Source organism: Peromyscus leucopus, chromosome 17, assembly GCF_004664715.2.
Source record: "Peromyscus leucopus breed LL Stock chromosome 17, UCI_PerLeu_2.1, whole genome shotgun sequence".
Taxonomy (NCBI): Eukaryota; Metazoa; Chordata; class Mammalia; order Rodentia; family Cricetidae; genus Peromyscus; species Peromyscus leucopus.
Window position 1 is genome coordinate 22,295,696 of NC_051077.1, and position 72,089 is coordinate 22,367,784.

Here is a 72,089-nt window from a genome sequence, read left to right on the forward strand (position 1 = left end):
TCAACTTGATCGGATCTAGAATAAACCAGGAGATGAATCTCTGGGGATGTCTGTGAGAAAATCTCTAGACTAGGCTAATTAACTTGGGAAGACCCACCCCAACTGTGGGCAGCGTCATTCTATGGGCTGGGATACTGTAATGACTAAAAATGAGCAAGCCAGCTGAGCATCAGCATCCATCTCTCCCTATTCTCTATGGATGTAACGTGGGCAGTGGGCAGCTGGGTCATGACCTTGTTGTCATGACTTTCCTGGCAAAATTAACCCTTCTCACGACAAGTGGCTTCTTGTCAGGTATGATCACGGCAACAGGAATATAACTAGTCCAGACTCTAAGCTTGCAGCATTGCATGCAGGCAGTGCTCCTGTGCTAAAGCTAGTGTGTGACAATGCTTTAGACCGGTGATTCTCAACATATGGGGGACGCATACCAGGTATCCTGCCTAGCCGATATTTGCATTAAAATTCATAACGGTAGCAAAATTATGGTTTTGAAGTAGCCACACAATAATTTTATGGTTGGGGGTCACTATAACAAGAGAACTGTATTAAAGGGTCCAGCATTAGGAAGGTTGAGAATCACTACTTTAGATAGTCAACATATTGTGATTTTTTTCTTTTAATTCTTTAAACATACTTGCTTACGTTTGTGTCTTACCTTTTAAAGCGATGCTGCAGTAACAGAAGAACAAATACTTTATGCCTAAATATATCCATCTGATTTATGAGGCATGTAAAAAAATGAATGAACAGGGTCTAAGTAATAAGTCAACAAAATAAACAGTAGTCCTCACAGTCGTTCTTAATTCATCCACTGATTAATGGAATGATATTTCAGACTCAGAAACAAGTCACTCCAAATAAGATCTAAAATGCTTTCTATAAATCTTTTACATTGCAGCCACATAAATTTTATTCGTTCAGTGTCCAAACCTTGATTAATGGCATCACTTTACCGTTTTATCTTTACTCAACTATCAGAGGGCAATGATTGTATCATTGTGAACCTGGCTAGTTTTATGTCAATGTGACACAATGTAGAGTCATTTGGGAAGAGGGAATCTCAATTGAGAAAATGGCTCCACTAGATTGGTCTGTGGGCAAGTCTGTGGTGCATTTTCTTGCTTGATGATTATTATGGGTGGGCCAGCTCACTTGGGGATGGTGCCACCATTAGGAAAATAGTCCTTGATGATATAAGATGACAGGCTGAACAAACTATGAGCAGAAAGGTAGTAAGGAGCATTACTCCATGGCCTTTACACCAGCTCCTACCTTAGGGTTATTTGGCTTGAGTTCCTGCCCTGATTTCCAGTAGTCAGGCACTATGACCTGAAAATTGCCAGGTGGAATAAACATTTTCCTCTCTACATAGTCATGGTGTTTTGTCACAGTGGTAGAAACTCTAAACAAGACAACAATATTATATATTTTAATTCCCTTTCATTTGACTGCTAGATAAATTTACAATGACTAGAACATTTTAAAAACTTGAATGCATTTAAAATATCTTGGGGCTATTTTTGGTAGGGTGCTAATTTTACTAGAATAATCTAAAGCTAATTTCATAAAAAATTTGTGGAAATAAAAACAAAATCAAATGGTGAGTGGTGTAGATAACTGTAGGTCTCACATCACTCTAAACTAGTGGTTCTCAACATGTGGGTTTTGTCCCTTTTGGTGGTTTAATGACTCTTTCTAAGGGATCACATATCAGATATTTACATTACAATTCATAACAGTAGCAACATTACAGTTATGAAGTAGCAACAGAAATCATTTTATGGCTGGGGTCACCACAGCATGAAGAACTGTGTTAAAGTGTTGCAACATTAGGAAGGTTGAAAACCATTACAAAATCCCATTGAGGAATAATAAATAATTCAAGTTAGTTTTATTACTAAGTAGTCTGTTGTACAGAAGCCCACAGACTGTAAGGCTCCACAAAAAAATCAGAATAAAATCTATTAAAAAGGAAATTGTCTTAGCACCTTATACTTGAAATGAATGGAATTTTATACGACAAAGTAGAATTTTACCCAGGAAACAAATTGCCAGTTAGTTTTAAGAGGCACATGTAGTAATCAGATGTATTTTCTGTGGTCAAAAGATTTCAAAATAGAATTTAATTGATCTCAGTTCTAAAATTCAATGCAATACATAAGATTCATATTCACAGTTGGTCTAGAAAGGAAACAAATCGCCCAGGGTTAGCCTTTCGAGATCGCAGTTGGCGCATGAGTCGATTTCAGCTGGCGGCATAGAAGGGGCCTGCTTTCTCTGGCTAAGTTGACTTAATCTTTGTCCCTTCCTGCTTTAGAGCTCCTACCTCGGGCCAGATGTAGCATCAGTAGATGGAATATCAGAAGCACTGGGAGGAAGAGGAGAGAGTGGAGACCAGAAGAATCAGCAGCTAAGCCAGCCCTTTGCTGAGATTTCCAGAAACACCCCACAGCCTCTGCCAGCCCGTTCTTCTATTGTGTCCCCGGAGTGCTTCTGCTGCCTCGCCACTGTCGCTTCCGATGTGCCCTCTCCTGGTCTGCCACTGCTGTACTGAGTCAGGCAGAGCTCGTGCTCTTTTAGTGCTTTCGCATTCCCACGGCGTCTCAAGCCAACCCTGAGATGGCATGCTGTCCTTGTAGGGGACAAGATGTAATTTTTTTTTTCTTTGAAGTACCTTTGGCACAGAGCTGGGATGAGACATGGAGTGGTGATAATGAGTCCCATGACACATTGTACAGAAAATGTGAAGTTATAGCAAGTAGTAAAATCCTGGGGTAGCTATTAAATCTAACATTTCTAATTCGTGTTGAGATGTTAATTCCACTTATCAAATACAAGTACAAAAATAGTATTCATTACAGTTAGGAAGTGCAGACACGTAGCATTTATATTATAGGCAGCTGGGATAAATGTAAGTATCCCTGTGCTGTGGTTTGACATGAAATATGCTCTACATGCAGGCTCACATAATGAAAGACTGGTCTCAACAGCTGGTGCTCTTTGGGGAAGTGGTAGAAACTTTAGGGGTTGAGCCTGTCAGGAAGATGTAGGTAATTGGGGGGTGTGACTCTGACAATATCTCATCCTTGATCCCATCTTGTGTGTCTCTCTTTGTTTCCTGGCCACCTCAAGGTGAATAACTTTCTTCTCTCCTCCTGCCTCCATGAAGTTCTGCCTCTCCACAGGCCCACAGCATCCCGACCACGGACTGAAGCCTCTGACCCCATCAACCACAATAAACTTGAGTTACTTTTAAATAGGGAGAAGAAAACAAGTAAGAATCAGGAAAATAAAATAAGAAACTTATGGGATAAGAAGAGAGTTAGAAAACCAGGATACTTTGCTTCTGCATCCTAAAGGTGAATGACTTATTCATTGATGCTGCTTACCTCCTTCATCAAGCAGAGCCAAAGTTGAGCAGTAACATGTTGCTCTCAGTGTCTAGAGCTGGACTGATCCATAGTATGTTGCTCTCTGGGTCCACAGCATGTACTGTGCAGTAGCATGCTACTGTCAGGTAGGATCCAGAGCCTGGCTTGAGCAATAACATGCTGCTCTCAGTGTCTTGATCCTGGTTTGAGCTGTAGCATCCCACTTTCTGGGTCCAGAGGCTGAATTGAGGAGTAGATAGCTACTTTCGGTGTCTAGTTCCTGGATTGTGCAGTATTATGCTGGTTTCTGGGTCCAGAGGCTGGACTGAGCAGTAGCTTGCTGCTTTTGAAGGCTAGATTAAGAAGTAGCTTGCTGGTCTCAGAAAGCATCCAGAGCTTGGAGAATGCAGTAGCATACCACATTCTTGGATGCTTGAAAATCTTCAATGGACTGAAGCTGATCATTATTGCTATGTCTTGATTTTCATGTAATTGTATCTCTTGTCCTATTATTTCCTGTTTATTTGCTGAGACAGAGTTGTTTTGTTGGTAAGCTATGTTCCTAGATTTCAGTTCCTCTAGTTATTCTGAATAGAATTCCATGTGTTCTTCTAACATATTTCTCTTTGGGGTATTTTGAATTTGCAAATTCAGTTTCTTGTACCCTGTGTTTCCTCTTCAGCTTTGGAGGAAAAAAATAGTGTACCAGATTTTTTTTTTCTTATATTGATTCTCAGGGCCGTGCCATCGTCAGTGATCTTTCTCTTCTTAAAGGGCTTCCTGTCTCTCTGTCATTTGTGTCTGGACTCCTTCTCCTATGTTGGAAACAACTGTGGACCAATCTTTGGTTGTTAATGTATTTTTAAAGCTCCAAAGTTTAGGCACTATAATTTATGGCTATGATTTACTTCAGTCAAATTTCAGATCGCCTTCATTAAAATGACAGTGTAGATGTGCTGCAAGTTTGTCTGTCTGAATGAAATTACCCTCCTATTAAACAGTATTTGCTTTTCCAGGATGACTCCATTTTGGTTGTGGAACATTTATCCTCTGTCATTTCTTAGTCTTTCTGTGACAATAAAATTCATTTTGATATCTATCGGTATCTATCTTTCACAGAGGTAGATACATAGATTGGTATGTAGTTTACATATCTTTAGTCACAATGTAAAGAGAATTAGATACTAGGATGTTTCCCAGTCTTTTATTCATAGTATAATATTTGGTAAGCCCCTTGATCTTGTTATCTCGATTTCCTCACCAATGATAAGGTCATACATAATATTAACTATCAATCCTATTGTACAAGACTTTTTTTTTTTTTTTTTTTTTTTTGAGACAGAGTTTCTCTGTGTACCTTTGGAGCCTGTCCTGGAACTCACTCGCCCAGGCTGACCTGGAACAAACAGAGATCCGCCTGCCTCTGACTCCCGAGTGCTCGGATTAAAGGCATGCGCCACCACAGGCCGGCTGCACAAGACTTTTACAAGCGATGTATATGAGAGAAGAATTTGAAAGTTTGACTGCCACATACCACTGGTAGTGTATTGACCCAGATTTGCAGAGTTTCTAGCATGAATATTAAGCATAAGATGGATATTAAAGGATTTAACAAGATATTCAATCATTATTGCCTCTCAAAGCTGCAAAGAGCCAAAGGTGGTCCTGGACTATGCTCTCTTAGACAGTTTCTCTCTGATAATTGATTGCAAAATTGTAGTGAAATTGCAGATTCCTGACTCCTGGTCTGGCTCATTTAAAACATCCTCCTCATATGTGTATATGCATTGCAGCTGTATATTGGTTTGTTAATGACCACTGCTGAATTTAATGCTCCTTGGCAGCGGAAGTGAAAAGTATCTGCTACTGTGTATTGATCCTCACAAGGAAGGTTATGAAACCACTGTATTCATCTCAGTTTAACTTTCAAGGTCAGTTTGACTTACTTGGAAGATTAAGTTAAAAGTTTCGAACTGCTGTATCCTCTTCCATTCCAAACTTCATTATGCTACAAGGCCATGGATCCTTCACCTTTGGACACTCTGCTTCTGCAAGGCTTCCTGTCTGAAACTCAGTGATAAAAGGAAATCTTTGATGCCCAGCACTTATCAGCATGTAGATGTTATTGGAGGTGGGTGTTGTTTGCTTGATTCTTTGTGTGTGAGTTGACTATTTATTTTATTTTGTATAGCGTTGATTGCACAGCTTGAAACATTCAATAGCTTTACCAGTTTTGTTTTTCTCTTTTTATTTTTCCTTTTTCATTCTGATATTGTTGATCTATTTCTTCTGTTGTCCAGATCTCAAGAATTCCAAAGCTTTTCTTTGTCGATGTCAGCATCATTATTTCACTCATAGGTAATCTTTTTAAAAACCAGCCCAGAGTCAAGGGATAAGAGTAAGATAATGGCTTATTTTGTCCTGTTATTTTAAGCATGTTTTCCAGATAAATCCTGATACTAGGCTTTGTGACTATAATTTCTTCACTTTGGCTTATAAACCTTTCTTTTACTGTGCATATATGAATGCAAGCTTTTTGAAACCTTAATTGGCTTACTTAATAGTAATAAACTTAGGACTTCATGGTGTCAGCATTAAAATACTACAGATACATCATGTTAAATAGTTAAAATGAAAGGCTGATTTAATTTACCGATGCAAGTGGGAGGTAATTTTTTTTTAACAAGACCATATTATTTTTGTCTACTCAGAAAGTTTATCTCTTCTTTATCTTTACAAATAAAACTCCAAATGTTACACTGATTAGAGTAGTGTCTGTCATGTAGTCACTTATGAATCAGTTATTGTGATTGGGTAGATAAGGTTATGATTATCAGTTTAGATCAATAAATGTTCATAATAGGTTTGAACATGAAGTTTACTTTGTGTGGAGAAATTGTTATCCAAGTGTAAAAGTTTTGATAGGTCATTTGTAGATGTAACCAACCGTCTTATTAAATAAGAAACACAGAAACAATGTAAAAGAGAAAGCCAAGAGGTCAGAGCTCAGAGCTAAAATCTCACCCTTCCTCCTGCTGTCCCAGCTTCGCGAAAAGAGACCTACTTCCTGTTGGTTCGTTTTTTTATAGTATGTTGTTCTGCCTTCTCATTGGTTGTAAACCCAAACACATGACTGCCTCGTCACTGTCTGAATGTACAGCCCCCTAGGTCTTAAAGGTATATGTCTCCAATGCTGACTGTATCCCTGAACACACAGAGATCTTATGGGATTAAAGGCGTGTGCCACACCGCCACACTCTTGCTATGGCTCTAATAGCTCTGACCCTGAACACACAGATATCTATGGGATTAAAGGCGTGTGCCGCCACCGCCACACTCTTGCTATGGCTCTAATAGCTCTGACCCCAGACAACTTTATTTATTAACATACAATCAAAATAATAATTCTGTACAATTAGATTACCACCACATTTCCCCTTTTCTATTTTAATAAAAGAAAAGAAAGCAAAGGTTATAACTAACAAAAGAAAAACTATATACAAAAGTACAATAACTATATACAATATATACAAGTAATAAATACCTAAACAGGTATTTGACAAATCAGAGAAAATAATTCCATTATCCATCCTTTTTTTGGTAAATCCAAGATGTATCTAATGCACTTTCTATCCTAATTAATTTTCAACTATAACTAACTAATCTTCAACCATAACTAACTAATCTTCAACTCCTCAGAGACCAAGAAGGGAATAATATTAGCTAACAAAATAAAAACAGGAAGTGCATGCAAGCAACTTCCAAAAATTTTGTGAGTTGACAGAAGCAGCCAGCTGCCTGGACAGTCAGTCACCTGAGGTTTCTCCGCAGTGTTGGGGCATCATCTTCAGCCTATAGGCTTAGTGTATCTGACAGACTCATTTGTGAAGTAGGATGTACACAAGGTCAACAGTTCAACCTCACATTGGGTGAGAGCAGTCCACGTACCAGAAACACCTGAATTCCACTAGTGTCCTGTCATGATTCAGGATTTTAAATTCTGGAAATTGTTGACAGTTTTTAAATTCAGCTGTCCATTCTTCTTGGCTGTGTATATATGGCTTCATCTCAGCATCCCCTTCTTCTCCACATCCTCTATTAAATGCCAGTCTACTTTCGAGAGGCATGAGCTTTCAGCTGCTGTTCCATTGTACAACAGAATCCATCGGCCTCTGCTGTTAAGCTGCTTTGAAGAAAAGGGCACTGTACTTTTCCGGATGCGAAGGCATTTCAGGGATGGGGCTGTATTGTCCTGGCCTCAGAAGATGCTTTTGATAAAGCCATAACCACACTTGTTTTGGCAAGAATCAGTAGTCCTTGTTTCGTGTTCTGTCTGTCCATTTTGTCCTGTTGATTCGAGGATACTTTGTTGTCCAGTGGCTAACTTTTGCCACAAGAAAGTTGACTCCATATGCAGTTTCTTCAATGCCCATATTTTCTCTGAAGTAGATTAGTACTGCAGGAGCTGACATGTCTCAAAAAAAAAAATTTTCTAAGTTATTAAAACATTTTAAATGCCATATTCTGTAGATCTCTGAAGGGTTTGAAGATGACCTGTCTAAAACATCTCTGCTTAATTTTTAAAACATATCTAATCTGACTACAAGTTCTATGATAATGTCTAACTACTAGCTTTCATTTCTTTATATCCTAATAGTTGATAATAATAACATTCAAGGATCAGAAATTTGCATTACATTGTTAAATGGATGGAATAAATACAATTAGAAATATACATATAGCATTTTCTAACAATATCAGTTTCAAATTTGTATACAATATAAAACAATCCAATCCAATGTAAAGTATTTAAAATTAGTAATTGTCTTTTTCTTTTCTTTCTTTTCTTTTTTTTTTTAAACAAGAACCTTAAATCTAATCTCCTTTGCTTAGCTTTTTCCTAACCTTGACAATAACTTGTAACAACCCCCTAAATACTGAAAATTATCCAGACCCAAAACCCATTAAAAAGACCAAAAAACCACCCGCCCTCACACCTCTTTGGGAATGTGGGCGTCGTATTCTTAAAATTGCTTCCTGCTGGGTATGGGCGAAGTTTTCTTTATCCTGAAAGAAAAATTTTAGGTTAATTGTCAAATTCTAGGAGAGGTAACTATATCTTCATTATCAGTCTGTGTATAATGCAAGTTCAGGGTTTATCTCAAGTCCTTATTCAAGTAGTCTTTGAGACTGGATCATCTCAGCTAGTCATCTCAAATTTGCTCTGAGCACCTTGTAGTTCAAAGCTGATCTATGGATGATGTTTGTCAGCTTAATGATATTATTATTGTCCACGTGGAATTGTTGTTGTTGTGGGGCCCATCTTCTTTCTGGAGACTTCAGTTGATGTTAGGCTGGCCGTGATTTCCTGCAGAAAACTGATAAGAGACTCGAACACAAAAACATATATATGCAGCTAGCCTTTTTTCTAGAATTAGTTAGTACTCTATGTGACCATTCATATCTTAACAAAGTTTAAAATGTATATATATATTAATCTTGTAATTTTGATATAAAATTTATACTTTGAGAAAGTTTAAAGAATCAGAATAGAATCAAAGAGTTGAGATTAGTAATAGAATAGTCCTTAATTAATTTTGCTTTTGTCCTGTACATAGCAGAAGATGGCTCTTATTCTGGCATGATACAGGGAGTTTGCATTTTCCTTTTAACAACATGCTTGAGTTTAAAGAAGGAGAGAGCCATTCTCCAACTCCAAAGTCAGCTTTAAATTTTAATTGAACTGGGACTATTAGAAAACAATAGTGTTAAATCTTTAGAGAAAAGCAGAAACAACATTTAGGAAGACATAAAAATTTTTTTTAGATAATATATACCCATACACCGTTTCAGTCTGTTTCTTGGGATAGATGATTTGTCACTTTTCTTCAGTTGTCTCATTTGTCAGTGTTCTTTCAGATTCCTTAACCTTCATTCTCCTAAAAGACAAAAACAAAACCTTTCCCCAAGACTAATTTTGGGGATGTTCTTTTTGGCAAGTTATTATCTGATTAAATGAAAAGGCATGTGTTACTGATATAAGTTAGTTTAAATTGGATGTTCATGCTGGTTGATGAACTATCACTCCTCTAATTAAGAGGTCTCTCTTGTTCAAATCGAACCTTTATCAATTTTGATGGTACCCACAGCTTATCTTCTCCTGTAGAAACAAAGCAAAACACGTCCCAATGTAATACATACCCTGGTTTCCATTCTGAGGTCAGCACATCTTAAAGTATATAGGCTGATTTAATTCTGTAGTTTTTTCTATTATCCAATGTCTCTCTGCAGCTGTTGTTCTTTCTCATTGGCATTCAGAAAATTCAAAGTTAGAAGAGCATTATGCAGTCTATTTCTGGGGGTTTTTTGTTACCCATTTCTGTTTATTTAGCATATCCTTTAGAGTTCTGTTTGATCTTTCTATAACTGCTTGACCTGTAGGATTATGTGGTATGCATGTAATATGCTTTATATTGTAATAAGCAAAAAACTGTTTCATTTTAACAGAGACATATGATGGAGCATTGTCAGTTTTGATTTGTGCAGGTATACCCATATGGCCATAACTTCTAGCAAATGAGTGATTGCAGAATCAGCCTTTTCAGAACTCAAAGCAGTTGCCCATTGAATCCTGAAAAAGTATCAATGGTGTGGTGTACATATTTCAGTTTTCCAAATTCTGCAAAGTGAACACGTCCATCTGCCAGATTTCATTTCTCTGAGTACCTTTGGGTTACATCCTGCTGGTAATGGCGTTTGATCGTAGAAGGAACAAGTAGGACATTTCTTTACTATTTCTTTGGCTTGTTGCCAGGTTATGGAAAAATCCTTTTTTAAACCTTTACTATTAACATGATGTTTTTTATGAAATTCTGAGGCCTCCAGCACATTTCCTATCAATAATTTATCAATCTCATCATTGCTTGTGCTAGAGGGCTGGCAGACCAGTATGGGATCGAATGTGAGTTATATATAAAGGATGAGTCCTTTTCCTAATTGTATCTTGTAATTGGATAAATAGTGAAGTTAATTCTGAAGCATCAGGGATAAATTCTGTAGTCTCAATATGTAACACCATCTTTCAGCATACTGAGAGTCAGTTACTATGTTGAGAGGTTCTGAAAAATCTATTAATACCAATAGAATAGCATACAATTCTGATTTTTGAACTGAATTATACGGACTTTGAACCACTTTACTTAATTTTCTGATTTGTAACCTGCCTTTCTTCTTTGTTGGCATCTGTATAAAATGTACGAACTCCAGATATGGGTTTTTGCCGTACAATTTGAGGCAAGATCATTCAGCTCTCTTTATAAGATCAATTCTATTGCTTTTGGGATATTTGCTGTTAATTTCTCCCAAAAATTACTGCAAGCTCTTTGCCAAGGTTCACTTTCTGTCCATAATTTTTCAATGTCCTCCTTAGTTAATGGTACGACAATTTCTGCTGGGTCTATGCTGCTAATTGACAATTCTCATTTTCCTTTGTAAATCAAGTCAGAGATTTTTTCCACATAAGTTTTTAATTTTTTATTTGGTTTATTTGGTAAAAATATCCATTCCAATATAATATCTTCCCTCTGCATTAATATTCCAGTAGGAGAATGCCTAGAAGGTAAAATAACCAAAATGCAATCCAGCTTTGGATCAATACGATTCACGTGTCCTTCATGCACTTTCTTTTCTACCAAGGCTAATTCTTTCTCAGCTTCAGGTGATAATTCTCTTGGACGATTTAAGTCCTTGTCACCTTCTAAGGTTCTGAACAAATTAATCAGTTCATCATTTTTTTACCCCAACAATATTCCGTAGATGAGAAATGTCTCCAAATAATCTTTGAAAGTCATTAAGAGTCTGTAGTCTATCTCTCCGAATTTGCACCTTTTGGGGTCTAATTTTTTGTAGCTCTATTTTATATCCTATATAATTAATAGAATCTCCTCTTTGTATCTTTTCAGGAGCAATTTGTAATCCCCAGCAAGGCAAAATTTTCTTTACTTCTTCAAACATTCTTTCTAAAGTATCTGCATTTGAGTCAGCTTGTAAAATATCGTCCATATAATGATAAATTATAGATTTAGAAAATTTTTTACGTATCACTTCCAATGGTTGTTGTACAAAATATTGGCACAGAGTTGGGCTATTCAACATTCCCTGTGGGAGGACCTCCATTGAAATCTTTTAACCGGTTGAGAATTATTATAAGTAGGCACTGTAAAAGCAAATCTTTCTTTGTCTTTTTCTTGTAAGGGTATTGAAAAGAAACAGTCTTTTAAATCAATAACTATGAGAGGCCATCCTTTTGGTAACAGAGTAGGCAAAGGCATCCCAGATTGTAGAGAGCCCATTGGCTGAATTACTTTGTTAATTGCTCTAAGGTCTGTTACCATTCTCCATTTACCAGATTTCTTTTTAATAACAAATACAGGAGAATTCCAAGGGCTGGTTGATTCTTCAATATGCTGAGCATTTAACTGTTCTTCTACCAGCTCTTCTAAAACCTGGAGTTTCTCTGTTGTTAAAGGCCATTGCTGGACCCATACAGGCTTGTCTGTTAACCATTTTAAAGGTAGAGCTGTTGGTGTCTTTGGAAGATCATCAGTTATTGTGCCCTGTTCTTGTATAATATGGATGGATGGTGACCACTCATTAGAACAATATCTTCTAATATTTCTCTCAGTAACATGTGCTAGTTTATGATTTGTTTCTGAGATTGGAGGGATGTTAATCTGAGTATTCCATTGTTGCAACAAGTCTCGACCCCACAGGTTCATAGTTATGTTAGCCACATATGGTTTTAATTTTCCTCTCTGTCCTTCTGGACCTATACATTCGAGCCATCTTGCACTCTGTTTCACCTGAGATAATGTCCCAATTCCTAACAGTTGAACGTTTACCTCCTGAAGAGGCCAAGTTGGATGCCAAAATTCTGGTGCAATTATGGTAACATCCGCACCTGTGTCTACCAGACCAGACAACAAAACACCATTTATTTTTATTGTTAATTTTGGTCTTTGTTCATTAATAGAAGTTTGCCAAAAAATTTTCTTTATGTTTTCTCCTGAATTTTCTATTCTCTCTGTTTCATCATCCTGACCAGCATGATTTATTCCAATAGGCATTTGGTTATTTAATCGCTCTCCAGAGCAGGCATTTCCTCTATGGCTGCAGGAAAGGTTTGAACTGGATTTGCACTGGGGGCCTGCGCGAGGCCCCTCTGGGAGTTTCCCGAAGACTGAGGCAAAGGATTACCCTGTCTGTCCTTTGTTGATCTACATTTGTTGGTCCAGTGTTTTCCCTTACCACACCTTCTGCATACTCCAGAAGGAAGGGGCCTTCTGTTGCCATTGTTCCTTGAAGAAACATTGTTTCTGGGAATGACCTGTCTACAGTCCCTTTTCAAATGTCCTTGCTTTCCACATCCAAAACATCTAACACTCCTCAAACCTTTTGAAATTACTTCTCCTGCCCATGTATCATCATGCTCATCAGCTTCAACATTAATTGTTTCTCTAATCCAATCTTCCATAGGTGCAGATCTTGCCCTTAATGGCCTGATTATTCTTTTGCATGCTGCATTCGCATTCTCAAAGGCAAAGATTCAATTATTGCCTTACTAGCTTCTGAATCCGAGACCATTCTCTTTACTGCTGAAGCCAGTCTTTGTAAAAAATCTGTAAAAGACTCTTTTGAGCCTTGCTTCACCTTTGTAAATGACTCAGATTTTTTTCCTGGTTCCTCAACTTTGTCCCATGCATTCAAGGCTGCCGTTCGACTTAAAATTAGGGTTTGGACATCATATAAACATTGTGTTTGTGCTGAAGCATATTGGCCTTCGCCCATAAGCTGATCCTGGCAAACTTGTATTCCTTTATCCCTCCATTGTTTTTCTATGTTTTTAGCCTCCTCCTTAAACCAAGTCAGAAATTGAAGTCTCTGGCTGGGTTCCAGAACACCTTGTGCAAGGTCCCGCCAGTCCTGTGGTACTATCCTATTATATGTTGACCAAGAGTTTAACATTTGCTTTACATATGGGGAATGCATGCCATAAGATACTATTGCCTCCTTAAACCTTTTTAAATCCAACATTTCAATTGGAGCCCAATTATTTTGTGTAGCCATTTGATCAGGCATCTGCTGTACGGTTACAGGATAAATTAAGGGTGACTGTGTGAAAACAGGCTTTCTTTCTGCAACCTTATGATCCCGACTTGAAACAACTTCACTGTTAATTTCTTCTGTCTGAATTTTTACAGGTTTAACAAATTCTTCTAAAGCTGTTATCCTGGCACTTAAATTGACTATATTTTTAAATATTAAAATGTGGATTATTATAGTGATAAGGTGCATAATTCCACCAATACTAATATTATATAGTTGTTCCATTGCCAGACTGCCTAAAATTTCGAACAAAAACCAATTTTCTTCCAATGTACACATAAAACCCATTTGTTTTTTAATGTGGAAAAATTCTCTTTTAGATAGTTTCCTTTAAAATATCTGATATGTTATGACTTACCAAATCTGCGTAGAACAGTAGAAATCCGAGGGGATTTTCAAAGCAGCCACCTAGTGTCCCAGGTGTAAATCCAAAGAGAGAGAGAGAGAGAGAGAGAGAGAGAGAGAGAGAGAGAGCAAGAAAGCGTAGCTGGCTAAAGTTTAAATGCAGCCACGTGTTCCCTCTTGTGCCGAATCAAGGCTTGGGTCTGGCTTCCTTATGCTCCGACCACGTGCGATGGCTTTACAGGCAGGGCCCTGTTCGGCAGGGCAACTCTGAGTTGTTTGTAGCACCGGCTTTAAGCAAGCAGGATTTAAGCAAGCAGCTCACCAATAGTCCAGCCTGAGGTCAAGCAGAACTAAAGCCGCTTCTCGGACTAAGAAGCCGATCGCCGCCGGCCGCCACGTGCTGCCGCCGCCGCCGTGGCCGCCTGCCGCCCTTGCGGGAAAGCGGGCCTGCCGCCAAGCCAAGCAGTTTTTAATGGATTCTTGTCACGTTGGGCGCCAGATGTAGATGTAACCAACCGTCTTATTAAATAAGAAACACAGAAACAATGTAAAAGAGAAAGCCGAGAGGTCAGAGCTCAGAGCTAAAATCTCACCCTTCTGCCTGCAGTGTCCCAGCTTCCCAAAAAAGAGCTACTTCCTGTCTGTAAGTCGATTTTCCAGTCATTCTGCCTTCTCATTGGTTGTAAACCCAAACACATGACTGCCTCGTCACTGTCTGAATGTACAGCCCCCTAGGTCTTAAAGGTATATGTCTCCAATGCTGACTGTATCCCTGAACACACAGAGATCTTATGGGATTAAAGGCGTGTGCCACCACCGCCACACTCTTGCTATGGCTCTAATAGCTCTGACCCTGAACACACAGATATCTATGGGATTAAAGGCGTGTGCCACCACCGCCACACTCTTGCTATGGCTCTAATAGCTCTGACCCCCAGACAACTTTATTTATTAACATACAATCAAAATAATAATTCTGTACAATTAGATTACCACCACAGTCATTACTCCTGTCATTTGGTAATAATAAAATCTTTTTGCATCAGCTTCTTTTCTCAGATCTGACAAAAAAGCAACTTAAGCCAGGGAATATTTTGACTAACAGTTTCTGGGGACACTGTCCATCTTGGCAGGGAAGACATGGTGGGAAGACAGGTAGCTGATCACGTTGCATCCAGAGCAGGAAACAGTGATACATTCTGGGGTTTAGCTTCTTTTTTTCTTTTTATAGTCATCCATAATCACGGTGGTTCTTCCCTTCTCTCTAGACTTTCTTTAGAAAAATCCTCACAGAACTTTCCAGAGATGTGTCTCGTAGGTGATTCTAAACCCAGTCAAGTTGGCAGCGAAGATTCTTGGTCATCACATCCCTCACCTTTTTAGAGTGCTGTAAATGTCACTGCTGCTCACTGAGTATCGGTAGCTCTCTGTATTCTGACTATAAATGAAACTTTTCCTTCACGATCTCTTATTGGTTGTTGCATCTCTCATGTCATGCTCTGATCAATTCATGTTTTTATTGTATTTGCCAGTGAAAGTTCACTGAAGTGATATGCATCACTACTGGCACACACCATATCACTTTGGTTATTATTTGATGTGTTTGTGAATGCATATGCATATATATCAATATGTATGAATATATGAATATTCTACTGTCTGGTGTAGATCTAGGTAGTATGCAGGACTTTTAAGTAAGATCAGAGAAAAAAAACAATAAGGAGAGCTCTCAGCTTCTTCCATTGAACCTGGGGAATGAGTAAGCAATAACAATCTATGCTTTGAAGACCCTGCCTGAAGCACAGATTGTCACAGATTTGTTGTTAGGATAACCTAACTTCCTCTTGTAAATGAACAGTGTTCATCAACTGCATTCACCTAGAGGTCCAGGGGCTAACTTCCCAGTCACTGTTTTGTTCATGTGACTATACGCTGCCAATATGATGTAATGTATACAACTTCCAGTCAATGATCTGTTTAGAATGATATCTGCTTCCCTGAATTTTGTGTTTCCCCTCAATGCTGGCTGGAAATGCCAGTTGAAGCCAGAACCCTGACAAACTCACTTGCAGCATGGTGATCTCCATTGTTGGGCCATAGACTTAATACATCAAAGCCAACTTTCCCTGCTCACTGATTTGCATGGGAAAGAAATAACACACATGAGAAAGAAATAAGAAAGTCTTTAACTTTCTGCTGGTCTTCAGTGCAACAGTCTACCCTTAAACCTCGCAAATGTATCTGTTGAATAGATCATCAACAAAGAAGAATTTACAGATACTATTTACACTGTATTATAACCCCAGTAATTGAAAAAAATAGGCAGAAAATTTGGCTTTTACTTTCATTATTTAACTTATGTATACATTTAACAGATAATATTTAATTAATACAGTATGGATGGGAGATTGTTAGTATATCTAGGGATACTAAAAATAACAACTTGCAATATTTCCCATGAACATGCTTATAATGCAACAAGAGAGGTGTTGCATCAGTAAATTAAGCATTTAAAGAAAACCATGAAGTTTTCTTTAAATGTATCAAGTCAATACATCAATGTATCACACTTCCTCTGGAGAGCAGTTAGAAAGAGTGGGCTCTGACTTGAGACTCTACAGACTGCCAATTATGTAATATGAGCAAGTGACTACAATATAGCTAATGATAGTGAGCTTGTAGTGTCGATGCAGTTAGAAGTCTTAAAAATTGCCTAGCAAAGCTCCATATGGCACATACATGCTCAATTTATATGGCTACTATTATTGGCATTTAAGGGGATTTACATAAGCTATGAAATAGCAAAGGAAGAATGTATTTGTATGATGCTATAGTGTTAGAGAAAGTTTTGGATCAGTAATAGGAAAAACATTGAAAGAATTTCTCATAAGGGAAGACATGGGTAACGTCACATGGAATTAAAGAGATATTACATGAGAAGAGGGTAAATTGTGAGTGGGACTTAACGGTGACCAGCTGAAGTGCAGAAGTAAAAGTAGCATGGACTTGGTGACGGAAAGTCACCGTAAGTCTTCTTCCACTGCCTCAGATAGTAGAGGCAGGGATTGATCTATCTGGGAAGACTTGAAATGTATTTTGCAGATGATATTTTTGGAAAATAAACCTTGATTTTATATATATATATTCAGGGATTCTGAAGTAAGTAGTTATTGACAGATCTTCATTAATCAGTTCTATCTCTTTTCTAGGGCAGGGGATGATTCTAAGAGAGAAAACATGTGACCTCCAATACCATGGTGAATTTGTTAAGGATAGATCTCTTGGCAAGCAAACTAATGGTATTCACTAGAAGAATAGTTACTATGTTTGGAATATGATTCCCTGTTTTTCTAGGGTCGCTTGTGGTCAAGAATTATAAGATGGCACATGACTCTTGGATAAGCATCATAGTAACTCCTCTAGCTGTGTGAGCACCACATGGGAGTGAGTAGTGTGTCTCTTTGGATGTTAGATGTGTGACTTCATAAGTCACTTGAAATATTCATACCTTGTTAGAGGCTCAGAACATAACTCAGGAGTTGTCTCTGGGGACCTAAAGCTTTATCTGATTTCCCAAGTCTCACCATTACTCAAGGTTTTAAAATACTCACCAGGATTTAATACTGAGTAAGATTTCAGGTTGGTCTGAGTCTGACTTCATAGTGAAACCATACGTGTTTCTTTAGATTTGAGCATTGCATGGCAATGCACTTCAAACTCAAATTGTACCAGTGAAGACATTTATTGGTATTATTATTTTTATGGCAAGCAAAAGAGAAGACAGGGGTAATATTATAAAACTTGATTCTAATTTGACTATCTACCAACCACTGTGTGAAACTGTAAGGAAAGAAGGGGAATTACAGTGATAAATTTTGTCAGTGAAACTGGTAGGGAGTCAATATAGACCTGAGGAATATACTTACATTGACAGCTCAGGACTAGCATGAAAAGAGAAAATTAATTAAACCCCCTTCTGCCTCCTGTGAGAGTTAATAGTTTTTATGCAAACTAGACTAGTAAGGAGAAAAGGAGGTGGCAATAAAACTAAGAGCAGCAATACCAGATTATCCAGTGCTAGGAAGATACTCATGCCTCTTTGATGGCCAGCAAAGATGCTACCTTCTCTTGCAATATGAGTCAGTTATGACCACTGATAACTCAGAATAATATTCATGGAGCTACAGGCCAGTTAGGATAACCACAGAGTCCCAGAGGGATTCTGTCTCTTCAAGCATTGGGGCAGTTAAAACTCAAATGCCAGAAAAGCCTGGGGAATAACGGAGGTGTGCTTGTGGAAATGGTAGCTGGGGGAGTGTGTTATTTTACATTGCTGATCAGAAGTGATTATTTCAGTTAATTAGTGATTCCCTGAATGGCTACCAGTGTAATGAGTAAAGACATGTATGGTCTCACAATTGGCAATTAAGAAGCTGTAATTGTTAGTGGTAGTTAGGTAATGTCCAGGTTCTCAGTGCTTATTTAAAAATAAAGTGAAGGACAGATAGATATTAGAAAGTAGCAAGGAGACTTTATTCAAAATGAAGCAATAAAACAGATAAAGAAATATGCTGCTAAGATTGACAATGGGCCATATAAGTGCTGGTACTCAAGGGCTCCAATGACTGCCTTGGACTCTCTTTTATAGAGGTTAAGAAAAGAGTCTGATGACTATGAATTTAGTTTGGTTGATTCCTTTTTTAATTGACAGATTAAGTTGTAGAAACATTTCTCTACTTTTCATATCCCTTCCCATAATGCATCTGTTTTGCACATCCAATTTTGCATAGGCATAATATATAAAATAGAAATTCCCTAGAAATTCACTTAGAAGACATAATTGATCCTACTATACATGCATCCCAAACCAGTTCAGACTGGATGAACCTTCTTACTCTGACTCACATGTAGACTATAACTGAATAGAAAATATTTGATAGTTGGTAAGAGCAGTTTAGAGAAGGTTGTGTGTGTAGATCAATGCAGCTGGGACTCCTTGGCTACAAATGAATTGCTTGGTACATTTTTCAGAGAGGGATGTATAAAGTTGTGTGTGTGTGTGTGTGTGTGTGTGTGTGTGTGTGTAAAACTAAAGATCAACTTAAAGAGTCTTTCTCATTGCTCTCCCCCAATTCAGTTTTTTGAGACAGAGTCTCTCACTAAAATTGAGCTCATTGACTTGTCACGATTGTCTGGCCAACTTTCCCCAGGGATCCTCCTGCTTCTGCCTCCCCAGCATGGGTATTATATGCACACCTGTCTTTTATGTTGGTGCTGGCGATCAAATGCAGGTCCTCATACTGACGAAAATTACTTTGCCTACTGAATTATCTTCACATCTCAAAAAATTAACTTAAAATTTCTAGTGCATAGACAAGTTTTCCAATGTATGAACTATTCAAAAATTACATATGTATTCAATTAATGGGTCAACCAAATTTATAAATAACACAAATCACCACTGTTCTACAGAAGATGCCATTTTCATAAACCTTAAAATATTCATAAGGCAAATGAAGCTTAGCTGTATACCTATAATAAAAAATGGTTGGTCCTAACAAAAGAAGCATGACAATCAAGCCCAATATCAAATAGCTTAGCATTTGATGTTTTACTAACTGTAGAAAATCACTGTGTGAGATGCTTGTAGGGATCTTTAGAACTGTCATGATAAACTACATGGGTGTGATATGTGAGAAAAAGCAAAGTAGAACCCGTAAGTGAGACTGAGAGAGGGTTTTTTTTGGGGGGACAGATCTAATAAAAATGCTATTCCATTTAAATACAAATCCCAAACAATCATTAACTGCCTATTTGAAGGTAATTATGTATAAGAATATGTTTATTGGCATTATGAAAATTTTGAAAAATAGCAGGATGTAACAGTGTGCAATATCACGATGAATCAATTTTCTGACTATGTTTCTTGCTCATAAGTATTCATGGGTGTCTTCCAAGCCCAAAGGAATCTGGGTAATGGACTGCAGATTTACTTCCTTTTCACTATAATCATTTTGGAAACTTGAGAAAAATCCCATTAGTCTGGTTCTGTAGAGAGAATGTTTTCTTCAACAACATCAGTTTGCCATATACATACACACTTTGATGTACTTTGGAGAAAATTAACAAGACAGATTACATACTTAGCCATTAATTTTCTTCTTACACATCTCTAATGTTCATTATATAAACTACAGCAGATTTTAAAGAAATTATTTAAAATACCATTTATTTGATGTAAGGAAACATCAAACTAGTCTGTTAAAAGTCTATTAAACTGATACTTTGCCATCTTTTAAAAACTAAAAAAATAGTTTTATTTAAGACATTACATTTTCCACATATGGTCCAAGCTTACAAAAGGCAAAGTTATCTTCTTTCCTTTTACACATGATTTGTCTTCAAGTATTGAGAATACCCCAAAACACAGTGCAACAGCTCAACTTAAAACTTCCTAAGCTGGTTTTCCTCAAATGCTTTCCTATAGAAGAATGCTACATCTCTACTGGGATTGATTTAATCATGCTCTTAGATGATGTGCCCTGGCAAGTACAAAAAAAAAAGAATGTACCATCAGAAGGAGGCAGATCCTAAGCAGGAGCGAAAAAAAAAAAAAAAAAAAAAAAAAAAAAAAAAAAGAAGGGATGCCCCAGGAATTCCTCCTGGCATGCTACTGGCATTCTGGCACAGCTTATTAATGATGGGGTTTCTCCAGTTCTTCCTATAGTTGGTCAAGTTCTTCCTTTGCAGTTAAATTCTTATCTAGCTAACTGATGATGTCATCACAATTGTCAACAAACTTTCTTGTCCTCATCATTGACTTGCTTTGAAGTTTCTCATCTTCATTTGTTGCTCTCTTGTGGAATTCACAGGGATCCAGTGAATTTTTGGATGATATTTTGTTTCTCTGCTTTTCATCTTAAATTTATACTTGTTTGCCTGTTGGGCTGTATGCTCATATCCTCCTTTCCTAAGCAGCCCCTGCCATTGGTATTGGTGATCTTGTTCCCCTTTCTTAAGTCCTTGTCTACAGCAGAAACATTGATGATACCATTGGTATCACAGTTAACAGTGACTTCATTCTTATCAGCAGCCTAGGTGCACAAGTTCAAATATCCCAAACAGGTTGTTATCCTTGGGCAAGGCTTTTTTACTTTCATACATCTGAATTGAACCTACTTAGCTGTTTGTGAGAATAGGTGGTGAAGGTCTCTATCTACTTGGTATGAATGATAGTTTTGCATTTAATAAGGCCATTTGTGGCTCTAACAACAACATCATCAAACCCATGCCAGATTGGTATCACTACCTATGTTAGTGGAGTTCATGGCAACCTGATTCATCACAGCACCACCAATCAATCATTCTGTGTCAGTAAAAGTGAAGTACCTTGATTTGATTCCCTTGGTTATTGGAAATTATTTTCACTTTTTCATGCTGAAAAACACCTTCAAAAAAAGGAGGTGCCAAGATCCCTTAGGTATGGTTGATTGTATATAGGCCTGGCTCTGCAGGCCAAGAAACCATATAAATCCAGAAAGCTGCTATTGCATTCAATCAGCTGTTTTACTATCTTGGCTAAATACATCTACAATTCCTATGTACCAAGTGCCTGTCCCAATGAAAACACTTATCTATGACTTCTGTGTGTATGAATGAGAGAGTACCAAGATTATATACTGAGAAATGGAATTTGAGATGTGCATAGATTTAGATACACCAGCCACTGGAAAATTTATCTTGATTATTTCATTTTATAACATACCCACAGTATGTAAGAGCTCTGATATGTTCACATTCTTTCCAACTTTGTAAATTTTACAGTAAGCTGCTTGTACATAAAAGCTATTTTATTCTTGCCCTCCTTCATGTTTTATTTTCAACAAATTTACTATTTTGTGCCTTTATGTGGTTTATTTATGTATAGTCTGTCTGTATTCACTGAACTTCCTTGATTTGTAAACTGTCCCTTTTCTGTGATTTTGGAGGACTTCTGGCCATTTTGTTTTTCAGTATACTTCCATCTTATTCTTTTTCTCTTCCTGTTGTGAGCTTCAGACTATGTAAGATCAAGCCACGTGACCTCTTCCACATCTCTGTGAGGCTTTGTTTTTAGCTCTGCAATGTTTTCTCTCTGTTGTTTAGATCACAGTTAGATTTTTTAAAATTTGTTCTTCTCTCATAATACATCCCGACTGCAGTTTCCCCTCCCTTCTCTCCCCCAACCCCTCCCCACCCCCTCCCCTCCAGATCACTCCTCTTCCATTTCCCCTCAGAAAAGGGCAGGCCTCCCAGGAAGACAACCAAAGATAGCATATCAAGTTGGAATAAGGCTAGGCACATCCCCTCTTACTAAGGCTGAACGAGGCAACCCAATAGGAGGGAAAGGGTCCCCAAGGCTGGCAAAAGAGTCAGAGACAGCCCCTGCTTCCACAGTTAGATGATTTTTAATTCACCTTCTCTATTGCTAATTACAAAAGTAAAATTTAAAGTTTTGTTTTCAGAATTTAACTTGTACAAGTTAACTTACACATTGTTGTGACTTGGAGAGTTAATACATATTGTTTTTAGTTTTCTAAGGTTCTCTATCATTCATATGATCAGACATCCAACTTTCTAGATGTATTTGCAAGAGGTGCTTTACAGTTCTCATATATTTCTTTTTATTCTTAACTTATGTATCTTGATTAATATCCAAAATGGTGAGCTTTTGACATTTTATACTTGAATATTATTAATGTTGCTCATATTCACCTCCAATCATAATTCTCTTATATTTTACCAGCTCCTACTGTTCTACTCCAGTCCCTAAATGGTTCACTTTCTACTTTCATGCCATATATGAAACGTAGACTTCATGTATGAGAGAGACAATATATGATATTTGTCTTTCTGCTATGAGCTTATTTCACTTAACGTGTTGGTCTCCTATTCCATCCACTTTCTTGAAAACAAAATAATTTTGTTCTTTATGAAGAAAATTCTATTGTGTTTGTTTTTTTTTCCATTTTTTGAAACAATCTGGAGCAGGAATAATGTATTTCACTCACAATCAGAGGGTCACATTATGGTAGGTGGGTGTGGGGGAGATGGTGTGAGCAGAGCAGTACACACCAAGAGGACCCTGGAAGTGAGAAAGGGGAATCCTGGTGCTCTTATAGCTTTCTCCTCTTTCACTTTTTACTCTGTTTAGACCTGTAGCACTTGTCCATTGGTTTTCCTCACTTAACCCTCCATAGACATGTCCACCCCCACAGAACAGTGATTGCCATTTCTTAAGTAATTCTAAATTGAGTCAAGTTAACACTGAATAGAAATGGCCATGGTAGATATACACCATATTTCCTTTGTCCATTCACCTGTTGATGGGTATCTAGGCTGATTTCATTTCTCAGTGATTGTGAAAAAGTGCTGGAATAAATATGGATGTGCAAGTGTCTCTGTAGTAGCCCAGCTCAGGAAATTTCTGGATGATCTATTATTTCCAATATTCAGCCCTCTTAATATCTGTTTCTACTGCCTGTTTTATTTTTTAATTAAAATGTTATTTGATAATTTCATACACGAGTAATGTATTTACATCATTCTCAACCCTCTCAGTCTTCCCATGTATCCTCACCTTCCTCAAACTTATGACCTTTTAAAAAATTATTATTTACACACACACACACACACACACACACAACACACACACACACACACCCCTACCTAGTTCTTTTCGTGTTGCTTGTATGTATATTAGTGCTGATCATTTAGGAATGGGTAATCTATCAGAACGCTTGTCCATAGAGGCAACTGACTTCCCCTTTCTCCACAGTCATTGATTGCCTGCAGATATTTATCTAGGGGTAGAACATTGTGAAATTTCTCACATCCAGGTTGGCATGCCCACTGCTGTTGTCATTATATTGTCTTATTTATAAACAATATTTTGGGGATTTCATGGATGCAGCTTCCCTGACATGTCTAGATCATACTACCTCTCAGCAGATGTTCTGGTCTTCTGACTCTTAAAATCTTTCCAATCCCTCTTCTGTGATCTTCCATGAGTTTTGGGTAGAGGGATTGTATTGGACATGTACCAGTTGGGTACATGAACATCCTATGCTTAGCTTACTTGTTATCTGCATTTTCATCAGGCTGGGATCTCTGTAATAGTCTCCATCCACTGCAGAAAGAAGTTTCTTTTATAAAAGGTGAGAGCTACATTTATCTGTTGGTATAAGAATAAATATTTGGAATACAGCTATAAATTTTATTGGTTAATAAAATGGCATCAGTATTTTTTTCTCTAGGTTATTGCCTCTTCAGCTACTAGTAGTTGGCTAGGTTTACAGAACCAGGCTTAAAACCTCTCCAATTAAATGGGCTTTAAGTTCAATTACACAGCTGCTGGTTAACCCCAAGATATTAATATTAGTGATAAATGCTGCTGTTGTACCATTGGGGATATTTTATCATGTCAGTCATTGTTGTGGTTTACAGACTTTCCAGCTTGGTAGGACTATTGATTGCTTTTCTCCCTTGCCAGCTTTCACAGCACTTTACAATACTATGAGAGGTAGTCCTCATGGAGGCGGCTTCTAGGTCAGTTACAGCTCAACTGTAACTCCAAGTCTCATAACTGAAATATTTGGAAGCTTCAGCAATTTGGTCATAATTTCATTTAAGACTAGAGAGAAAAGTCCTAAAGTTTTCCAGCATAATGTTTTGACAGAGTTTGCAATCCATAAAGCCAACTGGTGAATTCGAAACAAAATCTTTGGCATTGATTTGAGGAGATGGTGCTGTAAGCATGAACGATACTAGGAACTTAATATTAATAACAAGATGCCAGAAGAAAACGGAGCCACAGAGAAAATGCCAGAGACCATCAGTTGTGAGTTCACCTTAGGACCAGTCTGTGTGTATATGTGAGTACTGGTTGAAATATTAGGGCAACTCCACGTAGTAAAAAGGGAGGTTTATTTTGTGGGGTAACTTACAAGTGAAGGGATAGGTTACAGGGTCTGGGAAAGGCGAAGCACAGTCCAGCGGTGTTCTCTAGAGAACACTGCTCGGTCTACCTCCAGTGTCCAGGATCCAGGAACCAAGAGAGTCGGCACTTCTGGATCTCAGGTCTTAAGTGCTCCTGTCTTGGCCCTGCCTCATAGGAATGACAGTTACTGGAAGCCTCAGTGGGGGTGGTACTTCCAGGACAAAGCTGAAAGAGGAAGCTGTGAGACTGGGAAATCATGAGCTGAGAGGATCAGAATTATCACTGCCTGACTATCACACAGGGATGGCTGTGTGATACAGTGAAACATCACGATCTTTGGATCGTCAAGTAAAATGCTTAGAATATTTTTGACTCAGTTGTGAATATTAGAATGGCATACATATCATCAACTTAACTTAAAAACAAGCAAACAAATATCAAAAGTTTCCAGGAAGTTTATGTACAGTCCAGAACAAAGATGAAGAATATTTATATGAAAACAAAATGTCCACTACCCAATGAGTAAAAATCAACAGTATTTGACATCCAGTAGAAATATGAAGAAACAAGTAAATATTGTAAAAGAGAGTAAACCAACCAATTTATAGTGACTCAGTGAAACAAAATGAGTCAAAATGTGTTAGATGAAGACAAAGCACAGAGATAGAATACTTTTATAAAAGAACAGCACCTCTTCATACTTGTGTAATTCTGGAATAAGGGTGTGTGTGCAGACAACATGAGTGTATAAATGATTGAAGCCTCCCTGAATTTGTTAATAAGTACATACCCATAACTGCAGGTCAAAATCCAAACATTAAAAAATAGTGATACCGAGCCGGCGGTGGTGGCGCACGCTTTTAATCCCAGCACTCGGGAGGCAGAGCCAGGCGGATCTCTGTGAGTTCAAGGCCAGCCTGGGCTACCAAATGAGCTCCAGGAAAGGCACAAAGCTACACAGAGAAACCCTGTCTCGAAAAACCAAAAAAAAAAAAAAAATAGTGATACCAACACAGATAACACCAGACTGCAAAATCAATGAGCATATTCTTAGAAGCAAAGAAAGGTGTTACAGTTTTGTTTAGAAGACCAGACATAAGCTTTGGCAGAATTTCTTAAAAAGTCAGTAATAAGGAAATGAGAAGTCGAGCAACAGTTTGCAGTACTTAAAACAAGGGAAAAATCTGTCAGCTGATTATTCTATATTAAAAGTCTTCCTAAACACAAAGCAAAGCAAAGACGTTTTTTGGCTACACTGATAATTAATTCTTACCTTTTATTTTTGAGATTTTTCCCTTACCTTTCTTCCCTCCAAACCCTCCTATATACTCCACCTTGTTCTCTTTCAAATTCATGGACTCTTTGTTCATACATTATTAATGCGTGCATATATGTATATAAATATGTCCATATTCCTAAATATAACCTGTTCAGTGTACATAATGTTACTTATATGTATGTTTTCAGAGCTGACCATTTGGTATCGAATAACTAATTTGCATGCTCTTCCCTGGGGACAACTCTTTCTCCCATTCTCAGCATTCCCTAGTTACCCGTAGTTCTTTAAGATAGGTATTTTTCAAGAATGATGCACCTCGGCGGAGTCTCATGAAGATAAGTGCAGTTCTGTAGGTGAAGGAGAGTGATATCAGATTGAAATGTATCTTCACAGAAGTTTCAAAGTCTCGGAGAATAGTAGTTATATCAGGACATGCATTTAGTCATTCACTAAGAAGATTAGGACAAAGTATACAAACTAAGTGGCCTATGAGCACAGAAACTCATGTTTCTGTAGTTCTGAAGACTTAAAGTCCTTAACAAAATGGTCAGCCCTGAAAACATATACATACAAATAACATCGTGTGCACACCCACACACACACAAAATATGTGTGTATGTGTGTGTGTACATATTCTTTCTATTTATATATACACAACAATGATTAATGAAAAAGAGGCCAGGAATTTGAAAGAGAGGAAGAAGGAGTATGTAGATGGGCTTGGAGAAAGGAAAGAGAAGTGGTAAATTGTATAATCAAATTTTAATCTCAAAAAGTGAAAGAAATAATTGGGAAAAAAATCTCTCACATACCAGCTGAACATTTAAGAATAAATATTTGATAATACAAAAGTATTTTCAGGCAGCAAGCACTCTGCAACCCTGAACTCACTGCCAGACACTTTGCAGCTTAAACCCCTGCAGTCGAAATGCTCAGGAAAGGCTTTAGATAGCTCTTTGTTGTTTGACTTAAACTTTTTTTTTTCCAGAAAAAATATAGAAAATATACCCAGATCCTTGTCACATTAGTATCTGTGAGATGCTGTGTTTTCAGTAAACAGAGCTTATCATTCCTGTTTATGTATAGCTTGTGACCTTTAGGCTTGCCGCCTTCTTGTTTTGGACCAAAAAAATGAAACTATGTAGATAATCAGCACCATTTTTTTTTTATAGTTCAAACATTAATAAAAAAGATTTTCTGATAAAAAAGAGAACATCATTGTTTGGAATAGTTTAATAGTAACTAATTTCATTTTCATTAAGACTATTTGTCTAGGCCTCTCAGACTACAGTATAGACTTTCTGGAGGATATTAATAAATGTATAAGAATATACACATTTTTATTATTTTTGGGTTTATTTAAAAGACAATTGCTATAACATAAGAAGAGAAGTATAAGCTTACTTTACCTAAGTATTGTGGATATCAAAATGTAAGTGTTTCTATGTCTGAAACATTAAAATATAAATGTATGTTTGTGGCTACTGTTATTGTTATATATGTTAGCTTATTCTGAGAGATGGAAGAAATCTCCTAGCTGGAACCTAGCTCTGACATATTACAATCACTGCATATTTTTACATGGGTACATTGTGGTAACAACAATTTTAAGTTTCCTGGGGAAAAAATTTGGTTACTCAAAAATATGTGACATTTTGTTTAGCATTAGAATTTCAAAGCTCAAAAAGTATGGCAGATTTCATGAGAATAAATTGTTGTGGTTCAGTGGTACTCTTCAGAGAAAGCTCAATGATGTCTATCCAGATAGGGAGCAAGAATTCACAGACTCCAAGAAAAATGTGAAAGTCAAAATCTCTAAAGCAAGGTTATCATTGTTATTATTCTTTTTTCCAACAATCTCTGTACCAAATAATTCACATGTCTGTGTCAGCATCAAATCAATTCTAGGAAGTGGGATAGAATTGCTTAAGTTTTTTTTTAAAAAAATTCATCACTTGAAAAAAAGCATCATCTACCTTAAAAAAATAATGCTTCTTGCCATCTTCATGCCCTTCTGCTGTGTGCCTAGTCCACAATATATTGGGTTTCTCAACCCTAAATGAGAAACATGGCACTGGACTTATTTCATGTAAACACTCAATGCCTACTTCAAGGTCTCACACAGTTTAGCCTAAGGCATCCACCACTAGGATGCCTGGTCTGCATCATGGTATATGTTTTCCCTGCTTGGCAGATTGCTGGAGAAAGACGATATCCAAGCTCCTTGAACTTCTTTAACATTTTTATGAAGACCCAGAGACTATTTTCGCTTGTTATAGTCTCACAGGGGAGATCTCAAACATCTCACAAGAGAATTACTCTATTCCATTGACCTTATTGCAGAATATTTAGGTCAGAACTGCTTAGCAGGGCTAAAGAATGAAAACGCCCTGGGACTCCCTGTTCAGCTAAAATTATTAATCATGAAATAAGAAGGACTGTTTACTGGAAGGCAAGGATAAAGTGAGGTCAGAATTAAAATAATTTGGCATTTATATGTAATGTTTCTAAAAGTAGTTTGGAATGTGTATGTGTGTGTGTGTGCATGTGTGCGTGTGTATGTGTATGTCAGAGATAAATATCAGGCATCTTCCTTTGTTGCTCTATTTTATTTTTGAGATAGAATCTCTCAGTGTACCTGCATCTCACCAAATAGGAAGATTGGCTGGCTAGTCAGCAAGCTAAGGGATCTTCCTGTGACTGTCTCCCAGCTCTAAGATTCCAGGTTCATGTCCTACATTCACCTTTTGATGGGCGCTGAGGATCTAAACTCAGATTCTCATGATTGCATGGTTCAAGTAACACTGAGTCATCATCCAAGCATTTAAGTAGTAATTTTTAGGCAACAATGTCTATTTGTTACACTGTTTACATCTTAAGAATCAAGAACATCTGTAGCTAGAGTTTTTCTGCCTTTCCCACAGTTAGGACAAATCTCTGTCACCCGCCAGTCCCACAGCCGCTCAGACCCAACCAAGTAAACACAGAGACTTATATTGCATACAAACTGTATGGCCGTGGCAGGCTTCTTGCTAACTGTTCTTATAGCTTAAATTAATCCATTTCCATAAATCTATACCTTGCCACGTGGCTTGTGGCTTACCGGTGTCTTCACATGCGGCTTGTCATGTGGCGGCTGGCAGTTTCTCTCCCTCAGCCTTCTGCTTCCCAGAACTCTCCTCTCTCCTTGTCCCACCTACTTCCTGCCTGGCTACTGGCCAATCAGTGTTTTATTTATTGACCAATCAGAGCAATTTGACATACAGACCATCCCACAGCAAACATCCATGATCCATATGTGTGCTTTAGCACAAAGAACAATTAACTGTAGTAAGTTCTGTGAATGACCTAGAATCACACACTTTGTCAAAATAACAAAGAGATAGTAATAAAACTAAATTCATGGGTTTTTTTAAGCCAAATATATTCAGACCACAGAAGGACTGTGGGGTGAAATCTCAAGTGTAGATGAAGCAGTCAATGCACAACAGATTGGGTGAGGTCTTCATTACACCGAGTGTCGGGGCTTTGTGAGGGAGAGGAGTACGGAGCTCTCATAATGATCGAATATTCACAGTTATCCACCAGCTCAAACTTCTGATAGACCAATCTCTAAATGAGACTGCCTGGTCTTAATGCACATACTGTGGATAATTATAATTTGATCTCTTTTTATCAATGTCGTTACAACAACCACTTGTATATTCTTTCACATTAGAAGTTCACCATATAAAACTCAAAATAGGTATTAACAATTCAAGTCTTAAAACTGAGAATTTATTTCATTTCCCTAGCACTCAATGTGTTTAATGGCACAGGTGTCATACTTCCTTAAGTGTTTCCTTTGGGTCATCATGCAATTTGGTGAGTACTTTCTACTTTCCCATTATGAAAAAAATCACCTTTAATGCTTTGGGCACAATCTACTGTAGGTGGTTTGGGATTTGTTAAGTAGGGGAGAAGGGAGGCGGAGAAAACTTGGAGCGAGGGGAAACTGTGGTTGGAATGTATTGTATGAGAGAAGAATCTGTTTTCAATAAAATTTTTAAAAAGAGTAAATTATTTAACATAATTCTCTTTGCTTTTGCCTTTCTGCGGATCCCATCTACAGCTTGTTTCCTGTGGGAACTATTAAGAATCCATTCTTTGTCTCACACTACCTTCTTTTATTGTGCTTGTATGGGTAGCCTATGAGGCTATATGTAGCCAGAAGAAGAGGGAAAACATTAAACTAGCAAATCCTTTTTTATTCCTTGCAAAAAGACCCAAAGTTCTGGTAAAAATACATTGCATTGCCCTTATTGCCAATTAGAAAATGTGTTTCCATTTGTATATTGCTTCTGGGTAAACAATACAATAAAATACCTTGCTTTCTATTTTTCCCTGATCTAGCCTCTGTAATTTTTATGTATCCTACTTGCTGCTAAGTGTTTTACAGTTATGGATCTGTATCTTTCATTCTGTCCCATTTTACTCTGATAGCAAATTTTTATTTGTGTTACTTATTTATTTCACATTAAAGCTTCCATGATACTTATAATACAAGGCCATATGCAAAGTCCTTTAATCTTTGAAATTGTTATTGGTATGTATTCTACAGCATCCTCAAGCTGTTCTGTCCCCATCTATAATACATTAGGTAATCTTGCATTATCCTTTTTTTCAAAAGAGGCTTTAAATAAAATGCCTTTTCAAAACTTTAGTCCAAAAGGATGATGAAGATATAAAGTCATTTTCATTTTTAATCTCACTTCCTTTGATGGTGCACAATATGCTTTGTCTTTAAAGTAAGGTCACAAACCAACGTAAGTTTGAAACTGGACATCACTGCAGGCATGTGAAATCATTGCTCTTGATAGATCATGAGGCATGCCTCATTTGTTAAGTCCATTTGACTTAAAATGGTACTGTCACTCCAGAATAAATAATCTTAGTCATAAGAAGATGAAACCATCTTTTCCTAGGCTACATGATGAGTGTCTCAGAGTCTTAAAGTGCCAAATTATTTTTAAGACTCTGTAAATGACTGTGTGAGGTCACCTAAGGACGTTTTTCTTCTCTTTGCTTCTGGAAGTCAGTAGATGACACACAAGAACAAAGGCAAGTGATGGAAATAGTGAAATGTAGCTACTGCACTTCTGCTTACCCATTCAGCTAAATAGTGTGATAAAAAATTTATCACATGTGGGCCAGCTAAGCACACTTTCACTCTGAACATTTACTAGAATGAGCTGGGACAGTGGGATGATGAGGATGACTTTGACAAATGAGCTGATGACTTCTGTTTTTGAAAGTAAACAAATAGGCTAATCAGACCAAATGTCTTGTTGAAAGCATCTAAAAGCTTGCTGTGAAGGAAAACCCAAATGAATCTTTTAATGCAATAAAGACTTGTCAGTTTTGAATAGAAGCTTCAGATGAGATTGAAGGGAAAAATAAGTGAGTTGCTTGGGAGACATAAAGCCACTTTTGTCTCTCTTCTGTTTTCATGCTGCATAGACCCTCCAGGACTGCTTGCATTCTGTCTTTGCTGACTACTTCCCCTTACTCTCTCTGAATATTTTGTGCTGTGCTGGTAATAACTGTGTGAGGAAAAATATCTATATACAAATTCTCATTGCATGAAAGAGACTTAATAGCATAAAGACAAGATTGGGCAAGGGATTAGCTTTGTCAGAAAAGCCTAACAATAACAAAAAGAATCCTTGGGCTTTAGTGTATGCAAATGAATGAGCAGCATAGATTCCCAAATCACTGGCCTAGCTATGTGGTACTGACTATAGAGCGATGAGACATGTCTTTCACATTTCTTTATCATTTCCCCTCTGCACTATCTAGTGGCTTCCATAACCAAAGCAGGAAGTTGAAAATGTTAACTAGATCTTAGAGAATGTTCTCCCTCAAAATCTAGTTACTATACCTTGTGTTTCTTCATCTAAAGACAAGGGAAAGCCATACATATTTAATTTTTACATTGGCATATCATGTGGGTTCTGGAGAAGGAAGTACTCATTGTTCTATTGATTGTTCTTGGTTGAGAGATACCTTCCTCCATTAGGAATTGCTTTCTACCAAAGAAAGCTGTTTTAAATAAATTTGTGGCCCTTTATGAGACAGTCCACAGCCAAGGACTAATTATTAGATGTAGAATCTGAAAGAAGGGCCATCTCACAGATCAAAATACCATTAAGGAATCTTGTGTGGTTTCATTGTAAGTATTACATGGTTAAACATCTCTTTTCCTCATCTTGTTATAGTTCTCTCACATCTGCTATTCTTGAGTGCATTTTTAAATTAACTTCTTTCCAACTTTATCTAAAATACATGATACCACATATTACCCTTAGTGATTTGGCATATAAAGGAGATGTGCTAAAATTGATCACCTCTGGTGGGATGGCAATAAAGACATGATCCTATTGGCCTTAAACTAGAAGGCTGGAACTGTATATGTATATATACATATATATACACACATATATATATATATACATACATATATATATACACACATATATATATACACACACATGGTTAACAAGTAGCATCTTTAAAATGGAAGATAGTTGTTGTCAATTATTTGCAAGTAATGAAATAAGACACAATTTTGGGGGCTAAGGGAACAAACAACTAAGGGTGAATAAAATCACTGCATTGTAGAAGAATTGAATGAGCTGAGCATGATTAATCACAGATTTAAAGCCAGTTGCAATAGCCAGAAAGCTCTGGCTATACACAAAAGAATCTAACCTTACACAGACAGAGAATATAAAACCTGAGGATCAGGACCAGGGATTGTTTTTTATCTTTAGGTAAAGACTTCCTTCTCAACCTTAGAAAAGATTTAATCTTCAATCCTAGCAATCCAGGGCCATTGCTCTAATATAGAGGAAGGAGAAAGGTGAAATATAGGATAGCGATACCTAATGCACTTGGTCTTTTCGATGTTAAAATCTAATGCTCTTCCCTTGCTCGAGATGCACAAGTTCTAGAACTGTTAAGAGAAGAAAATAGTAAGTTTAAGGGAGTTGAAAGACATAGCCAACCTTTTCACAAGGATTGAGAATGAGGCATGGCACTGGAATATGAGGATGCCAGATTAAGGAACTTTCACTGCACAGTTGCCCAAGGAATGACTTGTGGATGTAGAAATATCCTAAGGAATCTTAGTGTCTAACATCTTGGCAAGGACCTCAAGAGACACTGATACTGGATCTTGGAAGCTTGGTAAACTCAAGGGCATAAATTGAAATAGGATCACATTCTGTGATAGATGATAGTGTTAGATATAAAATACCCTAAGAAATAGAAATACTAGGTAGGATATAGATAATAATACTAGAATACATGCTTCTCACTTAAGGCTTAGGACAAAAATGACCTAAAATCCCTATAGTTTTCAGGGTTGTGTTCCATTGAGAATGGTCCCATGATTATGAAAAGCTAGTGATAGCTCTCCTTTCAAGACTAAAATTTCGAGTATTACAGAAACATGATGAATGACAGACTAAGAAAATAATTAAGTCTATTTATCAATAAATTTTAAAATGAAAACATAAGCTCTGTCAATATGATGTAGCAATCATTAACTGTGAAGCATACATCAGTGTTATATGAATGTCCAGTTTATTGTTCATGAGCCTTGGCTGGCAGAAAGCTCTGGAGGCAGGCCTTAGACCATGATTTTTTTTAAGAACAGGAAGTACAAACAAAATGCCATGAAATCTCAATAATATGGTTGCCTAAACAAGACCCATATAAAGACATGCCAACATAGATAGGAAATTTTCATAAGGTCCCACCCCTTCAATGGAGAGCTCTTAATGGCTTCTGAGAAAAGCAGAATTTATTTTTTCTACAAGATGTAAGCCCCTTGATAGTTTACCCATTCTCATGTGGTCAGCCCTAAACAAATATACAAATGAGGAACACTAAAGGGACTTAGTAGGTTGTATAAACACACACACACACACACACACAAACACACACACACATATATGCAATACACTATGTTAATATTGGTGTGTGTGCATGAGTGTATAACAAAAATACTTAAGGAAAAAGAGGATATGAATTTTGGAGGAAGTGGAGAAGGACACAGGAAGAGTAGGAGGGGGAAGAGGGAATGGTGAAAATTATATAAATAAGTAGTCATGTATAAAATACTCAAAAAAGTTATATAAAAATTAAAAGGCAGATCTAAAAATTCATGCACTTTCCAAACTTGCCAGTAAAAATTCATAAAGATTAAAATAAAGAAAAACAAAATTAAAATTAAACTAAAAATTAATTGGCAAATTTTTTTGGAAATAAATAAGATCAAGGAAAGTGAAACCCACTGCTTAGCTCTTGCAACTTATCCACGTCTCAGCATCTCTTAGAAATGGCCTTCATTACCACAGCAGATGTATTCAAATGACTTCCCTAGTTTGTACCTAGAGGAAATGCATGATTACTTTTGAATTATATTTAAGTAAAATAAATTCAAGTATTTTGAAACTTTTTGATATGCTGTTATTAGTTTACAGAAAGTATCCCTATTTTTGTATGCTCAGTTGGTGTCCTGTGACTCTTCTGAAAGTGTTTGTGAGAAGTTTTCTGAGAGACTTCATGATATTTTAAAGTTGGGATCATGTCATCTGAAAGTAGGAATAATTTCACCTCCTTCTTGTTACATTTTTTATTTCTTTCTCTTGTCTTGTTCCTCCAGCTATGACGCCGAGAATTAAACTGAATAAGAGGGGAAAATGATCAGCTTTATCTTGCCCTCATGTTAGAGGGAGTGCTTTCAGATTTTCTGCATTTAGTTTATTATATTTTTGTCTTATTTTGATATAATACTCAAGCTCTAAAGCCAAGAAAGGAGAAAGGTCACAGGAGGCCAGGAGGTTGTAGCAAATCCAAGGAGCTGTAGGTAGATAAGATATTCTCTCTTCACCGACATTCAGGCAGCTAGGCAGAGAGTAGGACTAGCTGGTGTCAACTATGCTTAACTAACTAATGGCTCCAAGGAAGTCCAGGGTTAGCCTTGTTTTAGCTAAATCCACATCAGTGCCATTATGTCCAGACATTGAACTGGTTTTTAAGCCTTCATTTCCTAAAATAATATTTACTTCTCTTTCATTAAAGTGTGTTCCATTTCAGCTCTTAGTTATGTCAGGTTTTTAATCACGAAAAGATGTCATGCATTGTCAAAACCCTTTCTGGCATCCACTGAAATGATGAGGTGATTTCTCATATTTAGTATACTTACATGCTGTATTTCATTTATTGATGAATTATCCTTGCCCCCTGTAATCAATCCAATGTGGTCCTGGTGAATAATCTTTTTAATGCATTGCTGAATTATGTTTGCAAGTATTTTATTGAGGAGTTTTGCATCAACGTTCGTCAGAAAGCTTACATATGGTTTGTTTGCCACGCCTTCAACCAGCTTTTGTATTAAAGTTATACTGGCTCTTTAAAAATATCTTGGTAGTATTCTCTTCTATTCTGTGCAATAATCTAATGAACAGTGTTGTTGGATATTCTTTATAGGTCTAGTAGAATTAATCAGTGAATCCATCTGGACTTAAGTTTTTTTTAAATTTTAATTAAGAGGTATTCTGGTTAGTGATAATCATCAACTTAATATTAACAGCATAAAATCACCTGTGGGATGAGCCTCTAAGCAAGCCTGTGAGTGAATATCTGAATTTTCTTTCTTTCTTCCTTCCTTCTACTGAAATTTTATTGATTTCTTGCAATCACCCACTTTGGAGGATCGCTTTTATCAAATCACTCCTACTTTCTATCTTGAGATTCTATCTGTCAGTGTGTGGAAATCTCCTGTCTTCTTTCATAGATAGACTACTGACACTTTTTGGCCTGAGGATGAAAAGCTAAAACTTATTGTGGTAAATTAGTAAACCAAAACTAGATTAAGATCTTAGGCAGAATGACATATATAGGTTTGATACAGTTTTAAAATGTCCCCCAAATTTTATTTTATTTTACTTTGAGAATTTATTCCACAGTACATTTGCTGAGAAGTGAGATGGTTGAGATTTCCATTCTTATGCAATGGATATCCATTCAATGATCAATTGAATAGTGGGATTTCCAGGAGTAGCTTTCTTATAAAAAAAAAAAAAAAAGGCCTTATTCCAGTACATTTTATACTTTGTTATTTTTTTCCAATGCCGTGGCATGACGCAACAGGAAAGTAGATTATTTTAAATTTCACTTATTTATAGATGGTTTGGCCAATGTAAATGTCTTATCTTTTCTAGTGTGGAATATCAACCTTTGAATGAATGATATGCAACTCATAATCTAGCAAGGTTCTTACAATTTCTACCATAAAGATTTGAACATATATCAATATTTTAAAAATATACATTTATTTTTTTCTAAGGCTTTGGACTGGCTCTTTAATCATCATTTACAAGCTCTCTCACACATAAGTAGTTGTAATGCTGATAAGACACTGCTGAAGGTACATTATTAATGAAATGCACAGTGCTTTATCTTAACAAGAATCTGGACAAGTAGCAATTATGAACATGTACTTGGAGTTGAAGAGAGCCAAAGTAGAATGAAATGTTCATCATTTCGTGATTTATTTCTGAAAAGGGGTTCTGTTGAAAACATGCAATGGACATTGTAGGGCAAGAGAAAATATCTTCCCTCATTTAAAATAAGGATAACATAAAATTAGTCATAATGTTTCTCTCAATTATCATGAACTATAAAGTAGAATAGTGTTCAAAGAAATATGCCTATGTCCTAAATATACCATAAAGAGTCTCACAACAAACTATTGTGAAATTTGTTTTTCAACAATGAATCTCACAAAGCTGATTAATAAATTAGAAATAATTTCATAATTAAGATTAAATTGAACTAATTTTGCCTTAACTGCATAAGTGTAAGTGCTTTCAGAAAGAAATATTCATTTGCTGTAGTACAGATATCAAACATCTGCAGTTTGATCTTATTCTGGTCTAAAATGCATTTTTCATAGTGTATTATAATTGTAATTAAATATTATGCATGTAATATACATCCATATTCATTTGTACAAGTTAATATCGCACACATTGAAACAAAGCAATGAAAGCTGAGCTTGAGAAACCTACAGCAAGACTACCCAATGGCAGGTGTGCACCCTGAGATCTTTGACAAAGCCATTTTACCTCTTCCTCCCCACAAGTCAGTTGTTTTAGTTTATCACGTCCCATATGGATATAGCCTGAAATAAAAATTCTGTTTAATGCTATTTGTAGAAATTGTGTCATGTTCTACTCTTTTGTAAATTATGTTTTTTTCATTTATTTAACAAGATCATGGTTAGCGTCAGCCAGGTTGATTCGCACAGCTCTAATTCAGTCATTCCAAATGCTACAAAACTAATAATGTATGTACATAAGGGTCTATTTTATAGAATATATGAATCATTTAAATTCATAGCTATCACACATGAATCAGAGAGCCAGGTAGGCTACCTTGTTCCCCTTTCCAGCCTCAATTCATTCAAGTCCCAGTTGGCAGTTTGTCAGGGACCTGCAACTTCTCTGAGTCACTATTCTACCTTATAGGCCTCTCCAGATTCCAGTCAATTCCCCTCCTGGAACTGTCAAATTACCACAGTTTTGCCAGAGACCAGCCAACTGCCTGACTTGGACCCTCCAGTTATGCTATCTAGCCTTGACATCTGGGACCAATTATTACTGCCAAGGGAAACTTATTCTAAGCTCCTTGACCAAGTCACTAAAGACACCATATACTGACAGACAAGCTGAAGACCCAGCATAGCCACTGTATTCCCAAACCCCAGGCAAACAGAGGAAATGGAGATCCTACCCCTGTTATGAATTAGTTCTCTCCAAAATGTCATGAAAATCTCTGCTTAAAGGAGAAAGGTGCTTTGGAAAAAAAGGAAATAAAAACTAAACCAACAAACTAACTAGATGTGGAAATCTCAACATAGAAATAAAAACAATGTAAAAAAATAATGTCTTCTCCAAAATGTGCAAATTCTATAGTAATGGCCCATAATAGAAATGACCTGGAATAATTTTCAAAGAATTCAAATAAATAATTATAACTACATATAAGCAAGCTGAAGTTGACAGCAACAAAGACATAAACATAATAAGAAAGTCAATCCATGGCAGGAAAATAGAGTTTGAATTGAAGAAACTCAAACTGAAACGAACTGAAAAATTAAGATTAACCAAGCAACGGTATTAGTACAAAGCCTCATTAACACAATTTATCATGTCAAAAGCAGACAGTGATGCGTGGGCTGCAAAAATAGAGGAATTGGGTTACTTCATAAAGGTCAATGAACAACTGGAGGGGGGTGCAGATCATGGGACTCAATGAAAAGACTCAACATCTGGATTATGGTCCGAGGGAGAAGAATACTATTATAAAGGCATAGAGGATATTATGAGTAAAACCACAGAAACAAAAATTAAAAACTAAAGAAATGCCAAACTAGGTACAGAGGTCTATGAAGCACCAAATAGACAAGATCAGAAGAGAAATTCCACATGACATATTATAGTTAAAAATATAATAAAGCATATTGGAAGTTGAAGGAGAACAAGAAAAATCAAGTTCCTTATACAGGCAGACCCACTGGAATAAAGCTGTTTATTAGACAGAAGTCTTCAAATCTAATGGGGCCTGGAAAGATATAGCTCAGGTCCTGAAAGACAACTGTCTACTCAGACTATTATATCCATAAAAACTACCTATTAAAATCGAAGGAGCAATAAAAACTTTCATTGATCAAAGCAGAATAAAACAGAACAACAGGAATTTGATTACTAAAGTAGCTGTACAGGGGAAACTAGAAAGAATACTTCAATCTTAAGAGAAGAATAAACACACCCAAGAGGCCAAAGGAAGTGTACTGGGTAGTTTTAAATCAAATTGACACAGACTAAAGTCATCTGAGAAGGGCACATCAGTTAAGAAAATGCCCCCATAAGATCAGGCTGTGGGCAAAACTTTAGGGCAGTTTCTTAATTAGAGGTTGACGAGAGAGGGCCCAGTGTATTGTGGATAGTGTCATCCCTGGTCTGGTTGTACTGGGTTCTATTAGAAAGCAGGTTGAGCAAGCCATGAGGAGCAAGCCAGTAAGCAGAAACCCTCCATGGCCTCGCATCAGCTCCTGCCTCCAGGATCCTGCCCTGTTTGAGCTCCTGTCCTGACTTCCTCCAATGATAGACTATGATATGGAAATGTAAGCCAAATAAACCCTTTCCTCCCCAACTTGGTTTTGGTCACAGTGTTTCATCACAGAAATAGTAACATTTTAAATAGGATATGGGACAAATAAATATTGGGAAGATGATAAAAATAGATTTGAGAAAAAACCCACAAAAGCAGCAAAATGAGAGGAATTAACAAACATCTTTCAAAAAAATTCTAATTATGGTTTCCCCATAATTCAGTTTCCCAATAAAAAAGACACAGACTAATGGATTGTATCAGAAAATATGGTCCATCTTTTTGCTGTTTCCAAGAAACACATCATCAGTGACTGGCCCCATCTTAGAGTAAAAGGAACTTAATCTACTCCAAAGAAACTTAAATCTATTGTGGTTATCTGTTACTTTAAGTTAGGTTGTTTAAACAATCTGGGTTTATGACATCTAGATAGAATTGAAACTTAGTCATCATAACATGGCTTCTTTGAGTTTCTGACTTATAATTTCTTTTGTTTTTTATTATTATTTACTCTTTTGTCCTTTTATTATTCTTGTTGCCCAATTAATACGTTCTTTTACTATAAAATTAATTCATCACATGGCAACCTTTTGTGTGTTCACTTTTATTTCCTGCTAACCATCGACAAAATAGAGACAAGAAGGCTTAGGTAGCTTATAGTTAATGAATTGATTTGTAGCAATAGAGATAATGGTGTTGTGCGTAATATTTCAAGAACTTGATTTATGCTGGAATTCTGGATAATGCTTTTAGTGTGAAAGTCTCCTGGTGTATAATCACAGCACACACAGAGGTGTGGACAGGAGGATTGTAAGACAGAATTTGAGTTCAAGGCAGCAGCCTGGGTTGCAAAGGTGGTCTTGTCTAAAACAGTCCCCTTCCCCCCCAAAAAAATCATCAATAATAAAATAGAAACAGAAATAAATTCCAAACCAAACTAAACCAGCCCACCAATGAGTCACAGACAGACAACCTAAGGTGAAAAAGCAATGAGCAAATCAGCAAAACCCATCTTTTAATATCCACAATATACAAGCCACTACCCATTCCACACTTTCTGGGTCCAAGATAATATAAATCTTTACTTTTCTCTATAAAATTTCCAGTTATTATAAACAAGTAACAACTGCTATTTTAAAGGAAGAATGTGGTTGAAACATAATTATGTGATGGGGGAGAATCAAAGGTTAAGACAATAAAAACTCCATGGTCCCCAAAATATTACCAATATATTAAAATATTAAATACTAAAGTGTGTCTGATGGGTCAAAGGCGTTTCATGAACACATTTTGCAAAGGTGCTTCCCTTGCTCTCCTGAGGCTATCCTATTGGGGATAATTAACTAGAGAGAAGCAGTGGGACATTTTTATGTTGGGATTTGCTAGTCCCTGTTTAGCTTTAACACCATTAATTTTAGAATTAAAATGAATGTGCCTGTTTCCCCAATTAGCCAGCATTTCAGCTCAGAGGGATGGACTAATGCAAGTAGGTTAGAAATGTTTGAAGTGGGCCCATAAAGACTCTTCTTGGGAGACCAGAAACAAATAAAAACAGTAACTGAATTTTTTAAAAATGAAAAAGACTCTCCAGGTAGAATGACTTCATCCTGGCATCAATGGTGCCAATTTTAGTGCATAAGATGAACAAAAACCCAGGTACCTACTTAAGTTGATCACGACTGCACTTTGGAAAATAACACTGAGGAGGTGAGAAGTTCTAGAATATTGTTGGATGCCTGGCAAAGGAGCATAAGTCTATTAACTGGCATGGATGGGCATCGATGGCAGCAGGAAGTGAGCAAGCGAATAAAGGGGAAGGGAAGGGCAGAGTGTGAGATAAAATTGAACAAATGCTCTTGAGAATTGGGGCCAAGCTGTAGAAGAAGCTTAGCAGAGGAGAGACTTCCTACTATGCACAAGGCTCTAGCCTCAGTCTCCAGGACTTGTGATGGTGAGGGGTAAAAGAGCATGAAGTTTAACAATGCAAACATAAAAAAATTGAATCATGTATGCAGGGGGTGAATGGTCTATCTTCACTGGTTACCACCTGACTACTATTTCAATGGGTACCTGAGTAAGGTGAAAAAGAAATATTATTGAAAAGTATTTAGGGAGGTGAACTTAGAGTCCAAAACTTTGCAATGTGGATGATGACATCCTTTGTCTTGAACCTAGGTTTGGGGGGAGAAGGGTTTGGGATCCAGGTAATACAGGTCCTTGGAAGTGCTTGGGACTGTGTGGGAGGTATTAACAGTAAGACAGCATGCCATCCTTGGAGAGCACTGGGAGAGAAATAAATTATCAGGAAAGAACTAAAGAAATGGAAAGAGCTCTAGCATTTGCAGGGGAGGAAGAGAAGAATGACAAGTTTCATAGAGACTACAGAAAGAATACCCTGCACTGACTAGGGCTTGGTGAGTGAATAAAGTGGCACCAGTAAAGCCCGGCAATGGTGGCGCACACCTTTAATCCCAGCACTCAGGAGGCAGATGCAGCTGGGTCTCTGTGGGTTTGAAGCCAGCCTGGTCTACAGAGTGAGTTCCAGGACAGCCAGGACTGTTACACAGAAAAACTGTCTCAAAAAAAATAATTTTAAAAAAATGGCACTAGTAATTCACCTGCAAAGGGACCAGTGTAATGAAGATGGCCTGAGGAGCAGCAGACTTAGGGATGCATTCAAGGAAAGTCCTTTTAGAATCACTCTTCTGAATTCACATAGCAGTTTCCTTTGTCTTGGCATATTTAGTGTGTGCTATCATGATCGTAGACTTTATACAGATGCAATAACTGTCATAAAACAAACTCGTTCATCTTAATCTCACTCAGTGTTACACTTGAAGTTATGTCGACATAAAATGTCCAATGTCATTTGCAAATAAAATAAAAAGTGAGCTACTGATTTCAATGACCTTGCCTCCCACACAAATAAACAGAACCTAGATAGAGATCTGGCTTTCACCATAATGAACTCAGATTCACAAGACGCAGTCACTTCTCTTATTTTTTCTGAACTGTATTTAAAAGGTTTCTTAGGACGTTCAATTTGTAGATAGATTACTTACAAGACTAGTTAGCTTTAAATGTTAAAAGAAGCAGGTAACTAACAGTGACTTAGTAAAGTACAGAATATAAATCAATAAACACACAATAAACAAGACTATTTTCTTGGATATTTAAATAACATCTCAAAATACCTTTTTTTTGTCTTTCTTAAATTACTAGGAATAATGTCTCAAAGCATCTTGCTTTTGGTGAGATTTGCTTGCTTAGAAAAAGGGATATGGTGGGCTATTATTCCCAAATTTAGTTTATGTAGCAACAGTTCTCATACATGCAGGAAGAAAGGAAAGGAAGCAAAGAAAATAGAGGAGGAAGAGAAGTAAGTAAGAAAGACCTGGAAGAAGCAATCACTAAGAGGCATAAAAACCTAAAAGCATTTTAGTTGGCAATATCAAGTGTCTGGGAAGATGATTTTATGTCAGATACAACAAGACCTGAGGGAATAGCATGTGATGGAAAAATGTCTGTGGCCATTGTATCCATTTTTCTAGATAGTCCATAAAAATTTATCTCTGCAGCGAGCAAAGCAAAATACAGACTAGAATTCTTGCTATCAAATAGTCATTAATGATTCTGTTTTCAGAATATCTACAGAGACATTTGCTTATTCTATTTGTGATGTTCATTTTTTTTCTGGTAAAAAAATGGAACCACTAAAATATTTGGATAAAATGTTCAAGTTCTATTTACTTTAAATACTATTAGAGTAGCATTTAGTTGGACTTACAGGCATACAATTTCAACTTTAACCTCTGCAAAAATTACTTTCTCATTGCTGAAACAAAATGCCCGATAAAAAGCAATGTAAGGAAGAAAACTTATTTAACTGAATTTTCACTAAGCACAGTTATATATAGGGGAGACTTACAAGTTTATTATGACTAAATTATAGACTTCACTTTAATGTTTTAAAATTTCTGTAATAGAATGAGCATTATTGGTACATAATTAATAGAGATTGACTTCAGTTAGTTTTCAAAAACTTCCTGGTATCTACATTGTCCTCTTAATATGATAAACTCTAAAGAATATGTGTGTGTGTGTGTGTGTGTGTGTGTGTGTGTGTGTGTGTGTCCAAATCTCAAGCCATTTCTCAGGAAAAAATGAAAATGGATGCTCTCAATCCAGTGTGTAGTATATATTTTAACCTTCTAATATGTTTTATTACTTTTTATTGAGAATTTTGCACATTAATATAATTTAGATCAAACCCACACCCTCTACCTTCCCTCTACTTCCTCTTATGCCCCCACCCACCTCTTCTCCATCCCATCTTTACATAATCGTTTTAAAAACCACGGACCCCTTTATGCTGCCAGTATATGCATGGGTGTATGGCCATCCACTTGAACACGAACAGCATATCATGGGCTACTTTGTAAAAAAAAAAAAATTGAAGTCTCTTTCTCATGCAGTAGTCATCAATTGCCAATAGATCCTTAGCTAGAGGTGGGACTTCATGATCCCTGTGTCTATCCCCGCTAGGATTTTGTCTGCTTGTACAGTCAGAAACGCTGTAAGTACAAGTGTACATCATGGTTTCACAGCAATATTCCATTGCCTCTTGTCCTTACAGTCTTCCTTCTATCTCTTCCTCAATGACCTACAGGCCTTGCAGGGTGACAGTGTTATATGCCCATACATTTGTGCGGTTGTGCAGTATTCAACCCTCAATCAAAGAAGTTTCTGTTTGCAGTAGATGGTAATTGATACAAAGACTTACAACTCATTACAGTGCAGAGAATAAGAGACTGTGGAGTGGAATATGTAGTATTTTGATCGGCTTTCTTCATGTCATCTATACTTTAGTTTTTCTGGGGTATTTTTAAGACTCAGCCCCTAGCAGATCAATAACTTGAAACAATTGGGTTGTGGAAACTAGCCACAATTGCCTGTTAAAACTCACAAATTTTGAGTGTGCAAGCAGGACTCTGAACCACATCTTTAGAATTCGTGAAGATAAGCTAATTTACCTGACTAAAAAAAAAAATGGTTACTTTCACTGAACTAAAATGTAAAATCAAGGATTCAGGAGAAAAAAAATACTGAACAGATTTTCTTTTTGAGTTCCGGCTTTGCTAGAATAATGTGATCTCCTAACAAGCAGAGGCTTAGATCTTCAGGATAAGGAAAGATTTACTTTCGAGAGAGTCCAGTCATGCTCAGGAAAAACTAGAGGTCTTTCTCATGGGTGAGAAAGGCCTTGATAAATGTTAGGATCTGATTCTGAATATCTTCCCCAAACAGCTGAAGATACATGGATGTATGGTTTCTTTATGTATCACAGCTGTAGTCTCTCACTGATCCACAACACTGCCTATCATGCATGATTGCAGTCTAGTTACTTAGCTGTTCATCTTTAACAACAACCTTTTAAAGCTAAGTCCTGGAGACTATATTATCTCAAAGGACCTCATCTTTCCTCTTAGTTTCATCAAATATGGTGCTTCTTATAATAAGAAAACAATAAGCTTATGTTGTTGTGGAATATTTGTTTACACTGTGTGAAGATGTGTCACTGTGTTGGTTTAATAATGAGCTGAATGGCCAATAGCTAGGCAGGAGAGAATAGGTGGGATTTCTAGGAAGAGAGACAACTCTGGGAAGAATAGAGTCAGGGAGACACCAGCAAGATGCAGAACAAGTCAGAGGAGAGGTAACCGAACCATGTGACAAAATGTAGATCACTAGAAACAGATTAATTTGAGTTATAAGAGCTAATTGAAAAAAGGCCTAAGATAAGGCCAAGCTTTCATGGGTCTCTGTCATTATTTGCAGGCTGGTGGTCCTGACAAGTACAATATGCAGTTATTTGGGCAAGGTAACATCAGTACTAGAGGTGGCAGTGGCTACATGTAACTTTCAGGAATCCTTCCTGTTGTAGTAGAAGTGATTGTTGTCATACAGGTGCAGTCCTTTCCTATGTGCTCTAGGCTTTAGCATTTCTTTCCATTTCAAGGTCAATGTCATTTTTCTTCTTTCTTTTAATTCTCTAATTTGATTCCCATTAGGGTTTAAAATAGCACAACAGCATTTAGCAGAAAACTGTTTACTGCCAAGGAGCTGAAATATGAGCTGGGCATAAAGCGGCATAAAATGATTTAGAGACACAAGAAAGGATAGATTAAAACACAAAGAGAAGTTCATATTTTATTCTGTATATTTGGGTGCCTCACTGAAAAGTCCAAGAAAAGAAAATGACCTGACCTGGTCTAAGGTTTGAAGAGAGTTCATGGGTGAAGGCAATGGAGAAGTGGGTCAGGAACAGAAGAAAGACTGCTGTAATAGTTAGAACAAGATATGCTGCTGCTGCCCTACTGGTTGTAGAGAGATGGAAACACTAAATACATGTTGGTAAAATTAAATGATGTCATGAGTGGATTGGATATGTTGTATGAAGGTGTGAGAGGAAGGATATATAGTGTGCAGATTGGCTTGAAGTAGATACAGGATAGAGATCTGCCCTGTTACAGGTCCTGTTTCTGAATGCTGATTGTCATAGAAAAAAAAAAAAACTTTGAGAAATAGGAATGATAAGAATAAAAAGTAAAATGTGAAAGCAGCATCCTGTCTCCTTCACTATCCCCTCAACATGTATGCAGATCCGCAAAATAGACCACATTCCAGACCTTATATCTTAGATGTTATGAGGTGGGAATACTTAGTCTCGGGTATTTTCAGAAGCCCTTGGTGTTTTTAACGTGCAGTCCACATGACAAACTATGGCTATTCATGGTCAAGGCATTGGAAGGCACCATCAAGGGAAAAAATATTGTTATATGGAAAAGAGTGACAAGCTGTGAGGCTTAATGAGAGAACGAGACCACCAGGACCATGCTGAAGACCAAAGATAAAGCACTAGTCAAGGTATGAACTGCTGGCTGTTTTCAAGTGAAAAGAGCACAGCCCTCCAAAAAACAAACAAAAACCCAAAAAACAAAAACCAAACCAAACAAACAAAAAACAGAGTTTGCCATTTTTGTGGTTCAAGTTGGAAGGCAGAGTGGTGGAAGAGCATTGAGGAGGAAGGAAATGTAGAAGACAAAAATGAGTGCTGTAAGCAAACTTTCCAAGGGGGCAGGGAGGCTCTGGCTTGCAGGGGAGCAAGACATTATGGTCAAGCTGTTCTACTGAGATAGGGTTCTAAAGACTGAGAAGTGCAGAATGTTTCCATGTCCCCACAGGGGCTATGGCCCACACAGATCATCATCCATCTTGGTGTCTCAGTGGTTCTATCTTGGCCAAAGATCTTGGGGAGCCCAAAATAGAGAAGAGGCTTCTAAAAAAAATCCATAGAGAAGAAGGTCTGAGGCAACCCCCAGGTTTGAAAACCTCTCAAACACACCAATCCCTGAGCTCAAAAAAAAATCCATTAATCCCTGAACCTGAAAACCCACCAATCCCTGTAAAACTCCTCCCCCAAGAAACCCTTCTCCTCTCCTGCTCAGTTCCTGGCTGTTTCTTGCCCTAGTGGAGTCAGCCACCCTCTTGTGTCTCCCCAATAAATCATTTGTTTGAGGTTTGTTGTGTGGTATGACTTTGTGGTATTCCTTGGCTCCCGACTGTCTGCATGCCTTTCCCTTCAGAACACCTCCACTGGGGAAACCAACCCCCCTCACAGCTGTAACACCTATGAGACCAATGACAAGAAACTGGGAAGAAGATCGTAGAAATAATAAATAAATCAACCAATGATAACCTGAGATGAAATAATCTGATATTAATGTGTCATAGAAGGTTAAAAGAAAGATACTGTTTTGAAAAATGAATTTGCACCTAGCTAGGTGCTATGGAGAGATGAGCAAGAGAAGCACAGGATGCACATTTGTGGAATGACTCTAACAGTCTCAACCATGGCAAACACAGGCCCAAACATGGCAAATAGGTTGCTGACAGTTTTTGCCTTTTACCATTCTCCCTGACTCCCTCTACCTTGTTAAAAACAATTATGTTACATTCCGAAAGCTAGTCACAAGGTCCATTTCCTTATTTGGCTACTTCCTCCTGAGGCTGACTACTGAGGTGCAGATATTGAAGTATTGAAGTCCAGCAATCAAAAGCCCCCTTTTGACTACCCTAAATAACATGTCCAAACAAAATTAAACACCTCATTCTAACATGAGGTTTCCCCCTTTTTCTTTTATAAACTGACATTTGCCTGGTCCACACCTGTCTTCACTCTAACCAGAGGCAGTCCCTTGCCCCCTGAGACAAATATCACTTCTCTCTCTTCCTTATTCCTTTCCCTCCTTCCTTGTCCCCATCTCTTGTCTTTTTTTCTTATTCCCTCCTGTCTTTTGTCCCTCTTGAAGAAGACCCCCCCCCAACACACAGCAGGGGCTCCTTCCTAGACCCTGAATGAGGCACAAACCACACCCAAACACCTGCTTTCAGAGATATGTTCTTTATTAAGTCGGAAGGGGAGGGAGTGAGGAAGAAAAAGTTAAAGTGGCTGCTTTCTGATGTAGGCAGAAAAACAGCAGCAAATGACCTTTGCAGGTGTAATTTTTAAGAAGAGGAAAAGAAGGGGTCTCTGTTAGAACGGGCTAGGATGCAGTGGTACAGGAGACAGGGTTGATAAGGGAGAAAGGGAAGAGGACAAGAGAAAAGGGGGCAGGGATATTTGTCTTGGAGGAACAAAGGACTGCCTCTGGATAGAGGGAAGATGGAAAATTTCCCTCTATCTCACAGAACCATAGGAAAATGGTAGTTTATAAAGATAAATGGGGAACCCCTGTGTTAGGATGAGGTGTTTAATTTTAATTGGGCAAGTCAGTTAGGTGAGCCCAAGGGGGCTTTTGATTGCTAAACTTCAATATTTTAATAACTGGACCTTGGTAGTCAGCCTCAGGAGAAGGAAGGGGCCAAATAAGGGAATATGCCTTGGTGGCAAGCTTTGTGAATATAATCTGATTTTAGGAAGATAAAGGAGTGGGAGGGAAGGGCCATGCCTGCCAGAGCTACATGCTCGAGTAGGCAAGTATCTCTTCACCTCCAGGGCAGATTAATGTCCTCTGTGTTGAGAACATGGTCTTAGAGTATCTGGTGCTGACTTCAAGGTCCTTCTGTTTGTTGTGCAGCAAAACTTTTCGGAGGAAGATGCTGCATACACATCTACCTGTGCCTGCTAGGGATCCCATGACACCAAGTACAGATACTGCCAAAGTCCAAATTGGTCCGCCAATGAGTTTGATTGGAGTTACTTACAGGAATATGGGTGAAGAGTTACTTACTTACTGGAGAAGAAAGAAATGACTCAGAGTCAGCTGCATCACCAAAGCCCATCCAACATGTGTGACAGTGCACAAAACCTGGAAATCTAGAATATTCTACACAGCCTTCAGGCAGCCCAACAAGCTGGGGAGTGTCCTTTCCATGTGATTCCGGTCTAAACCTCTTCCATGCAGTTCTGCTGGCTTCTGTTTCTTCAAGGCAACAAGCCTGGTCTCACTCTTCTTTGCAGCTTGGAATTTTTACTTTGGGGTAAAAGCATAGCGAATCTGATTGGTTTCAGGGACTTCCGGAAGCTGTTTTGAGTTGTTTACCTTCTGCCTAAGGAGCTTTCCCAGCAGGATGGAATGTTTCAATCTCAGAGGAAATTGCTACACAATAATACTCAAGCGCTGCTAGGAGGGTGGTGTCTTTGGCAAAACTGTTCTGGAATGGCAGTGGCACTGGTGAGTTAGGTGGGGATGGAGGATATGTGGGACTGGCTGGTTACTGAGCCTCTTGCAGACTTACAGGGCTGCAAGTAGACTTGTATAAAGAATGAGATATGGGATCAGAGGAAAGTTTTTATTTGTTTTTGTTTTAAAAAGAGGGTTCTTCTTCCTGCCATGCTATGGGGTCTTTTGTTGCTCTCTACGGCCCTGTTGTGCAAAGGCTAATTTTTATTATCACTGGAAACTACTGCCACACATAATTTCATAAATTCTTTCATCATTGGGCTACCAGAATTGTTATCACAATCTTTAACGTTTTCTTGGCATTATTTTCCTAAAGTGTGTTTTGGGACAAATATTAAAATAATGACTAATATTTAACTTTTCACTGTGAGATTAAGTTTTGTGGCAAACACTTATTTTCCATGTGTTTCTTCTATTCCAGACTATTGAGCAATTATTTTATAAAGAAAAAGTTTGGTTAAATTTTTATTTTAAATTAGAAGTTATGACCGATGCCAACAGATAAATGACATGTGATATGTTACATTTGTTATATACAGTTGAGTAATAGGAGAATGATCAGAATGTCATTATCTTATTACATCTTTCCCCAAATGAAACTGATTCTTTTTGCTTGTTTGTTCAGTGGTTTTTTTTTTTTTTGGGGGGGGGAGGGTGTCGGTATACAGTTGTCAGTGATCACTAATATACATAATGTAAACAGAAACTTCCTTTGGTTGTCCTGTTCTAGATCTCGCACTAAATCCCCTTCTTGCCCCCGTTTCCCCCCTCCCATTCCCTCTCCTCTCCTGCTCATTTCTCCTCATCTCTCTCCATTGTGCTCATGGGAGTGACTCCATTCAGAACTGATTACAGATGGCTCAGTGAGTAAAGCGCTTGTTCCTCTAGCATGGTTGTCTGAGTTCCAGTCCTCAGCCGCCACATCACAAGACAGCTCTGACGGCATATCCCATAAACATGGCTTTGGGAGGGCAGAGACAGTAAGATGTTGGGGAGCCCTGGCAAACCAGCCCAGCCAGTTGGTGAGGTTCAGGTTCGGTGAGGGATCCTTCCTCAAAAGACAAATTAAGCTAGAGTGTGATAGAGGCAGATGTCCAATGTAGACTGCTGGTTTACACACACAGACACACCAAACACACACACATCACAAGCACATAAGTGGTCAAGAATATAGGACAGATGACCACAATGCACTGTCAAGATCGCTGTGAGAGATGAGTCTTTCTTCGGCACAAAGAGAATGAGAGTCAGGAGTGCAGTGGTCTTTTGTCATAGTGACTGAAGCTCCTAACAGATGATTCTGTTCTCTCACTGAACACAGTTTCAGTCATCAGCTGAGGGGGAGACTTGAGGAAGGGCCATGTAATGGATTGGGAGGAAATCACCTGTGCTGGTTACTTTTGCTTAGCTTGACACAAACTAGAGTCTGCTTGGAAAATGGAACTTCAATTGAGAAATTACCTTCATTGGATTGTCCTGTGGGCTTTTTCTTTTAGGCCACCAACCAGCTCCTAAATCATGACACAGAGACTTCTTATTAGTTATAAATACTCGGTCTAGGTTAGGCTCATTTCTGGCTAGCTTTTTAAATTTAAATTAACCTGTTTCTCTTTATCTACCTTTTGCCTTGGGGTTTTTTACCTTTTCTTTCTCTACGTCCTACTTTTCCTGTTTCTTCCATGTCTGTCTGTCTGGCGGCTCCCTGGCTGACTAGCCCCGGTGTGTCCCTCTCTTTCCCCCTTAGTCTTTTCTCCTTCTTCTTTTCTCTCTTCTTCTTAAGCCTAGTTCTCCTCTTATTTATTTCTCTGCCTAGCTATTGGCCATTCAGCTTTTTATTAGACCAATCAGATGCCTTAGGCAGGCAAGATGAACTAAATGCAACACATCCTTACATAATTAAACAAATGCAGCCTAAATAAATGTAACATATCTGTACATAATTAACAAAGGCAGAGGAAACAAATGTCAAAGAAACAAAGACTCCACCATGTAGCTAAAGTAATATTCCACAGCATAAACAATTGTAATACATCTTTATATAGTTAAATATTCTGCAACACCTGGGCATTCCAAGAAAACAGGCTGAGCAAGACATGGAGGTCAAGACAGTAGGCTATACTACTCCATGGTCTCTGCTTCAGTTCTTCCTCCATGTTCTGCCCTGAGCCCCTGACCTGACTTCCCTCAATGCAATACTGTGGCCTCTAAACCAAATAAACCCTTTCATTCCTAAACTGGTTTTGGTAGGTTTTATCAAAGCCTCAGAGAAGCAAACTAATGCACAGCAGTTAGTGGATCCTTTTGAGATGCTTATTTCCAAATTTAATGGGATTGGCATGCATTATCATGTACCTATAACTTATAAATTCTATAAATTCAGATGAACTAAAGGATGTTATCTCCCCTGCCAGAAATAGTGTTTTGGGAGAACACATTTATACATTTATTGTGATCTCTATTCTCTTTTCCTGCTCCACTCCTTTTCTCCCTCACGTATGTTCTTTCTTTCAAAGAATGATAGACTAGAAGCTATCCTTCCGGAAAGTTTCTACTACCTAGAATTAAACTGGTGGAAGTGAGAAGTATTAAAGAATGTGGACATTATGATCATTAATCAGAAATTAGTCAAACAGGGTATTTGAGTCTTGGAAAGTAAAAAATAAAAAGAGGACTTTTGAGTAAAAACACATTTCATCATTTCTGTCTTCCTATAGTTCTTTCCTCTTCCCACATTTTTTATAATGTAAGTACACCTATTCCTTAATTTTAAATATGCAATGAGATCAATATAAAATGTCAAATGCAAAAGTTAACAGACCTCTGGAACTATCAGATTGAGATCTCAGTCCTGAGTTGCAGAGCATGGTATATTCCTGTTACCTTCAACAGAATGAGAGCTTTCTCCATTCTGCCTGTTCTTACCAAGTGTATTAGCTGTTATCCTAACATTAATGCCCTTGATGTTGTGCCAAGAAATGCAAGGATCTAAATTGAAATGAAGCATAAAACACTTAACAGTCTTACTCAGCAGTCTCTAGTGTTTTTTTCCCAAACACTGCTAAAAAAAAAAATCCCTTGTGCTCTGTCAAACACACATAAGATAGGTGAGAAATGAACTTTTCTTGATTCTGTGCACGTGCTCAAACGATGATTGTACTGGCTTCGCCTTTAAGCAACTCAGGTACCTGCCCACTGAGATGGGTCAAGGTTGGAGCTTCATTAATTTACATCCGAAGCTTTGAGCCACTGGAGATGCCATGTTCATTTCCCGGGACTGCAAAGCAACCTGCAGAGCTGCATCCGGGAGGGCGGCAATTTTCTGACGCTGTGATATGCCAGCCGCCTAGTAGTACTACATGGAGGAACTGCTTCAGGAAACAGGCAACAGCGCTGTAAAATGCAGACTGATCCTCGTGATAACCAGGCAGATTTGTGAATCACTGTTACAACAGAAACAAGGAACGCAGGAGGGAAGGTCACCATTGTGATGTTCTTAAGATATGCTGAAAATGAGAAAAAAACAGCAAGTAATTTTGTTTGGTCCTTATCATGGAGCTCAGATTCTGCCAGGGGGATGGTTCATCTCAGATGGGGGCTTTCTCACTTTGTTCCTTTACTGCCCTCTTCTCTTTAGATTTTCTTTTTAATAGTGTTCTCTGCAGAGAGATCTTTAAAGAAAATCATCTGGGGTCTTGCTGGTAAAAGATACCAAATGCTATCTATAATCATGTGTTCCAAATGCTGTCTATAATCAGGCAAGAAGGAATGAACATACTCCTGTAATATTACAAATTAGGTCCTCCCCATAGGTCTGGGATTCTATTATTTACTAGCGTTTATTTTTCTGTTTTCTAGACAACTTTTGGAGAGCAAACTATTAACTATACTCCTTTTCAGAAACTGCTCCTACCATTAAGAAATTTTTCTTTTCATCAGCTAAATTCAGTGTAAGGGAGAGAAAACATTAAGAACTTCAAATAAAAAAGAATGAATATAATACAGAAAAGTGGATGTTTGTGGAATAGAGGGCAAGAATGAAGGAGGAATCTTTGAATAACACTGTTGCAGCTGCTTCAGGAGCATTGCCATCTGAGAAAAAGCTATTTCTGAAGTTGCCACAGAAGCTTCACCAAGACAGAAACTCACCCTTCACCACCAGCTCCTGAAAGAGCTGAGGAACTGGAACACCACTATCCTCACATGAATTCATTAAGTTTATTCAGCTTTTGTAACAGAACACTAAGGGCTAGTTGCAGCTGTTTCTAATAGCTTTTCAAAATATCTCATTTAACAGTGCCACAGTGTGTAGCTCAGACAGGTTCTAAAATTGACATGCCGCTGCTTCATCTTCCTCGGGGCTGAGATTACATGAATGGATCACCATCTACAGGTCCAAGTTATTTTTCACACCCAAAGTTTGAGGCCTTGACTTAATTCATGGCCCCATGAGGAGGGCTTTCTTCAATCATCCCTCAGGGTTCCTATCCACAAGGGTATTAGTATGGGAAGCACAGCCTTTCAAAAATGGTGGGTACTTTCTGACAGGCACCTATTCCTGGAAGCTAAATGAATCTGGGTAAGTCATTTCACCTGACTTCCTGAGCCAACATGACTCATTAAACGGTACTTCAGCAAGGGAAGGAAAGGGAAACTGAGATGCAGGTGTCTGGTAGTCACGTTGCAAGGGTACAGGAGCCTTTTACAGGTTATTCATAACACAGTTAATGAAATGTTGGTGAAGTTTAGGGGACATTTCCTAAGGAAAAAATGTTATATTATAGCGAGACTCTCCAGTTTCATCTGCCTAAAATGCAATCTACCAGACATTACACTCTGCATCCTTCATACCTACTTTCAGTACTTCAATTTATCACCTCTATTCAGGGCAAGAATGAGCAAGTAGCTTGAAAACTTGAATAATTTGTTCTATTCCGACACCTAGAGTTTAATAGAAAAGCCAGGGTTGTCTCCCAGGAATAAATAGTCATGTATATCATCTAACACTGTCTTCTACATTGTGGATGTGCAATATACACTTACTGAGGAAATGCTCAAATCTGGATACGACTTAGGATGAATACATACAGTTTTGGTTTTTTTTTTTTTTTTTTTTTTTTTTTTTTGAGTATCAAAGTGTTCAGTAAATACTTAATGCTGAATGAATTTTGTAACTGACTGGAGAGGAACCCAGGTTTGGCTTTGCTTCCACAGCAGGCTTTGGGAACTGCTCTTCCTGCCTATAAATTCACCTGTGAGATTTCTTCATCTTGTTCATTGATGGATCCTGCTGGGTGACTTTCCCCAAGGTTATAGGTTGTAATTAATACCTTTAAGCTGGTGGAGTAAAAGAAAAACCCATGTTTAATTTGATTTATCTTGTTTAAATATTCTTTTCCATCCCAGATGTATACTTTCAATGGGCTGGTGATTAATTCCAGACTATTTTTTGGCAGAGACAGCGTTAAAGAGGAATCACCCTTTTCCTTTATCCCCTGCCCCCAAATCAAGTCCCAAGTCCATTGCTATTTGTGTTACTACCACAAAACAAACACCAGCCCATGTAGGCTTGACTCTTGTGTACTTTTTTGATTGTTTCCCTTCTTTGGTTTTGCTGAACTATAAAATAATCAGACAAATTCCTTGTTATTGAGTGCATATCAATTTTTCTTTCCCTTATGAACGTTACTACCCCAATTCTCACCCCTGTGTTAACTTCACACCCACAGAGAAATTTCTAAAAGTTACATGAAAAGAGTTAGTTGTGTATTTTAAAAACCCATCACACAAATCCAGATGCGTAGTGTTTTTCCTATGCACACCTATAATAATGTTCAATTTGCAAATTATTCACAGAAAGAGAGTCACAGGATAAAACTAAAGAACACTTATATCATATGTAATAACACTTATTTTAAACTTATTTGTTTCTAGAATTTCCCATTTAATGTTTCCAGAATATACTTGATCAAGGGGAATTGAAAGCACGGCAAACAAAATGATGGGTAAGGGTGATGCTATCTAGATTTATGTAAGGGTCATCATAATCGTGATTAAGAATATGTGCTGAGCTCCCTCTTCTCTCCTTATAGTTTCACTCTACCTAGACTCCAAAGCTCTGAGAATCACTGATCTATTCTCCGTCACTATAGGTGTGTCATGGTTAGAAAGCTATATAAAGGAAATTGCCCACGATGCGATTGTCCCAGACTGTCTGCTACTCAGCATACATCTGAGATTTATCTGAATGCTGAGGGACATTTTGACATACAGATGTCCCACCATTTCCTTTATTGTTTACTAAGGTTAGATTATTAACTGGTATGTTCAAGGATCTTAAGAATGTTCTCCCATCCCAGGCTTGATTCTCTCTCCCTTAGTTGTAAAGAATAGGACACAGTGTTCAGGTTTGTGACTGGGTTTAGCACTTTCCCTTGCTTTTTGTTTGTATAGGTTTATTCAAACTTTAAATAATTTGCCTCCAAACTTCACGTATTAAAATTTCATTCATTCATCAACTCTATTTTCCAGAAATAGTGCAATGATGCTTTTAAATAGGATTTATCTCGAAGAAGACATCATCTAGAACTTTGAATTTTGCGATTTACTTCATGTTGATGTACAGCTATGCTTGCTCATAGATTTTGATATAAGCTTGATGTGACAAATCCTTGAAGTAAAAACTATGTCTCAGTAAATATTGGAAAAATAAACATAGTGGGTTATTACAAATAGATAAAACTCCTCCTAATACTAGATTGAGAATGTTATTCACAAGCTGGAATGGATGTAGCTACAGAGCATACACTTTTGGCTTCAGAACTACCATATATGTTTACATAAGCAGTGTTATAATCAGGGTATAAAATATGTACCCAAGCTCCCCTCTGCTACCTCTTTGTAGTATCTTCCTATCTTGATACCCATGAGTGGACCATGCTTGTTGGAGCCCACTAGGTTTCCTAGTGGCTGTACCCAGCAGGACTGTATAAGAGGTTGATTGGACCATGAGCTTGGGTACCAGGTGATGGTAACTAGCAAAGGGAAGGTCTTGGCATTGTTATAAACTGACCTTTGGAATAAAGTTCTGGGCTGGTGGATCAGGATCCAGGCCCACCTGAGTCTATCCTGTGTCTCTCTGTTTTTTTCCCCCTCTATTTCTAACTCAGTCTCTTATCCCTCATTCCTCAAGAGTTCCTGGGGTAAATACATGTGGGGGCTTGTTTCCCCACAGATGTTCACCTCTAGTGATAAGAATTCTTGGTACTCAGTCTACTGATTTGTATGGCAAAGGCATTCACTAGCACCTTTCTGAAAGCTGCTTGGGAATTCATTTGCCCAATGAGACTGACATTTGAAATTTCCCAGTGCGCAGAGCATATCACTTAGAGAAAAGTAGGGCCAAGAGTTTTCTCCGGTCATGTGACTAGAACTACTTCCACATACCTATTTTGTCTGTGTCATGATGACTATTTATTTTCCACTCCATATAGGAGAGAAAGTCACTAAACCATGAATTCTAGGGCAGACTTTTAGAGCTCTAGGCAGACACTCAAAGAAAGTGCAATGAGGCTGACCCGAGACATTCTGTGGTGGCTGCTGAGTTCAGCTTTGAAGCACTACATAGGTTAGGCTTCGCAGGGACATTTCCTTTCAAGCATAGCCAAGATGGCGGAGTGTGAACAAATGAACACAGGACTCCTCAAATTGGAAGGTTTCTTGTGTCTCTGAATCTCAGACAACAAGTCTCCCTATGGGTCAGGGATGGTGGGTGCAGACACAGTAGATGGCTACCGGATGGTTCTGGTTGCACCAGAAGCACAGATGCAGCCATATATACTGCTAAAATCAGAGCGGTGGTGTGTAAAAAATATTTAGTGGGTATCTAAATCATTTAGAAAAGTATTGGCAACATCTTCTTTGCCTTGGTGGCTGAGCTCAGAAAATATTAAAATGGGCTTTCTCATCTACTGCTAAGTAAAGCAGTAATGGTTTTTTTTTTTATATTGAAATATTATCTTCAGTCTCCAAATTTCTTCTAAGTTGAAAGGGTAAAGGTAATGGAAAACCAAGGACTTTTTAAAAATAATTATCCTCTAATGGATTCTAAGTTTAAGGTTTCTCCATCTTTAGTGCTAATCTGAAGCAAACAAATATACAAATGCAATTAAAATTACAATGCTAAGAAATACAGGGAAGCAAGACTGTCCTGAATTTTGCTTTTGAGCTAGTTATGTCCCTGTATAACCCAGGTCCCAATTTTATCTCACGGTAAGAAATTTGACTAAAGTTATTCAATACTGCTTGGACTATCCTTAAATTTATAATGCATTTACAAATAAAATCGGAAAAACCCTCACTTTTCTGGAGCAGTTTAGCAACTGAGACTTGATATTGTCATCTCAGGTTTGGTCTGGTCGTTGGAAAAAAAAAAACTGGTTATAAAGATGATGCAGAGGAATACAAAATTGTTTAAAACTTACTTCCTGGGCTTTCAGTACTGACATTCTCCTAAGTGGAAGCCAGGGAAAGCTTCTGGGTGCAATACCAGACGTTAAAGCTCAGTGGTAGTTTCTACAAGATGCCTCCAACCATGTTTCATCCCTCTTCCGCTACCTGCATTTCTAGGTGACAGAGGAGATGAAGGTATAAAATTTCTGGTCGTGTTTGACTCAGTTGCTTTGCTTTTTTTTCTTTTTCCTCTTCCATAACCACTGGCTCTGAAATATTCCTCAGATATTATAATACACTTACTATAAGTGGACATAATGGGGGGGGAAACACACAGTCATTTTCAGGGAAATGTAGGGACCAGTAGTCTCAAAGACAATACAACAACATTCTTCTTTCCAAGCAAGGCTGGTTTTCTACTGTTTGATAACTTGGTAACATGGTTGCTACTTTGTAATTAAATTTTATTTCCTTCAAATAGAAATCTGGTGTGGAATGAGGAAGCTAGAAGACATGACTGCCATTCTGGATTGCCATGTACTTTGTGGTCTTTTGGAAAATATTTTCTTCTGAATTCTTTACCATGCCAGATCTCCTTTGGGTGCTCCATCCTCCAGGACACATAAACTGTCCTTACTTTGGAGTCTTGTGTTTGTGCTTTTCAGTTTACAGGAGACAATACCCTATCCTTTAACACATCAACATTACACTTATATCATTTGGTAATTATAAATAAAATGCCTTGCTTTGGCAATAAATTCCACAGGCATAGGTTTGATAAGGAGGATACTAAAATTAGTACTTGTTGGACATTGTGGTGGTTGGAATGATATATGCTTCATAGTCTCTAATGTTTGGATACTTGGAAGCCAGGTGGTGGGACTATTTAGGAAGACTTAGGGTGTGTGGTCTTGTAGGAGGAAGTATGCCACTGGAGACAGACTTGGAAAGTTTAAAGACCCATGCCGTTTTGAGTTTGCTTTCTCTCTTTCATAATTTCAACATGTGAACCTTCAGCTTCCTGCGCCAGCTGCCATGCCTTCAATATACTAGTCTGCTCCATCATGGACTTTAATTTTCTAGAACCATAAGCTCAAGTAAACTCTTTTTTCATTAAGTTGCCTTGGTTGTGGTGTTTTATCACAGCAATAGAAAAGTAGCTTAAAGGGGAAGGTAAATTCAGGCATCCTCTCCATTATCGCTAGGAGTTTTCCTTGGTGTCGTCCTTGTGGATTCCTGGGAATTTTCCTAGCACCAGGTTTCTCCCTAACTCCATAATGGATTCCTCTACCAAGATGTTTCTTTTATTGATCTCCCTCTCAGTTTTCCCCTCCACTGGGCCATATCAGTACATCCTGTTCTCCTTCCCCATCCCTTCCCTTCTACCCCCTCCCAGTTTACCCAGCAGATCTTAACTATTTTACCTTGCTGGGATCCTCTTAGGGTCCTCATTTTTACCTAACTTCTCTGGGGTTATGGATGGTAGCCTGGTTATTGTTTGCTTTACATCTAATAGCGATTTAAGAGTAAGTACATACCATATTGGTCTTTCTGGGACTGGGTTACCTCACTCAGAATGATTCTTTCTAGTGTCATTCATTTACCTACAAATTTCATGATGTCATTGTTTTTTTCCCACTATGTAATACTCCATTGTGTAAATATACCACAGTTTTCTTATCTATTCTTTGTTGTTGAGAGGCATCTAGGTTGTTTCCAGGTCCTGGCAATTACAAATAATGCTGCTATGAACATGGTTGAGCGAGTGACCTTGTGGTGTGGTTGAGCATCTTCTGGGTATATGCCCAATATTGGTATTGCTGGGTCTTGAGGTAGGTTGATTCTCAATTTTCTGAGAAACTGCCATACTGATTTCCAGAGGAGCTGTACAAGTTTGCTCTCATACCAGCAAGGGGAGGAATGTTCCCTTTACTCTGCATCCTCTCTAACATAGGGTGTTGTTAGCATTTTTGATCTTAGCCATTCTGACCGGTGTAAGATTGTATCTCAGAAATGTTCTGATTTGCATTTCCTTGATGGCTAAGGATGTTAAGCAATTCCTTAAATGCTTTTATTTTAAAATTTACATACCAATCCCAGTTCCCCTTGCCTCCCCTTTTCCTGTCCCCCTACCGTTTCTCTCAATCTCACCACCCATCCACTTCTCAGAGAGGGTAAGGCCTCCCTTGGGGAGTCAACAAAGTCTGGCATACATAGCTGAGGCAGGACCAAGCCCCTCCCCCTGTGTCAAGGCTGTGCAAGGCATCCCACCCTAGGGAATGTGTTCAAAAAAACATTTCATGCACCCGGGATCAGTCCTGGTCCCATTGTCAAGTTATTTCATGGTTTCAAATTTTAATGTACAACTAGAATGGTTATCTTTGAAATCTTCTGATTAGCATTATGAAGGGAGGACACTTATTGCTCTGAATTTGATAGAATTAAGGAATAAAGCCCCAGATTCCACACAAACCATTTATTTGGACATTGTGAAGGATAGTGGTAAATTATATTTGCTTCCCATCTGAAGCTAATTTTGCAATGGACAGAATATTTTTATATACTTTTATAGTTTTATTAGCATTTTATATCATGTTTATATTTGATAAAACTGCTTTACACTCATTTTAATTAGTTATTTCACATATATATCAATTAGTTTCCGTAATGGAAAGAGGAAAGTCAAAAAGATTTTGAAAAGCAAGATGTCACATATGCATACAGATTAAGCTTTAATGACTTCCATCTGGGAATATTACCCAGCATCACAAGTGGTTTTGGGAAAAAAAAAAAATTGTATGAATGACAAATGGGCCCTGGTAGCTTCCTCAGCTCTGCTAGAAGAGTGTGGGATGGCTCAGTATTTAATCATTCTTTAGATTGCTTATGTAAATGAACACACTGGGTAAGGAGAGAAGAGAAATAAAACCAACTAATAACATGTGTACATGATATGTGGCCAGTTTGATAATAAGAGAACCATTTGGTTTTTCGAGAATACTAACGTACTGAATACCAGACCTGGATTTGGCTTGGATTTTGCCATGTACCAGCAGCATGTATCAGAAAGCAAAGAAGGGATGCTCTCTAAAACTTGTTAAGCCCATGTGTGTGATTACTGTGTCAATACTGGATTCATAGATCTGTTTCAAAATTCAAATAAAATTCTTACTGGTATGAAGGATTCAGCACAGTGTCTCCCATAGTAATATTTACATTCATTGAAACATCCTTTTTTTGTTTGTTTTTAAAAATACATACTATCCCTCATTGTGTATACTAGCCTTCCCTCATGATGATCTGCTTGCTTCTCCATCCTTAGTGCTGGACTCCAGGTTTGTACCAACATGCCATAAATAAAAGTTTATTTTTTAAAGGTTGATGTTATTTGTAATTATGTGTACAGATTCATATCTGTTTGTGAGTACATACAAGTACAGGTGCCTGTGGATGTTAGAAGAAAGAGTTGGATCTCCTGGAGCTGAAACTATAAGATGTTGTGAGATCCTCAACATGGGCACTGGGAATAAAACTTCTTCTGTAAAAGCAGTTCCCCGTTTTAATGGCTGAGTCATCTTGCAAGCCTGAGTGTATTTTTTATGATGTAATCAGTGTTTTCACCTTGATCTTAAGTTCTAGTTTTTATAAAAATAGTATTAGAACTGTTTTTAAATGGCAAATGATATAGTGAATTTAACATGTTAGAATCTATAATTTTTTTTAATATATATTTCCTACAAAGGATAGCCATTCTCTCTGCCAGAAGGGAATTTTATTTGTCCCATGAACCCGAGCTTTCTAAGCCTTCCAAATGGTCCAAGTAACCAAATTTGCCTTGTCAGAGAGTATAAATATATTTACAAACACACCTAAATAGATAGAAATAGATACATGGAAAAAGTCCAACTCTCTTCCACCTGCTAAAATGAGCAGCTCATCCCTGTTTTGGAGGAGAGCACCCAATGTGGCCGAGGAAAGCCATCTTTATTTAGTGTGGGGTTGATGGTGTCTTGTTGCCAAATGTAGCTTGGTTTTATGTGACTGTCACATAACTAATCCTTAGTACCACAGTGTTCTTCTAATGTCACAATTTCTATATTTTGAAATACAATCAATAATTAAAACAACAATCAGATTAAAGACAAGAATGTGACTGATGAACTGAAATCTGTCCTAATCTGAGCATGACCTCATCAGTAGCTATTACATTTTTTTTTTGTTGAATATTTATGTACACACAATATTTCTCAGGTTTATGGGATAGCTGGCTTACTGACTACATACCATACTTTGGGAACAAAAGGATTTTTGTTGCTGTTTGTGGTGGTTCTTGGAATTCAACCTTAGATCTTAAAAATGTGATAGAATTACTCTACTGTGGGCCTCTCTCTTGTCCCCAAGATTATATGGTTTCTTTCATATGATGTCGGTAGTCATCAAAATTACATCCGGAGATGAACCATGATAAAAAAAAAAACAAAAAAAAAAAAAAAAACATGGCATCTTGAATTTACTGCTCGGTAGATACATACAATATGGTTCATTGTGTTTAATTTTTATATGAGTTTTACTTCCTTATTTTTAAGAAGATATTCTGTATTCTAGACAAAACCAAGACATAATACATTAAATTTTTATCTGAACTATTGTTGCAATAAAATTATATATGTCATTTAAAATAGAAATAACAGAATAAAAACAATAACATTAATCTTTATAAACAATTTTATTTAATGTACTAACATTGTACTGGACACAGTAGAATATAAAGAATTAAAATTCTTTGTGCAGAGTGTACCATTGAAACTGATGAAATGTGTCTAGAAGCTATACACTGCACTCGCTAATACTTTTCATCACAGGGACCATTCACATAAGTTTGTCTGTCAGTTACAATCCTAAAGTAGCTCTTGCTAGTGATGTTATAGTCCTGGCTGGTATTGATATCCTATTTGTCCATGAACTTTTAGTGTACCCCTGGCCTCTATTTGCATCAGACATAGCCTTTCCCATTATTCTTGTATATGGATCGTGCATGCCCAGGTTGACACTTGCCACAGGAAATTGATTTTAACATTTTGCCAAATCTGTCTCAGTATTCATTCCCTTGCTGGCCTCTGACTTTGTTGTTCTCCTCTTTGCCTCTGTGGTTTTGATGATCTCATTTCTCTCTCTGGTCTTTGCTACTTTCAGTATAGACGTTTACAATTTATTCTTTTCCACACAACTACTTAAAGAGCACAGGGGATGACTGAATGGTCTGAAAATGGACAGAGAGAAATCTTACTTCCTTAAGATATTTGAAAGTCCCTAATAAAGAGTCTTCAAGGATATACTAACAGATATTTGGGGGATATGTGCATTCTTTGAACTTTAGATTGAGGAAATGTAACTAACCAAATCTATGAGAAACACAAATCCCAACAGACAAGTGAGAGTTTGAAATAAGAAGATTCACTCACTCTACCTTGAAAGCTTGAGAAGGCTTCCTATTTTGGTTTCTGTAGGTGGAATTTTTATGGAGTAGCTTTAATTCCAGGAACTTCAAAGGACAGAATTGGATGCTATGATCATTCACTTGACCAAAACCACTAAGAGAGATGGAGATGGAAGAGTATAGATATAATTCATAAAAGTTATCAAATAATTATCCACAGACAAAAAAAGGTGACTATTTCAACTTTAATTTCATAAGAATGATAATTTTGTATATTCTGCATAGTGTTTTTATTTGTCTAAGTCTTATAATCCTATAAGTTAGTAAGTAACACACTTATAGAGCATTATGAAAGGACTATATTTCCACAGAGGTAGAGGCAAAACAAAGAACTATTTGTCAATTAAGTATTACTAACCTGGTAAAAGAAAAAGTTTTCAAAGATACTCATTAATAATTGACCAAAATAGCAAACCAAGAAAAAATATCATGGAACAAGGATGTTGCAGATATATAAATATAAAGACATTTATAAATGATAACAGCCACTTAATAATTGATTAGAAAAAGTGGATGTGGACATAGTTCCATAATCATTCCTGGTGTAAAGAGGTATTTTGCAATGAAAGCTTTTCATACATTATAATGCTTGCCTTAGGGAAATAGGAGACTGTTATATGGGCTCAAGTCTTGGACTTATCTTAGATTTCATACTCAGCATGGATCAATTGCTTCAGACTTAGAGAAATTATCTGGAAGCCATAGAAATACACCCCATCTTTCCATTTCTAACCCACCCTCAAAACACACACATACTGGCACTGATGCTTACAGAATTATTACTGTATTTCTTCATGCTGGAGACTATATTAACATGGCCCTCATTATTAATCAGGCTAGAATCAAGGAAAATACAATAGGCCAATAGACAATTTGTGGAGTTATTAATTTTTTTTCGAAAACATCTATCCAATGGTTTTGACATGAATATTTTTGTTTCTCAGTGAATATGAGGGGAAAGTATCATATATTTTCTTTTCAAGTTCTGGAATATTTAGTGTATGGGTTTCTTGATTTCTAGTGACATTTATATTAAAGGTTTTAGGCATCATTTTATTAGATTTCTGCATTAAAAATAGAACACATTTACAAGATGTATATAGGAAGGCTCTAAAGTTCATAAGAATGTCAGAATGAAGCAGAATCATGTGAGTATGTGGGAAAGCATATTGAACAATTTTACAGTATATTCTAGAGCTAGTTGCTGACTTAAGAATAATGCCATGCAGAGAGCAAATGCAAATAAACTGATCGGGAACTGAACTGAATTACAAGGTATTGATCTGTGCGATCTGAGCTCATTCCTCTCCTGGCCTTCCTGATACCATTCAATACTAATTATTCCTCCTATTTAGATGCTTAAATGGTCTAGATATGAAGTGACTCTTCAAAGGTCTCATATTTTGGAGGATTTGTACCCTGATGATTATGCTGCTTTGGGTAAGTCCAAATCTAAGGAAGTGGGACCTGACTGGAGGAAGTAGATCACTTGGGATGTATCTTTGTGGCCTGTATCATGTCCTCTGGCACCCTTTCTGTATTTCTTTGCAGCCATGAGGTGAACAACTTTGATCCTATCTGTCCTTTATACCATAGTATTGGAACACATGGCAGCCCAGAAACAATGAAAAAGAAACTGTGGGATCCATCAGCTGAAAAAAGGAACAAAATTATCTTCTTTGTCATGTGGACAAAAGGAGCCTTACACACTGCTGTTAGGAATATAAATTAGTTCATTCACTATGGAATCATTATGGGCATTGTTCACTGAACTAAAATTAAATATTCTGTATGACCCAGCTATCTCACTCCTTGATATTTAACCAAAGGGCTCAATGTCAACCTGTCATAGAAGTGCTTGCATGTCAGTAATACTTGCAGCATTATTTACCATACCTAAGATGTGGAAACCAAACTAGCTGTCCAATAACAGAGGGATTAATGGATAAAAGAAATGCATATATATGTAATGGTGTTTTTCAGCCTTAAAGAACAAAGTTATATTACTTTCAAAATAAGGAACACAGATAATCATAAGAAACCGGTAAGCTAGTCTCAGAAAGACAAATACTGTGCATTTTCTCTCATTTGCTGAGATAAAGTATTTTATGGAGTTACGTGAAAGTATGGAACAGGAAATTGGAAGTAAAAAATATGTGATAGAAAATTGGAAGTAAAAACATCTAAAGAAAGAAAGGGGACTAATGGGAGGGGGGAGGGCTAAGCGAGCAAATGGTGGGGTATGGAGAAGGGATGCTCACTGTACAGTCTATATTTGCATGCATGATGGCTAAGATTTTCCATTGCAGGAGATTATCATCTCTCCTCCCAGTCCTGCCATGTCTATTCTCTGTGAAGTTAATTTTATACTCACTGTTCAGGAAGAAGGTGCTTCCCTGGCTGCATTTCAATGCTCAATAGGATGATATCTCACGTGGCTCTTGTAGTAGAGAGCACAAATACCAGACGGCATTTCTCTCAGAGTACTCTTCGTGGGAAGAATGTGTGAGGATGTCTGTGTTTGCATGGATTGTGGATAAATTAAGACTGTAGTTTACATAGAGACCAAGTAACCTGGATACTCGGTGGTTTCAAAATGCAAAATATCTTCCCAGCATCTTCTTTAGATGTGCTGGTTAGAAACAGACACAAATACAACAAAGAAAAAGCTCTAAACTCAATGCGCCTTTGGGATTATTTGACTAGTGCAGCAATTGTGTGACTTTCTGAATAGTAATTATGAAAATACTAGCATCAAAACAAAAGTGAAAGCAGTATTTTCCTTTATTTTCACTTTTAAAATCTGTGTCCCTGAAGATGATAACACTTGACTGAGGCCCAGCCTATTTTGCTAATCAGTTGGGAAATTTATAAAAAAAAAACACCTCCCTTCTTTCTTGAGTCCTTGTGGCTGTTCTCCTGTGAACTGTTCCTCTGCGTTGTTGTGTTGATGCTGAAAACAATCCCATGACAGAAACCTCCCTCTTATTAAAGACAAGGTCTTATTTCAAACTGAGAAAATAATTAGAAAGCCGACAGGAATTCCTTTGGGTACCATAGCGTTTGTAATGAGAAAATTGAACATCTCTGAAGCCAAAGGGCTTGGCCTTGGGAGCCTGGAAATGCTGTTTTTCTCTCAAGGGCGGAACCCAGATGTCTATCACAGCACTTGTGGAAACACAGTGCTCCCATTCCTGCCCAGATATGCCAATCAGTGCCTTTCTGATGTCCTGCTGCAATATGTACTAGAGAAACTCTGAAGTAGTTATTCGTATCATTATGTCTGGAAAAAGTCCAGGTACAGGTGCATGAATTAAATCAGTTATTTGTGTATCACTTCGAGCATGAAGTTCAAACTCACTGGAAGCCACACATTATATGCTTGAGAGGCTTCTGCAATTTCAGAAAGATATGTACTTGACTGCTGGAAGAAGCAAAAGGACACAAGGGAGCCAAGTTCACTCTTGTCTGCTGGCATCTTACTTGATGGCTGAGATAGCATCCCACACATAATTCCAAAGGGCATCAGAGAAAGGAAGGACAGAAGTGCCATCACTCATGAATCTGAAATGTGCATCTCTATATGTACATATGTATTCTGTCTGAGTAGTGGTGGAAAAAGCCTGTGACTCTATTACAAATTAGAATGTACCTGTTAAAGGGGAATGATTGTATTTTACCTATAATTGTAAGGAGTTCCGTACCTGAAAGCAGTTCTATTCATTTACCAGCATCCAGTATCGTTAGATTTTTTTTTTTAGAAATAGTTATGAAATCTTAAAACAGAAGATCATGCATACTGCAGAAGAGGAGGAGGAAGGATTATAGGACCCAGTGTTGTCAAGGACACCACCAGACAACCCACGGAACCAACTAACCTGGGCTCACAGGGGCTCACAGAATGAACTGACATCCACGGAGCCTGCATGGGACTGACCTAGGCACTCTTCATACATGTTACAGTTGAGTAGCTTTGTCCTCCCGTGAGACTACTAAAAGTGAGAGCAGGGCCTATCTCCGACTTTGTTGCCTGATGGTGTGGCCTATTTATTCCTCCTATTGGATTGCTTCATCCAACCTTCATGGAAGAAGAGGTGCCTAGTTTCTCTGTAACTTGATATACAATGGCTTGTTGATATCGTGGGAGGCCTGCCTGTATTTGAAGAGAAACAGTGGAGGAGGAGTGGATAGGGTATAGATGGGAAACTGGGAAGAGAGCAGGGAGGGGAAACTTTGATTAGATTGTAAAAACAAAACAAAAATAAATAAAAAACCTAATGACCATGTTAGTAACATATTGCATCATTTCTGTAACTAGTACTAGAGATTAAAGTGTGACTGCTATTGCTGTAGCTAATACATAGAGTTGAACAAGCAGCTTTTACCTATTATTTTTCGCATATGTCATTTTACTAAGATATAAAAACCATTATTGAAAAGACATTCTTATTTTTATCAGCACATGACCTACTAGTTTCCTGATAGAACTAATTAATATACTGCATGGCAAACAAGTGAAAGAAAATTTTTTTCTTTTTGGATATTTCTATATGCTTCAATTCTATAGGAACATAAATTTTAGCTGCCAATAAATAATTAAGTCTGTATTGATGAAAAAAATGTCCTCGTGTTTCTTTTTTGTGATGTCATAATTCTGCTCTGCCAATAGGGGGTGTGCAAATGCCATGACAAATTTGTAGCTGTAGTTGTCTCCAGTCCTGCCTGGCCCACGGTCAGGACAAATCTCTCTCACCCACCAGTCCTGCAGCTGCTCAGACCCAAGCAAGTAAACACATAGAGACTTATATTATAAACTGTATGGCCGTGGCAGGTTTCTTGCTAACTATTCTTATATCTTAAATCAACCCATTTCTATTAATCTATAAGTTGCCACATGGCTTGTGGCTTACTGATATCTTTACATGTTGCTTGTCATGGCAGCAACTGGCAACATCTCTCCCCCTCAGCCTTCCACTTCCCAAAATTCTCCTCTCTCCTTGTCCCACCTATGCTTCTTGCCTGGCTACTGGCCAATCAGTGTTTTATTTATTAATCAATCAGAGCAACACATTTAACAAATTCAATCATTTAGGAACACTTCTTTCAAGCACATGCAGTAAAAATCACTGTTTGGCTAGAATGGAGAGGATAAGGACAGTCAGGGTTCCTCTGTGTGCCTTGTGCACACATCACTTTGTTTTGGCTGGTAGGATTGGAAGAAGAAGCATGAACGCTTAGTGTCCCAGCCCATCTGGTGCTGCCACAACAAAGCTCCTGAAACTGGGTAATTTATGAAGAATAGATATTTCTCTTACTCTGAGGCTGAGAAGTTCATGGCCTAGTAGATTATGGCTGGTGAGCCTCTTCTTACTCCCTTAGCTTATAGCAAAGGTTTCAGGGCAGGAGAGTAAAAGAAAGAGAAAGAGAGGGACAGGGAGAGGGAAGAAAGGAAGATGGAGTGAGGAAGAGAGGAAGAGAAAGAGAGAGAGAGAGAGAGAGAGGGAGAGAGAGAGAGAGAGAGAGAGAGAGAGAGGAGAATAAGCTCACCTTTTATTAAGAACCAATTCCTTTTAGACAAAATGAATATGTTCACTAGAGCAGAGCTCTTAGCCAATCACGTCTCAAGCCTGTTACAATGGTGATGAGGTTTGTAACACAGAGACTATGGGGAACAAGAATACATTTAGTTATGATCATATAATATAGTTATGATCATACATTTTAAAATATAATTTTAAAATATTGTCATCTTCTTCCTCCTGGCCCTCAGTTTCTTCCACACACAGACACATGCAGAAAGTAGGTCCTATAGCATCATTATGAAGAAGCTTATGGAGAAAGCAATACCGGTTGAGGATGCTCAGGCCAGAAAATGTTCCTGGACTGTGATGAAGTAGAAGGAGAAGATGTGTCTTCTGTGCATCTGTCCTCCCTCTTTTCCTCTCTGTTCCTCCATACCCTGAGCCTGAGAGGATGTTGAGCCAGGAATGGCAATAAATACAAACAAAAGCTTTTGAGTATCAGAAAAATCTCCAAAAGGGTGAAAGTAGGATGTTACTAACACTGTAATCTCAAGGAAAAAAAGCTCAAGGACTGATGGAGACGCATTATCAGTGACTTTTCAAAGGATTCTTTCAATTTTTTGAGATTACCATATATTTATGTCCCCTTCCCTTTCTTTTCTCCACTCCCCTTCCCATGTGTGTGCGCGCGTGCGTGTGCATGTGTGTGTGTGTGTGTGTACGTGTGTGTGTGTGTGTGTGTGTGTGTGTACGTGTTCCTGATCATCTTGTGTGATGTTTCTTGAAGGTATATGTATATATCTTCTTAAAGAAGTATTTCATATGTTGAATTACAGGAACACAGCATCAAAGGAGATAAGGACACCATAGGGAATTTATCCAGGATTGTTACGAAAGAGGAGAGCAGAGTCTGAGCATAGGTGGAATTGTCCAGCTCTGGAATCAGACAAGCGATTGAAGGATGGATGCGAAGCTAGGATGAATTTCCCCGAAGGTGAGCAGCTGATACTTGGGGTCGCATGAAGCTCCCTAAGGTTCCACCTTTAGTTCACTGCAGCTTGCATTCAGTATTCATAGCTGATAATTAAAGTTGTCTGAAGGGTTGAGATGAGACAAACAGTTTTGACGATAGTGGTTTACTCGGTGAGGAAGAAGGCAAAAACCGAAACAATACTTTTTTAAAATATTTTTATTTTTTACAATTAATTTAACTTTACATAACAGTCACTGATTACCCTGTCCTCCCTCCGCCCTCCCCCAGTCCTCCCCCGAATTCATCCCCCATTTCCACCCCCTCCAAGCCAAGGTCTCCCCTGGGGAGTCAGCCCAGCCTGAGGCAGGTCCAGTCCCCTACTTTCTGCACCAAGGCTGAGCAAAGTGTCTCAGCATAGGCCCTAGGTTCCAAAAAGCCAGCTCATGCACCAAGAACAGGTCCCAGTCCCACTGCCTGGGGGCCTCCTAAACAGTTCAAGCTAATCAACTGTCTCATTTATCCAGAGGGCCTGATCCAGTTCCATGGGGGATCCTCAGCTATTGGTTCACAGTTTATGTGTTTCCACTAGTTTGGCTATTTGTCCCTGTGCTTTTTCCAATCATGGTCTTGATATCTCTTGCTCATATAATCCCTCCTCTCTCTCTCTCTCTCTCTTCTCTCTCTCTCTCTCTTCTCTCTTCTCTCTTCTCTCTTCTCTCTCTCTCTCTCTCTCTCTCTCTCTCTCTCTCTCTCTCTCTCTCTCTCTCTCTCTCTCTCTCTCTCTCTCTCGCCGATTGGGCTCCCGGAGCTCCACCTGGCATTTGCCCGTGGATCTCTGCATCCACTTCCATCAGATGTTGAATGAGAGTTCTATCATGACAGTTAGGGTGTTTGGCTATCCGATCACCAGAGAAGAGCTCAGGCATTCTCTTAACCTTTGCCAGCAGTCTATAGTAGAGGTATCTTTGTGGATTTCTGGGGACCTCTCCAGCACTCTGCTTCTTCCCATTCCCATGGGGTCCTCATTCATCATGGTATCTCTTTCCTTGATCTGCTACTCTGCTCCTGATCCAGCTGGGACCTCCTGCTCCCCTAAACTCTTTTCCCCCAACCCTTGCCCTCCATTACCCTCTCCTCACCCCCAGTTTGCTCATGTAGATATCCATTTCTCTGTTTCAGGGTGATCCTTGTGTCTTTCTTAGGGTCCTCTTTACTGGGTAGCCTCCCTGGAGTTGTGAGTTGCAGTCTGGTTATCCTTTGCTTTACATCTAGTATCCACTTATGTGTGAGTATATAAACACAATGGAGTACTACTCAGCAGAGAAAAACAATGACATCATGAGGTTCGCAGGCAAATGGATGGAACTAGAAAATATCATCCTGAGTGAGGTAACCCAGACTCAGAAAGACAAACATGGTATGTACTCACTCATAAGTGGATACTAGATGTGAACCAAAAACAACATTTTAAGCTTAAGAGTTATTCACAACTGTTGAGACACAGCCACCCTTATGCAAAATTGAATGAAACGTAATTGTGGTTCGGGAAGAAATGATCTTTCATTATAGGCCTTTCTTAATTTTGTAAGTTTTTCTAGTCTTTCCCAGTGTCAATAAAAAGAAGATAAGGGTTATTTATGTGAGCCTAGCCCTAATACTTCAATTTGTTTTTAATCAAATATGGAACACGTTATTCCTTCCTCCCTACATTCAACATAGTTCTATAAGCTTTGTTGTAATAAAGAATTGTTTTAAGGGATTTCTCAGCTGTGGTTTCCAATTGAAATACCGTTGAAGCGTTTGTGGGTTATACCCTTGAATCAATAACTAATAAAATTATTTGGAGTGTCTGCATCTATTTTATAGTTAGCTTAAGTACCGAGTATTATAGATGTGTTAGATATGTCCCTAGTCAATAGCAACTAGGTTACTTCTTAGACTCCCTATGACTCCCTTAATCCCCTGACATCACTTCTGTGTTCAAATTGCACAGAAGCCAAAATATTCATGCTCTTTTCAGCTGAATTACACCACAGGCTTTCCTAATAAATATGTAAAGACAAAAAAAATAGGCAGAGGATTTAAGACCAATATACATGGCAGATCAGAGTTGAAAATACTGGGCTGCCAGTCCTGGAGAGATAGCTCAATGTTTAAGAGCACTGGTTGTTCTTCCAGAGGGTCTGGGTTCAATTCCCAGCACCCACATGGCAGTTTACAACCATCTGTAACTCTAGTTACAGCGGATCTGACACCTTCATAGCGACATACATGCAAGCAAAACACCAATGCGAATGTAATGAGAATAAATAAATCATATAAAAAGAAAAAGAGAAAACATGGGGATGCTACTTTCAGAGACCTATGACCATGTTTTGCTTCTGTGAGCAGAAAGTAAATCAAAGATGTCATTTCAATGGTTGATAGCAATCTCCTCTTTGTGTGTTTCTATTCATCTGGATCGCTAATGCTTCTTTCTCATTTCTAAGCAACACCTGGCAGTATTGAGGATAAATGTGGTAAGGAGCAAACAGATGGA